Source organism: Dendrobates tinctorius, unplaced genomic scaffold, assembly GCF_039654945.1.
Source record: "Dendrobates tinctorius isolate UK_male_01 unplaced genomic scaffold, ASM3965494v1 ptg000162l, whole genome shotgun sequence".
Lineage (NCBI taxonomy): Eukaryota > Metazoa > Chordata > Amphibia > Anura > Dendrobatidae > Dendrobates > Dendrobates tinctorius.
This window is the reverse complement of record NW_027361829.1, coordinates 33,154,814-33,226,902: the sequence shown is the minus strand read 5'-3', so window position 1 is coordinate 33,226,902 and position 72,089 is coordinate 33,154,814. Positions and strand designations below refer to the sequence as shown.

The window sequence follows — 72,089 nt, the reverse complement described above, 5'->3', positions numbered from 1 at the left end:
CCGTGGGGGGTTCCTACGGTGCCCTAGACCTCTCGATCACAGCCGGAGAACTACATAGCCTAAAGACAGAAAGGGGAAAAACTAAACTGCCCCAGAGCAGACCCCAAAGCAATAGGCAGCCCCCAACATATAATGACGGTGAAGCAAGATGAAAACACTAACACAGATAGAAAGATAGGTTGAGCAAATGATGGGGCCCAAGCTAACTAAATAGGACAGGATAGGAAAGCCGCTGTCTGCCATCCGCAAAAGCCCTATCCAAAATGTGCCAACCGACTGATAGGAGAAACAGGCCCTGAAGTCGCTAGGCTTCAAAAGACTATATCAGCACTCAGGTATATTCTGAAGACAGAGCAAAAGATCAACAGATCAGAGACAAAAATGGAATTCAGCTCACCCCCGGCCGGGGATGGCAGAACTCCCAAAAAACAAGGCAAAACAAAAACAAAACTGAAGTGTACAAAGCAGAGCAGAAAAACTTAGCTTTGAGACGCAGGAATCAGACTGGCCTCCAAGAATCCAGCAGGATCACCAACAAGGCAGAAGGGCGTCGACTGCCTTATATCCAGTCCTCAATTCCAGCCACCCAGTCATCATCTAGCTGCCCAGGTGTTTGGTTATCAGCCTCACTACCTTCCTTCACCAGAGGAGGGAGTTCATCAGACCTCAACGGTGAAGGGAAAAATGAACTCACAACAGTACCTCCCCCTTGAGGAGGGGTCATCGAACCCTCATCCATGCCACCAGGGTGATCCGGGTGAGCCCGATGAAAGGCACGCACCAATCTTTCGGCATGAATATCAGAGGCAGAGACCCAGGAATTATCCTCCTGACAATAACCCTTCCACTTAACCAAATACTGGAGTCTCCGTCTAGCCATACGGGAATCCAGTTTATTCTCTACCTCATATTCCATGTTACCTTCAACCAATACAGGGTCAGGAGGTGCCACCACCGGAACTACTGGTTCAGCAAACCTCTTCAACAAGGACTTATGAAACACATTATGAATTTTAAATGTGACAGGAAGAGCCAACCGAAAAGAGACCGGATTAATAATCTCCAAAATCTTGTAAGGTCCAATAAATCTAGGCTTAAACTTAGGAGAAGCCACCTTCATAGCGATATTTTTTGATGACAACCAAACCATATCACCCACCTTAAACTGGGGACCAACAGTCCTACGCCGGTTGGAAAACCGCTGGGCCTTTTCCTGGGAGAGAGACAACTTATCCACTACTTGGTCCCAGATCTGGTGCATTCTCTCCACCACAGTGTCAACACCTGGGCAGGCAGAAGGCTCCACCTGCCCTGAAGAAAATCACGGGTGAAACCCAAAGTTACAAAAACAATGTGACATCAAAGTGGCAGAACTAGCTCTATTATTTAAAGCAAATTCGGCCAAGGGCAAAAATAAAACCCAATCATCCTGAGTGGCAGAAATAAAACATCTCAAATACGACTCCAAAGTCTGGTTTGTTCTCTCCATCTGCCCATTGGTCTGAGGGTGAAACGCAGAGGAGAAGGACAACTGAATTCCCAGCTTGGAACAGAAAGTCCTCCAAAATCTAGACACAAACTGAACTCCTCTGTCAGATACAATGTTCTCAGGAATCCCGTGCAAGCGAACCACCTGTTGCAAAAACAAGGGCACCAACTCAGAGGAAGATGGCAACTTAGGGAGTGGTACAAGATGGACCATCTTAGAGAATCTATCACAAATCACCCAAATAACAGTCATTCTCTGAGAGACAGGCATATCAGAGATAAAATCCATTGAAATATGGGTCCATGGCCTCCTGGGCACCGGCAAAGGCATCAACAAGCCACTAGAGTGAGATCAAGGTTTAGACTGGGAGCAAGTCCCACAGGACTGCACAAAATTCCTGACATCATGAGACAAGGCGGGCCACCAAAAAGACCGACTCACCAGATCTCTAGAACCAAAAATATCTGGATGACCAGCCAATGCAGAGCAATGAACTTCAGACATCACTCTCTTCCTCCACTGATCAGGAACATACAACTTTCCACTGGGACAATGCTCAGGTTTGTCCTCCTGAAACTCTTCCAGAGCACGTCTCAAATCGGGCGAGATGGCAGAAAGAACTACCCCCTCGCCTAAGATGGTAGCAGGCTTAGTCACAACAGGAGAATCAGCAAGGAAACTCCTAGAGAGGGCGTCTGCCTTGACATTCTTAGCGCCCAGAAGAAAAGAGACCACAAAATCAAAACGTGTGAAAAACAAGGCCCACCTAGCCTGTCTAGGATTCAAGCACTTGGCTGACTCCAGGTAAATAAAATTCTTGTGGTCAGTAAGGACCACGACTTGGTGTTTGGCTCCCTCCAACCAATGTCTCCACTCCTCAAATGCCCATTTCATGGCCAACAGTTCCAGATTCCCCACATCATAGTTACGTTCGGATGGGGAGAACTTTCGGCGAAAAGAAAGCACAAGGATTCATTTTAGATGTCACAGGATCTTTTTGGGACAACACCGCTCCTGCACCAATCTCAGAAGCGTCCACCTCCACCTGAAATGGGAGTGAAACATCAGGTTGCCGCAAAACCGGAGCAGACGTGAATCTTCGCTTCAGCTCCTGAAAGGAAGAAACAACCTCCAGACATCAAATCAGCACATCAGCACCCTTCCTAGTCAAATCAGTCAATGGCTTGGCAATACCAGAAAAATTAGCTATAAATTTCCGATAAAAATTAGCAAAACCCAAAAACTTCTGGAGGGCCTTCAAAGAGGTGGGCTGAACCCAATCATAAATGGCCTGTACCTTGGCCGGGTCCATTTCAATAGTTGACGGAGACAAAATAAATCCCAAAAATGAAATCCTCTGTACCCTAAAGAGGCATTGCGATCCCTTGACATACAGGGAATTCTCCCTCAAAATCCGGAACACAGTCCGAACATGTTCCACATGAGAGTCCCAATTCTTGGAGAAGATCAAAATATCATCCAGACAGATAATCAAAAATTTATCCACAAAGTCTCGGAATATATCGTTCATGAAGCACTGGAAGACAGAAGGGGCATTAGTGAGCCCAAAAGGCATCACCAGGTACTCAAAATGTCCCTCCGGAGTATTAAACGCCGTCTTCCATTCATCCCCATGCTTAATGCGAATAAGATTATACGCCCCCTGAGGTCAAGCTTGGTAAACCAGCAAGCACCTTTAACTCTGGAGAATAGATCAGAAATCAGGGGTAACGGATACTGATATTTAACAGTAATTTTGTTGAGGGCACGATAGTCAATACAAGGCCTTAATGAACCATCCTTTTTAGCCACGAAAAAAAACCCAGCACCTAAGGGTGAAGAGGATGGTCTAATATGACCCTTCTCCAACGACTCCTTAATATAGGATCGCATAGCCTCGTGCTCGGGTACAGATAAATTGAAAATCCGACCCTTGGGGAATTTACACCCCGGGTTCAGCTCAATTGCACAGTCATAACTCCTATGAGGAGGCAAAGACGCAGACTCATTCTCACTAAATACATCATAAAAGTCAGCCAAATAGTCAGGAACATCATGCGACTGGGGAGAGGTGGAGAAAACAGGAGCATCACTAAGGGCACACCGACAACCCCAACTCACCACAGACAAAGATTTCCAATCCAGAACTGGATTATGGATTTGCAACCAGGGAAACCCCAGTACAATGGTATCATGCAAATTATGCAACACCAAAAATCTGCAATTTTCTTGATGGTCTGGGGCGACCCGCATTACCACCTGGGTCCAAAACTGAGGTTTATTCTTTGCCAAAGGAGTAGCATCAATACCCCTCAAAGGAATAGGCGTCCGCAAAGGTGTCATAGGAAATCCACAACGTTTAGCAAAATCCAAGTCCATCAGGTTCAGAGCTGCTCCCGAATCCACAAAAGCCTTGGCGGAAAATGTGGACAGGGAGCAGATCAGAGTAATTGCCAGAAGAAACTTAGGTTGAACACCACCCACAGAAAACGTGTGTGCACAACGTTTCTCTCGTTTAGGGCAGACAGAAATAATATGCGAGGCATCTCCACAAAAAAAACACAGCTTATTACGCCTTTTGAACTCCTGACGTTGCGCCCTAGACAAAACTCTATCACATTGCATAGGTTCAGACATTTGTTCAACAGGTGGCAAGATCTCTTGTGCAGTTTTGCGTTCACGTAAACGCCGATCCACCTGAATGGCTAATGACATAGAATCGTCAAGACCAGAGGGAACAGGAAATCCCACGTAGTATCTTTTACAGTTTCTGACAAACCCTTCCGAAAGAGGGCTGCCTAGGCACAATCATTCCAGGTAGTAAGGACCACCCACTTTCGGAATTTTTGACAGTACAACTGCCGAATCCCGACCCTGGCTTAATGCCAACAGGGTCTTTTCAGCCTGATCAATAGCATTAGGTTCATCATACAACAACCCCAAGGCTTGAAAAAATGCGTTCACATTATTCAGAATAGGATCATCAGGTTTCAAAGAAAACGCCCAATCCTGGGGATCGCCGTGCAGCAAAGAGATGACAATTTTAACCTGCTGCGTGGAGTTCCCCGACGAGTTAGGCTTCAAGGCAAAAAATAATTTACAATTATTCTTGAAATTCGAGAATTTAGACCGATCCCCAAAAAACACATCAGGAGTATGAATCTTTGGTTCAGCAGCATGTGAATGAGCAAGATAGGCGGAAATTCCCCGCACTTCAGCAGCGAGCTGCTCCACACAATCAGACAATTGCTTCATCTCCATTGAGAGAAAAATTCCCCTTACGGCCTCAGAGATATAGAGGAAAAAATATGCACAAAAAAAAAATTTCTGACACTTTTTTTCTCTTTTTTTTTTTTTTTTACAGTTCTCCCCTGCTATTGAGTACCCTAGGATCTGCGGTATGGCTGGTGATTCTGTTATGATGAGTCACCGAAAGAGGAAAAAACAAAATACTAGCTAAGTCCAGAAAAACCAGAGAGGTTGGCAGCTATCGGATTGCAGACCCCTGAACCTATCCACAACAACTAGCAGTAGCCGTGGGGGGTTCCTACGGTGCCCTAGACCCCTCGATCACAGCCGGAGAACTACATAGCCTAAAGACAGAAAGAGGAAAAACTAAACTGCCCCAGAGCAGACCCCAAAGCAATAGGCAGCCCCCAACATATAATGACGGTGAGGCAAGATGAAAACACTAACACAGATAGAAAGATAGGTTGAGCAAATGATGGGGCCCAAGCTAACTAAATAGGACAGGATAGGAAAGCCGCTGTCTGCCATCCGCAAAAACCCTATCCAAAATGTGCCAACCGACTGATAGGAAAAACAGGCCCTGAAGTCGCTAGGCTTCAAAAGACTATATCAGCACTCAGGTATATTCTGAAGACAGAGCAAAAGATCAACAGATCAGAGACAAAAATGGAATTCAGCTCACCCCCGGCCGGGGATGGCAGAACTCCCAAAAAACAAGGCAAAACAAAAACAAAACTGAAGTGTACAAAGCAGAGCAGAAAAACTTAGCTTTGAGACGCAGGAATCAGACTGGTCTCCAAGAATCCAGCAGGATCACCAGCAAGGCAGAAGGGCGTCGACTGCCTTATATCCAGTCCTCCATTCCAGCCACCCAGTCATCATCTAGCTGCCCAGGTGTTTGGTAATCAGCCTCACTACCTTTCTTCACCAGAGGAGGGAGTTCATCAGACCTCAACGGTGAAGGGAAAAATGAACTCACAAGACCGAGCGCAGTACTTCACCTTCTGGTGCACCTGCCATTGTCCAGCAGCGGTCTTACTATCTACCGCACGATGGACCCCGGGCCGCGAACGCACCTCCTATTATATCTGGTGCGTTCCGCCGACCCTAACATGACACTAGCTCCAGGGTCTGGCTGGCAATGGCAGACGTGCAGCAGTTGCAGCGCTATATTCGGCAGCTGGAGAGCAGGTTGGCGGCTAATGAGAGCGCCAACTCAGCTGCGAATACGGCACTGGCTGCTGCTCAGACAGTCGCTGAGGCTGTCTCACGTGTGCCTACTCTTTTGCCCATGCCGCCACTTTCCCGCCTCCCGCTTCCCGACAAGTTTTCGGGTGACAGCGCCACCTGTAGGGGATTCGTGAGCCAGTGCTCAATTCAGCTCGAGCTACTGTCTGCACGGTTCCCTACAGAGCGGGCTAAGGTGGGCTTTATTGTGTCACTCTTGTCTGGCCGAACATTACAGTGGGCTACACCTTTGTGGGAACGTGATGATCCGGTGGTTCAGGGTGCTGCCCAGTTCCTCGCGGCCCTGAAGCAGGTCTTTTTGGGACCACGGATCACGCATGACACCTCTTTACAATTACTCTCCCTAACACAGGGGTCACTCTCGGTCAGCCATTATGCCGTCTGGTTCCGGACATTGGCTTCCGAATTAGAGTGGCTGGACAAAGCTTTAGTCCCGGTGTTTTGGAGAGGGTTGGCTGAGCACGTTAAAGACGCTCTACCAGGGAGGTTCCCACAAGTCTGGAGGAATTGATTGCAGTCTCCACCCGCATTGACCTCCGGTTTATGGAGGGCGGGCTGGAACGTGCACAATCCAGACGAAGGGTTAATTTGGCTCCCACCTTCACCGAGCCGCTGAGATACCCCGCACAGGAGCATGTACCCTCCGAACCTATGAAGGTGTTCCGCACCGACTCCAAACCACCACCGGTGCGTAGTTATGTACGTTGCTACCAGTGTCGACAACTTGGACACTCGGCCAGCACGTGTCCTTTGCGGGCGAAAAAACGCCCACGTCCTGTGGTCATAGGAGGTGGTCAGTCCAGCATGAAACCCTTCTCACCCAAACCGGTATTCCGGGGTACCTTAGACAGTGGTCCCCTCACCTGGGAGGCAGAGGTTATTGTGGATTCCGGGGCTGAAGGGAATTTTATGTCCTCAACCTTCGCCCAGAAACATGCTATCCCTCAGGTGTTGCTGCCTCAACCACTGACCATCATGGTGGTTAATGGGGCGCATTTGCCTACCCAGGTGACCCATCAGACAGTCCCACTCTGGCTTTCTAACTCTCCGTCCCATCGAGAGATCTTATCCCTGCTCATTTTGCCAGACGGTATTGACCAGGTGCTACTTGGTCTTCCCTGGCTCCGTTGCCACTCTCCTCATATTGAGTGGGCATCAGGGAAAATACTGGCCTGGAGCAAAAATTGTGAGGGAAAGTGTCTGAAGGGCAGTCTTCAGGTGGCTTCCACTGAAGTGCCTGCGGATCTCTCCGCACATCCTAAACCCTACCATCAGTATGCGGACGTCTTCTCCAAAAAAATCTGCGGAGACGCTCCCGCCACACCGCCCATATGATTGCCCGATAGATCTCATGCCTGGCACAGAACCTCCTAGAGGCTGTGTGTATTCACTATCACTCCCTGAGACAGAAGCTATGTCACAATACATTAGGGAGAACCTGGCTAGAGGTTTTATCAGGAAGTCGGTGTCGCCGGCTGGTTCAGGGTTCTTTTTCATCCAGAAAAAGAGCGGAGAGTTACGTCCCTGCATTGATTACAGAGGTCTCAATGCCATAACAGTGAAGAACCCTCTTCCGTTGATCTCTGAACTGTTTGACAGGTTGCGAGGGGCCCGGATCTTTACCAAACTAGATCTACGGGGAGCATACAACCTGATCCGCATTCGCGAGGGAGACGAGTGTAAGACAGCCTTTAACACCAGGGATGGTCACTATGAATACCTGGTCAAGCCCTTTGACCTGTGTAATGCGCCAGCTGTCTTCCAAGACTTCGTCAACGACATCTTCCGCGATATGCTGTCTACTTCGGTGGTGGTCTATCTGGATGATATACTCATCTTCTCGCCAGATTTGACTACTCACCGGAGAGACGTATGCAGGGTCTTCGACCGTTTACGGGCGAACTCTCTATACGCCAAGCTGGAGAAGTGTCAGTTTGAGCAGGAGTCCTTGCCATTCCTGGGCTATATCATCTCGGCCCAGGGATTGGCTATGGATCCGGCCAAACTACAAGCGGTGATGGACTGGCAGGAACCCCATTCACTCAAAGCGGTGCAGCCATTTATACTGGAGGTAGATGCCTCTTCCGTCGGTGCAGGAGCAGTCCTCTTCCAGAAGGATGCTCAAGGTAGGAAGCATCCATGCTTCTTCTCAAAGACCTTCTCATTGGCGGAGAAGAAATACTCCATCGGTGACAGGGAGCTGCTGGCCATGAAGTTGGCCTTTTCTGAGTGGAGACATCTCCTGGAGGCGGCTCGGTTTCCCTTCCAGGTATACACGGACCACAAAAATCTGGTCTATTTGCAGACGGCCCAGCGCCTGAACTCCCTTCAGGCTAGGTGGTCGCTCTTCTTTTCCCGCTTCCGCTTCACCATGCATTATCTCTCCGGAGAGAAGAACGTCCGTGACGATGCTCTTTCACGCTCGGTGGTTTCGGCGGAAGAGGGAGAGGCTGAGCCTCGGCTTATTCTCCCGCTGGAGAGTTTTACGACCGTGGCTCCAGTCTCACTCGAGTCAGTGCCACCGGGCAAGACCTTGGTGCCTCCTCAGCTACGGCCGGAGGTCCTCGCCTGGGCACATGCCTCCAGGGTGGGTGATCATTTTGGCAATAAACGGACCACCGAACTCCTGGCAAGGTCATATTGGTGGCCGCATATGGCTCGAGATGTTAAGGAATACGTGCAAGCATGCGTCTCGTGTGCTCGGAACAGACCCTCTAGACAGAGGCCGGCGGGGCTGTTGTTTCCTCTGCCAGTAGCGGATAGACCTTGGGAGATGGTTGGCATGGACTTTGTGGTTGGCCTGCCCAAGTCTGGTGGTAGTACGGTCATCTGGGTGGTCACCGACCATTTTTCTAAAATGGTGCATCTGGTGCCACTCACACGGTTGCCTTCCGTTCGTGGTCTTGCCACACTGTTCATTAAATATGTATTCGGACTTCATGGCATGCCAGACAAAATTGTGAGTGACCAAGGGCCCCAGTTTGCATCTCAGTTTTGTAGGGAGCTCTGTAGTCTACTCAGCATCGAGCTAAAACTGTCCTCCGCTAACCATCCCGAGACGAACGGCTTGGTTGAGAAAGCCAATCAGACCTTGGTCACGTACCTGCGGCATTTTGTCTCTGCCAGGCAGGATGACTGGGCATCCTTGCTACCATGGGCTGAATTTGCCCTAAACAATACAGTGGCTGATTCCACTGGTCAGACGCCCTTTCTCCTAAACTACGGCCAACATCCACGCGTCCCTGTCCCGATGCCAGTGTCCTCCACTGACTCCAGGGTGGCAGACTGGGCGATGGAGGCTCAGGACATTTGGGATCGCACTCAGGATGCTATCCGTGCTTCTAAATAAAGGATGAGGGCGTCCGCCGACACGCATCGGCGACCCGCTCCAAGCTTCTCCCCTGGAGACATGGTGTAGCTCTCTACCCGAAACATCAAACTGCGGGTCGAGTCCCCCAAGTTCGCACCGCGATACATAGGACCTTTCAAGGTTCTCGAGCGAATTAGCTCGGTGGTCTACCGCCTGGCTCTCCCTCCACATTTAGCCATTTCGGACGTATTTCATGTGTCCCTCCTCAAACCCGTTCACATGGTCCGGTTTTCTGAGTCATCGGCCGGGTCGTCAGACTTGTCGTCTGACGAGTTTGAGGTTAATGCCATCGGAGGGCGCAGGTTTGTCCGTGGCAAAAAATTTTATTTAGTGGATTGGAAGGGTCATGGGCCCGAGGCCCGGACCTCGGAGTCGGTGGAAAACATCCACGCACCGCTCCTGATCGCGGCTTTTGAGCGCAGTGAAGCGGGCCTTAGGAGGGGGGTTAATGTTAGGTGTCGGATTCCTGACACTGCACAGCAAGAATCCAGAGCCAGACATCCAGCGGTCTCCCATTCTCCTCCGACCGCTCCGGGTGCTGCGCAGCAATCACGGCGAGCCAGGCATGCTGCTCAGACTTGCTTTGACAGCCTTGATGTTGCTGCCACCTCCGGTGCAGCAATGGTAGCGCAACCTGCTCTGCAGGGAACCGCTCCAGAGGCTGTCCTCATGCCATGCTACTGGGCATGCCCGCAAGGTGACCTCTCAGTGGAGAGCAGGGGTCACATGTTCAGGTCCTGTGTCGGATCTGATTGGTCCTTCCCAGGGTACTGGAAGGTCCCGGAAGTGCATGGCTATAAAAAGCCCGCATGGCGGCTCGGCCATGCGCTAGTGTAGCATATTATGCTGTGTGTGTATGGTGATGGATGCATGGACTGGTAACTGACTTATTATGAAACCCCTTCCCTTGGATAATACAATTGGTGACTGTTGGGTTAGTCAGCTCCAGGTTGTGGCAAGCTACATGCCACTGTGCTTTCTGCACCTACACTAGCATCCGTCGGTGCCCGGTTCTCCGGTACCGATGCCTGCGGCTTTAGTTATTGCCGCACTGCGGTAGCAGCGTCTATTGGCGATTGCGGCTGCAATGCAACCCGCTGAGCTTCCTGTGAAGCTAACAGGGCCAGCGGCTTCATATTTATTTCTGCCAAGCGACTCTGTGTCTGAACAGAGCCGCTCTTAGCGTTCGGGTGACGTTAACCCAAGCGCAGTACTTCACCTTCTGGTGCACCTGCCATTGTCCAGCAGCGGTCTTACCATCTACCAAAGGGTGGACCCCGGGCGGCGAACGCACCTCCTATTATTTATATCTGGTGCGTTCCGCCGACCCTAACAATAATCCTGTGTTGGATTGGAAATCTGTGTCTGTGGTCAGTTGGGGTTGTCAATGTGTTCTTAGTGACACTCCTGTTTTCTCCACCTCTCCCCAGTCTCAAATATTCCTGACTATTTGGCTGATTTTTCTGATGTATTTAGTGACAGTAAGTCAGCGTCTTTCCTCCTCATCGGAGTTATGACTGCACAATTAAGTTAATGCGTTAATGCCCGGTTGTAAATTTCCCAAGGGTCAGCTTTTCAACTTATCAGTACCTGAACATGATGCTATGCGATCTTATATCAAGGAATCATTGGAGAAGGGTCATATCAGACCATCCTCTTCGCCTTTGGGTGATGGGTTTTTTTGTGGCCAAAAAAGATGGCACATTAAGGCCATGTATTGACCATCATTCCCTTAATAAAATCACTGTTAAATATCAGTACCCGTTACCCCTGATTTCTGATTTATTTTCCAGAGTTAAAAGTGCTTGTTGGTTTACCAAACTTGACCTCAGGGGGGCATATAATCTTATTCGCATCAAGCACGGGGATGAATGGAAGACGGCGTTTAATACTCCAGAGGGACATTTTGAGTACCTGGTGATGCCTTTTGGGCTCCCTAATGCCCCTTCCGTCTTCCAATCTTTTATGAACGATATTTTCCAGGACCTTGTGGATAAGTTTTTGATCATTTATCTGGATGATATTTTGATTTTTTCCAGTGATTGGGATTCTCATGTGGAACATATCCGGGCTGTGTTCCGGATTTTGAGGGAAAATACTCTGTATGTTAAGGGATTGAAATGTCTTTTTGGTGTACAGAGGATTTCGTTTTTGGGATTCATTTTGTCCCAGTCTGCTATTGAAATGGACCCGGCTAAGGTTCAGCCCACTTCTCTGAAGGTTCTTCAGAAGTTTTTGGGTTTTGCTAATTTCTACCGTAAATTTGAGTAATTTTTTTTTGTATTGTTAAACCTCTGACGGATTTGACCAAAAAGGGCGCTGATGTGGTGAATTGGTCTCCAGAGGCAGTCTTGGCATTTCAGGAGGTTAAGCAGAGATTCACTTCTGCTCCGGTTCTACGGCAACCTGATGTTTCACTCCCAGTTCAGGTGGAGATAGATGTTTCTGAGATTGGTGCAGGAGCCGTTTTGTCTCAGATCCTGTAACCTCAAAGATGAATCCCTGTGCCTTCTTTTCTCGAAAACTTTCTCCATCTGAACGTAACTATGACGTGGGGAATTGGGAATTGTTGGCCATGAAGTGGGCATTTGAGGAGTGGAGACATTGGTTGGAGGGAGCTAGACATCAAGTTGTGGTCCTCACCGATCACAAGAATTTGATTTATCTTGAATCAGCCAAGCACTTGAATCTAGACAGGCTAGGTGGGCCTTATTTTTCACGTATTTTAATTTTGTGGTCTCCTTTCTTCCAGGCACCAAGAATGTAAAGGCGGACGCCCTTTCTTTGCAGATTCTCTTGATGTGACCGAGCCTACTACCTGTTATGAATGGGTCACCGAGGAGAGCGTAATAGGCTATGCCACCAGAACACCAGAGAGGTTGGTCGCTCAACGGATTGCAGACCCCTGATCTTAACAACACAACTAGCAGTGGTGCGTTCCTACGTTGCCCTAGATGCCTCGTCATAGCCGGAGGACTAACTAAGCCTAAAGACAGAAAGGTGAAATCTAAACTGCCCCGGAGCAGATCCCCAAAGGAATAGACAGCCCCCAAACATATATTGTCGGTGAGACAAGATGAAGCACAAACACAGACAGAAAATAGACTGAGCAAATGATGGGGCCCACACTGACTAGATAGGACAGGACAGAAAAGGCACTGTCTGCAATCACGTAAAAACCCTAATAATTCCAACATGACTGATGTACAAAAATACTGAGGTTTGAACAACCTCTCCCCCACTATATCAGCACTCAGGTGTGAACTGGCGGCTAGCAACAGGCTAATACAGCAGGGAACTGAGCAAACAAACACAAGATACCAAACTACAGGGCAGGAGCCAGCAGCCCCAGGGGGAGCAAGCTGACCCCTGACAGCAAGGCAAAAACAGATGCAAAGGGTTTAGCAAATGACACTTAGCTGAAAAAATGCAGGATCAGGCAGAAGACAGAAATCCTCAGTAAGCAAAGAAAGGAGTATCACTGGCAGTCACTGAGAGAAGTCTGCTTGCTTATGTAGTCCCAGTCACTACCACCACTCCTCCAATTATCTTCTGCAGCTGTTGGATTAACATCATGTTGACCAGCACCACTACCAGCAGTATCCACCAGAGGGAGCCTTGCCTCAAAAGTCAGATCAAGAGAGCTCACAAAAGTACCCCCCCCTTGAGGAGGGGTCACCAAACCCTCATCCACACCACCAGGCCGATCAGGATGGGCCCGGTGAAAATCACGAACCAATCTCTCGGCATGAATATCGGAAGCAGAGACCCAAGAATTATCCTCCTGACCATAACCTTTCCACTTGACCAAGTACTGGAGTCTCCGTCTAGCCAGACGAGAGTCCAATATTTTCTCTACCTCATACTTCAAATTACCCTCAACCAATACAGGGTCAGAGGGCACCGCCACAGGAACTACTGGCTCCACAAACCTTTTCAACTTTTTTTCAACAATGATTTGTGAAAAACATTATGAATCTTGAACGTACCTGGAAGAGCCAAATGGAAAGAAACGGGGTTAAGGATTTCCAAAATCTTATAAGGTCCAATGAACCTTGGCGTGAATTTTGGAGACGCAACCTTCATCGGAATATTTTTTGAGGACAACCAAACCATATCACCCACTTTGAACCGGGGACCAAAGGTCCTATGCCGGTTGGAAAACCGTTGGGCCTTCTCCTGTGAGTGGGACAACTTGTCCACTACTTGGTCCCAAATCTGCTGCATTCTGTCCACCACAGAATCCACACTAGGGCAAGCAGAAGCCTCCACCTGCCCCAAAGAAAATCGAGGATAAAAACCAAAATTACAGAAAAACGGAGACATCAAAGTTCGGAACTAGCTCTATTGTTTAGAGCAAATTCGGCCAATGGCAGAAATGAGACCCAGTCATCCTGATCAGCAGATATGAAACATCTCAAATAGGATTCCAAAGTCTGGTTTGTTCTTTCAGTTTGTCCATTGGTCTGAGGATGAAATGCAGAGGAGAAAGATAACTGAATTCCCAGTTTAGAACAAAAGGCCCTCCAAAATCTGGTAACAAACTGGACTCCTTTGTCTGACACAATGTTCTTCGGAATCCCGTGCAAACGAACCACCTGTTGTAAAAACAGGGACACCAACTCAGAAGAAGATGGTAACTTCGGGAGTGGTACAAGATGGATCATCATGGAAAATCTATCACAAATCACCCAGATAACAGTCATTCTCTGAGAGACAGGGAGGTCAGAAATAAAATCCATTGAAATATGGGTCCATGGCCTGCTGGGCACCGGCAGGAGCATCAACAAACCACTAGAACGAGAACAGGACTTGGACCTGGAACAAGTCCCACAGGACTGCACAAAATTCCTGACATCACGAGATAAGGCAGGACACCAAAAAGACTGACTCACCAAATCTCTGGTACCAAAAATACCCGGATGACCAGCCAGCGCGGAGCAATGAATTTCAGCCATCATTCTTTTCCTCCACTGGTCAGGGACATACAATTTCCCCACAGGGCATCGTTCAGGCTTGTCCTCCTGAAATTCCTCCAGGGCAAGTCTCAAATGAAATGGCGGAAAGAACCACACCCTCACCCAGAATGGTAGTAGGCTCGGTCACATCAAGAGAATCCGCAAAGAAACTCTTAGAAAGGGCGTACGCCTTAACATTCTTAGTGCCAGGAAGAAAGGTGACCCTGTGATGGTGTGATATGTTATGTGGATGTCAGTTTTTGTATATTCCTATTTTTAACAATTCCAGTTATTTTCATAGTGTTTTTCTTATTACATTGTAAGTCTACAGCCTCACTGTATCTGTCTCTTGATGACCCCCTGTAGTGCATTAATCCCTAAGGCCTTTTGTTCTCCTCTGGGAGGCAACTTGTTGGACTACCCCTGGACAAGGAAGGGGGTGGGGGGAAGAACGGCAGCTGGACAAGTCATTTCCGGTAGAGACAAGATGGTGAAAAGGCTGCATTTCAGAGAGAAGGACCCATTTTTATCCTCTGAATGCTAGAGTTGTGGAATCTCGTTTCCCTGGACATTTTATCCTGATACTGGACTGCATTCTTATTCTGGACTATCTTATCCTTTGTGTGGTGGACTGAATATGGACCTTTTCGTATTTTTGCCTGAATAAAGGTCTTGGAATTGTTCACTCTTCGCTTGCTCTGTTGATTGTGTGATACCAGAGAAGGACCCCGTGACAGACCCCAAAATTAAAACGCGTGAAAAACAAGGCCCACCTAGCTTGTCTAGGATTCAAGCGCTTGGCTGATTCAAGATAAATCAAATACTTGTTGTCGGTAAGGACCACAACGTGATGTCTAGCTCCCTCCAACCAATGTCTCCACTCTTCAAATGCCCACTTCATGGCCAAAAACTCTCGATTTCCCATGTCATAGTTACGTTCAGATGGGGAAAATTTTCGAGAAAAGAAGGCACAGGGATTCATCTTAGAGGTTACCGGATCCCTTTGAGACAAAATGGCTCCTACACCAATCTCAGAAGCATCTACCTCCACCTGAAATTGGAGTGAAACATCAGGTTGCCACAGAACCGGAGCAGAAGTGAATGTCCGCTTAAGCTCCTGAAATCCCGAGACTGCCTCTGGAGGCCAATTCATCACATCAGCGCTTTTTTTGGTCAAATCCATCAGTGGTTTAACAATACCAGAAAAATTACTTATAATTTTACAATAGAAATTAGAAAAACCTAAAAACTTCTGAAGAGCCTTCCTAGAAGTGGGCTGAACCCAATCATAGATGGCCTGTACCTTGGCCGGGTCCATTTCAATAGCCGATGGGGACAAAATGAATCCCAAAAACGAAATCCTCTGTACACCAAAGAGACATTTTGATCCCTTAACATACAGAGTATTTTCTCTCAAGATCCGGAACACAGTCTGAACATGTTCCACATGAGAATCCCAATCACTGGAAAAAATCAAAATATCTTCCAGATAAATGATCAAAAACTTATCCACAAAGTCCTAGAAAATATCGTTCATAAAAGACTGGAAGACAGAAGGGGCATTAGTGAGCCCAAAAGGCTTAACCAGGTACTCAAAATGTCCCTCTGGAGTATTAAATGCCGTCTTCCATTCATCCCCGTGCTTGATGCGAATAAGATTATACGCCCCCCCAAAGGTCAAGTTTGGTAAACCAACAAGCACTTTTGACCCTGGAAAATAAATCAGAAATCGGGGCAACGGGTACTGATATTTAACAGTGATCTTATTAAGGGAGCGATAGTCAATACATGGCCTTAATGAGCCATCTTTGTTGGCCACAAAAAAACCCAGCACCTAAAGGTGAAGAGGATGGTCTTATATGACCCTTCTCTAATGACTCCTTGATATAAGATCGCATAGCATCATGTTCAGGTACCGATAAGTTGAAAAGCCAACCTTTGGGAAATTTACACCTGGGCATCAATTCAATTGCAAAATAATAACTCCTATGAGGAGGCAAAGACGCGGACTTACTCTTTCTAAATACATCAGAAAAATCAGCCAAATAGTCAGGAGCATCTTGAGACTGGGGAGAGGTGGAGAAAACAGGAGTGTCACCAAGAGCACATTGACAACCCCAACTCCCCACAGACACAGATTTCCAATCCAACACAGGATTATGGGTCTGCAACCACGGAAAACCTAGTACAGTAATATCATGTAAATTGTGCAACATCAAAAATTTACAATTCTTTTGGTGGTCCGGGGCGACCCGCATAATCACCATAAGCTACCATTCTAAATGAGGGTGTAGTTCTTTCCGCCATCTCTCCCGATTTGAGTCGTGCCCTGGAGGAATTTCATGAGGATAAACCTGAACGATGCCCTGTGGGGAAATTGTATGTCCCTGACCAGTGGAGGAGAAAAGTAATGTCTGAAAGTCATTGCTCCGTGTTGACTGGTCATCCAGGTATCTTTGGTACCATAGATTTGGTGAGTTGGTCTTTTTGGTGGCCCGCCTAATCTCGTGATGTCAGGAATTTTGTGCAGTCCTGTGGGACTTGTTCTCGGCCCAAGTCCTGTTCTCGTGCTAGTGATGCCCCTGCCAGTGCCCAGGAGGCCATGGACCCATATCTCAATGGATTTTATTTCTGATCTCCCTGTCTCTCAGAGAATGACTGTTATTTGGGTGATCTGTGATAGATTTTCTAAGATGGTCCATCTTGTACCACTCCCAAAGCTGCCATCTTCTTCTAAGTTGGTGCCCTTGTTTTTACAACAGGTGGTTCGTTTGCACAGGATTCCTGAGAACATTGTGTCGGACAGAGGAGTCCAGTTTGATTCCAGATTTTGGAGAGCTTTCTGTTCCAAACTGGGAATTCAGTTGTCTTTCTCCTCTGCATTTCATCTTCAGACCAATGGGCAGACTGAGAGAACAAACTAGACTTTGGAGCCCTATTTGAGATGTTTCATATCTGTTGATCAAGATGATTGGGTCTCATTTTTGCCCTTGGCTGAATTAGCGCTAAACAATAGGGCTAGTTCTGCCACTTTGATGTCTCCTTTCTTCTGTAACTTTGGGTTTCATCCTCGATTTTCTTCGGGGCAGGTGGAAGCTTCTGCCTGCCCAAGTGTGGATTCTGTGGTAGAGAGAATGCAGCAGGTTTGGGACCAAGTAGTGGATAAGCTGTCCCACTCAGGAAAAGGCCCAACGGTTTTCCAACCGGCATAGGACCATTGGTCCCCGGTTTAAAGTGGGTGATATGGTTTGGTTGTCCTCATAAAATATTCCCATGAAGGTTGCATCTCCAAAATTCAAGCCAAGGTTTATTGGACCTTATAAGATTTTGGAAATCCTTAACCCCATTTCTTTCCGTTTGGCTCTTCCATTTACGTTTAAGATTCATAATGTTTTTCATAAATCTTTGTTGAAAAGGTTTGTGTAGTCAGTAGTTCCCATGGCGGCGCCCCCTGACCCTGTACTGGTTAAGGGTAATTTGGAGTATGAGGTAGAGAAGATATTGGATTCTCGTCTGGCTAGACGGAGACTTCAGTACTTGGTCAAGTGGAAAGGTTATGGCCAAGAGGATAATTCTTGGGTCTCTGCTTCTGACATTGATGCCAAGAGATTGATTCGTGCTTTTCACCGGGCCCATCCTGATCGGCCTGGGGGCGTGGATGAGGGTTCGGTGACCCCTCCTCAAGGGGGGGTACTGTTTTGAATTCCCTTGCTCTGACTTCTGAGCTGGAGCTTCCTCTGGTGGTTACTGGGAGTAGTGGAGCTGGCCAGTCTGATGGAAGTTTGCCACCTGACGATGATGATTGGGAATCTGGGATTACTGGCTGGGAGCATATAAGTGAGCAGGCTTCCCTTGGTGGTTGCTGGTGATTTCCTCCTTGTGCATTTTGAGCTCTGCAGTCTCCTGCCTGATCTGCATGGTTCAGTTAAGTGATTATTTTGCTAATCTTTTGCATCTAATCTGGTTGTGCCTTTTTTTGCTTTCTGCTTTGTTGCGAGGGTTCAGCGTACTCCCTGCTGGGGGCAGCGCTGGGCCCCGCTCCATATGTTACAGCTTGTGCCAGTTTGTTCAGTCCCCTGTTATATTAGTATCTTTTGCTTTGCTTCCAATTCACACCAGAGTGCTCATCTAGAGGGGGTGAAGTCGTATGGCTTCAGGTTTTTTGTATATCAGATGTGTTGGATTTTTTAGGGTTTTTGTGTGATTGCAGACAGTATCTTTTCTGTCCTGTCTAGACAGTTTGGGCCCCATCATTTGCTTAGTCTATTTTCTGCCTATGTTTGTGTCTCATCTTGTCTCACCGACAATACATGTTTGGAGGCTGTCTATTCCTTTGGGGATCTGCTCCAGAGCAGTTTAGATTTCACCTTTCTGGCTTTAGGCTTAGTTAGTTCTCCGGCTGTGCCGAGGCATTGAGGGCATCGTAGGAACGCTCCACGGCTACTGCTAGTTGTGTTGTTAGGATCAGGGGTCTGCAATCCGCTGAGTTACCAACCTATCTGGTTTCCTGGTGGCTTAGCCTGTTCCTGCCATCCTCCTCGGTGACCCATTCATAACACCCACCATTCAGAGAGGGAACCACCACCCTCCTCCGACCCCTCCTCCTACGAGGACTCCGCCTCTCAGGGTTGGCAAATGGTGAGGGTTGAGACTTGCCCCTACTCCCTGGCAGCACTTCTGCTGCCCCCACTGGAGAAGGGGACGGTTGTAGAAAGACTGCAGAGACAGTAGCTCCCAGGCAGCAGCCCACACATGACTGATCCCAGCTGACTACTTCCCTAGACCGCCAATCAATGACTGGTATTTTGAATTCTCTCTCTGGTGATTACTGAAGGTAGTGGAGCTGGTTATATTGACAGAGGGGTTGTGAGTTCTCTTTCTGGACTCCCTCTGGTGGTTACTGGAGGTAGTGGAGCTGATCTGATTGACAGAGGCTTGCCACTTGATAATGAGGAAGACGATTGGAGATCTGGGGTTTCTGATTGGGATTTAAGACAGCTGAGTCCCTCTATCCCTGCTGGTGATTTTCTTCCTGTGCCCTCTGAGGTCTGATGTCTCCTGCTCTTTCCCTGCATGTTTAGCTAAGTGGATCATTTGTTATTCTGTTTGCATTTGATCTGGTTTTGTTTATCTCTGCTTTGTGCGGGTCAGCCAGCTCCGGCTGGGCCTGTGCTGAATCACCTCCCATATGTTACTGCATGTGCCAGTTTGTTTTGTCCCGTTATATTGGTCTTTTTTTGCTTTGCTTTCAGAATATAACAGAGTGTTGATATAGTGGGGGCGAAGTCGTGCGACTTCAGTGTTTTTGTGCATCAGACGTGTTGGACTTTTTGCAGGGTTTTTTGCGTGATTGCTTACAGTGTCTTTCCTTTCCTATCTAGTCATTGTGGGCCCCATTGTTTGCTCAATCTATTTTCCTGCCTGCGTTTGTGTTTTCATCTTGTCTCACTGACAATATATGTTTGCGGGCTATCTATTCCTTTGGGGTCTGCTCCGGGGCAGTTTAGATTTCCCCTTTCTTGCTTTAGGCTTAGTTAGCTCTCCGGTTGTGCTGAGGTGTCTAGGATCATCGTAGGCACGCTCCACGACTACTGCTAGTTATGTGGACAGGATCAGGGGTCTGCATCCGCTTAATTACCAACCTCTCTGGTTTTCTGTGGCTTAGCTTGGGCCTGCTATCCTCCTCGGTGCCCATTCATAACAGACTGGGTTGTGTCTTTCCAACCAAGGGAGGCCTAAAACGATAGGTGATGGCATTCCCCCCAAGACGTAGTATGACAGGGACTCTACATGATGAGTTCCTATACGCAGATGTATATTTTCCACGACTTGGATCAACCTCCCCTGGCTCAGTGGGACAGAGTCAATGGCCTGGACGCTTAGGGGTTTGGCCAGCGTTCTACACCTCAGACCCATGGCTGGACAAAGTGAGCGTCCAACAGATTGACTCCTGCTCCACTGTTCACAAACACCAATATGCCCTTAGGTATCCTGCCAACCACCACTTCTGCTGACAAAGTACACTGAGAGGGCAAAATGGAGGAAATATACAGTCCCTGGTCGCCTCCCTCCACACGACCAGGGGAACGCGGCTTCTTAGGTGGTACGGAAGATTTGGCACGAGCCGGGCAGACCCTGATAAAATGACCAGTCTGCCCATAGTTAAAACATGCCCCCAAACCATGACGTACCACAGGCAACACCGTAGGGGGAACCAACTCCTCCCACCTGCCTGGGTTCGTCCGACTGCACCAATGAGTTCTCCCTATCAAGGGTCTACAGGGGGCATATTCGCCAAAGCCGCAAAAAACTTGTCCACCGACCGTAGAGATGGTGAATCGGCCGGCAGGGAGAAGGCCCAGGATAGGAGATCACCTTGAAGGAGGGATATGATGAATCCACCCGCTGTTCCTCACTCCCTAATGAACAAGGGCAGAGCCTGAAGTGTAGCTTGCAGGCCTCCTGAAAAACCAAATAATTATCTCTCCCTCCAGAAAACCTGTCTGGGAGAGATAACTTGGGTTCTGGTTGAGCCTGCACCTGAGCTGAGGCCCTGAACCCCACCAACTGCTGCAGCTGCTGCTCCACCACACCACGCAGCACCCCACGCTCCTCAGTGAGAGTCTTCAGCAATTGGACAAAGGTCTGCATTTGGGCCATGGCTCACCAGAAAAAAATGGGTGGTTGGCAATAATGTCACGGGGCAGTAGGGAAAAACCAGGAGACGTGGAACCTGGGCCCCTGAACTGCCCCTCAGGCTAAGGAGGTGCCCTGACTTTCCTTAACTTGGGGGTACACTTGATGGTAGTGAGGCCCAAGACTCCGACCTGTCCCTATCTCCTGTTTAGCCCTGAGCTAAACCCCCCAACCCCCTCCCCAGGAGGTGAGACAGGGAAAAAAGTGTACTGCACCAATAACACGAAAGGAAAGATAAAACAGACACCATGGGGTTAAAGCAACTAAGAAACAAAACTTAGCTTGCTCTGCTGCGATGCTCCTGGGCAGCAGAGTTAGCCACTTGACCACATTCAGCTGAAGCACCACTACTTCTGATAGCTCCTCTCTTCAGCAGCATTACCACTGCTCCAGATAAGCTGAACCCCCTCTGCACAGGTAGGTCCAGTCTTCACCGCGGTTGGTTTCCAAATAAACTGTATTACCAACAGCTAGCTGGTGTACCAGGTGACCTTATATAGGAAGGTGGGAGTGGTCTCCAGCAGACTAATTAAACATGCAGAAAAAACAAAAAGCAAAAAACACAAATATCCTGAACTAAAAGTAAAAAATATACTGCAAATAATGCATAACGGTAATAATAATAATAAGGGTATTTAGTAAACATAATTTTGATCAAAATAATGTACAAGCCATCCCGCCACGTCACGGCAACCCTTGTGGGACAGTCCCTACTCTAGTATTTAAAACCTTTTCACTTGCCAAGTGGCGTGAATATGAATAAGGGTCGAGCGGCTGAACCACTAGTAACAGCTTAGGCCAGACTGGATGGCTTTCCCAGCTCAGAAAGAGGGCGGTCACACCCATATATGCACTGAATGCACAATGAAATGAATAAAAAACAAATCTGAACTGAGAAAAGTAAGTTAATGTGTATGCACAATGTAAGTGCATATTAACACATGACCATTAACCAGAGAAAACAAAAAGCAAAAAACACAAATATAATTAAACATGCAGTAACACCAGCGGCCACCGGGGGTAAAAACTGATATTAACCCCCGATGGCCTGAAAGGAAAAAAAGTTTAATATGCGAGCAGCCCAAAGTGACAGATCCAAAATATGGATCGTGATACCAACTCAGGGCAATAGAGGACTCGCTGCACCCACTGAAGTGTCTTTTTACTTCCAAAGTAAGCCCCCTTCTCATGCGCCTCGCGAGCAACCACCAGACCCATCCACACAGGGATTATCAGTTGGTAGCGGTGCTACAGCTCAATATGGTAGGTACACCTTACGATACAAAAGGCCCCGTTCCACACACAACTTGTCCCATTGTCGCAGTAGTTTCATTCCTGGGCCAGACCTAGTTTTGTACCCAATGGTGCACAAGTGCAATGTCTGGGCACTCATCCTGGACCTTTGCCCAATCTGAGGGCGTTTTAGCCAGGACACAGGGCATCCCGGTGGCCACCCCACTTGAGTGTACCACTGCCGGAGTTTGTGTCCTCAAGTTGGTCATTAACATCTTCCCCCGAGGACCCAAGGGGTACCCTTGATAATGCATCTGCATTTCCGTTTTCTCAGCCAGAGCGGAATTTAATGCTATAATTGAAATTGGCAAGGCGGGCGACCCACCGCTGCTCCAACGTTCCCAGTTTTGCATTCTCTAAGTGAGCCAGCGGGTTGTTATCTGTCATGACTAGCACCTCAGCTCCTGTTAGATACTCGGCAAAGCGTTCTGTCATTGCCCACACCAGAGCAAGTAATTCCAGCCAGCAAGTTGGCCGGATTTCAATCGGAATCTCTTAAAGACCTGCTTCCATAGGCAATCACTCGCTGTCGGCCATCCTGCACATGTGCTACTACCGCCCCCAATCCATGAAGATTACCGTCGGTGTACAACAGAAAAGGGGTGCCTGAAAGTGGCATGTACAGTATGATAGGACCCATCAGAGAAGTGTCACCTTGCCGTGGTTGATGGGCTCACATGAATTGGCCAATTTATGCGCTAAGAACCTTCGCTTTTTTTGTAAGTACATCTTGCTGAGGGACAATACAGTTGGACGTTGCTATTTCCATTGACACTATACGCCGTGGCATTCACAAAGTGCTGCTGTCCTCATTCAGATGTCAGTGAGTCTTCTGATGCACAAGTGTTTTTTATGTGATTTTCATCAGTGTGTCAGTTCTTACCATCAATATTTCATCAGCCATTCTTTTCTTATGTAAAATATAGATGAATTACTAAGTATCTGCTTTTCAGATCACCGTTTTTTCACGGTCCTAATGTCCACGTGATAAAATCTCAGCGTATACTAGTGTCTCCTGCATTTAGGATGAGACTTGCCTATTTAAGTCTATGGTGCTGCTTATGACTAAAGAACAAGGAAGCGTGTGTGCTACAAAAAGTCGTTTGATTTGCTGTTTGCACCACAGTTAAAGAGTTTGTCCGGCCTTGAGAGGATTCTCCGGCATTTGCATACATGTGGTCACATGCTGACTAGACATGCCTGGCCTCACTCAGTGCACATAGCAAGGACGGATACGTCTAGTGGGAATGTGGCCGGAAGTACGCAAATTGCAAGCCTGTGGTCACACATCTGCCCGCTCCGGCACATCTGCAGTAACATGGAGTGTTAATTAGACTGTTAATACAACAGGAATAAAAGAAACAGGTCCCGCTCTTCACACACACACTGCACTGCTCTGATGCCAGACAGCTGACACAACACCTCTCTGGTGACAGACGCCCTTCTCCGGAGGATCACACAGGGCTTCTCACCCACTGAGCATTCTGTTATTATCAGCATTGTCATGTGATCCAGGCTTTACAGGTTACAGCTTCAGCACCGAGAAGGAACAGCTTGTAATCTCTCCACAAGGGGGCGCGCCAGCGGCTTCTTCCACTGCAAACACTTCCGCTCGTTGTCTTCTTGTCTATGGCGACCGCCATCTTCCCGTAGCCCGGAGGTGTCGTTATACCAGCGAGCTGTGTGCGGAAGCATGAAGGACTTCTCATTGCCACCTCTTGTAGTTGTAACACGGGGTTAGTGACGTCTTCCATGAGGACCACAACATCCGGGTGAGTCCTGTGATGACTGCACGAGTGCACGGTGTGTGCTCAGCGCAATACCACGGGGTTCATACAGGTGTGCTGTGTACAGCGGGGGGATAAGACTTATGGGGGGATCTGCGTGTGAGCCTGAGAGGGTCCCTGCTCACCCCCTGTAATACGGTGTACCCCGCTGTGACATGGCTATGGACGCACAGGTCTGTGGAGGACATGATGGCCCTCAGCAGCTGGCAGTAACCGCTCGGGGTAATGCTAATACCTGGGAATGCATATATCTATTATGCTAATGAACCTGAAGATGCCCAGTGGGCGTTCCCAGGCAGGGCAGGTGCTGTACCTGTCATCTCTTTTGTGCTGTCAGTTCTACCAATACCTTGGTCCCCCATGAGCCTTTCCCCGCTCCAGGCAGTGGTGTTCACTGAGCTGCTCTGGCTTTCATGGGGCAGGAGGCCAACTCTGGAGCAATCAGTCAGCACCATGGGGAAGGACTAGTGACTCCGTCCAGCGCTCCTTGCTGACATAAGGGATAAATGTGGTTTCTAACAACAATGCTGAGCCCACCGGCTCCGGGGAAGGTTTGCCCTCTGGGCTGAGCCCATCGGCTCCGGGGAAGGTTTGTCTTCGGGGCTGAGCCCACCGGCTCCGGGGAAGGTTTGTCCTCGAGGCTGAGCCCACCGGCTCCGGGGAAGGTTTGCCCTCGGGGCTGAGCCCACCGGCTCCGGGGAAGGTTTGCCCTCTGGGCTGAGCCCATCGGCTCCGGGGAAGGTTTGTCCTCGGGGCTGAGCCCACCGGCTCCGGGGAAGGTTTGCCCTCTGGGCTGAGCCCATCGGCTCCGGGGAAGGTTTGTCCTCGGGGCTGAGCCCACCGGCTCCGGGGAAGGTTTGTCCTCGGGGCTGAGCCCACCGGCTCCGGGGAAGGTTTGTCCTCGGGGCTGAGCCCACCGGCTCCGGGGAAGGTTTGTCTTCGGGGCTGGCTTGTCTTCGGGGCTGAGCCCACCAGCTCCGGGGAAGGTTTGTCTTCGGGGCTGAGCCCACCGGCTCCGGGGAAGGTTTGTCCTCGAGGCTGAGCCCACTGGCTCCGGGGAAGGTTTGCCCTCTGGGCTGAGCCCACCGGCTCCGGGGAAGGTTTGCCCTCTGGGCTGAGCCCATCGGCTCCGGGGAAGGTTTGTCCTCGGGGCTGAGCCCACCGGCTCCGGGGAAGGTTTGTCCTCGGGGCTGAGCCCACCGGCTCCGGGGAAGGTTTGTCCTCGGGGCTGAGCCCACCGGCTCCTGGGAAGGTTTGTCCTCGGGGCTGAGCCCCACCGGCTCCGGGAAAAGTTTGTCACATGCCATCTTTAGAGGTGATGTCCACTTTATTATCACAGACATGTTGTGGACGTGATTTTGTTGCACTTTCTAATATGGAAGTGTTATTATTTATTACGCCATTTTTTCCATGGTGCTTTACATGTCAGGAGGGGTATACATAATAAATACAAGTACAGTAATCTTAAACAATACAAGTCACGACTGGTACAGAAAGAGTGAGTACTCTGCCGGTGAGGGCTCCATGTCTGCAAAGGTATAACAGGTTCTAGTGCTGCCTTCCATGGACTTCTCAGGACTCGTGTTACCACTATGGCTGGTGAGGCAGGACCCTCCAACAGGAAACACTTCAAGGGGTTGTCCACCACTTCACTGCCTATCTTAATTATTCAGGACCCCAATAAAACCAACAAATACCTCCTGCAGTTTCTCTTATCCCGGAGGAAGGGTAACATGACATCATTGTGCCACTTGATCACTGCAGCCTATGAGCAGCTCTGACAAACTAGTAAAAAGCTGCAGCCAACCAGTGGTGGCTCATCGACTGCATCAAGCACGTGACACAACACTGTCGGGGGGTGGGGTGTCACCCTGTGGGAATATTGGTGGACCGGCGCTGCTGCCGGAGGGGAGGATACACGGATCTCATTGTAATTGAAGTCATTTAGTGATTAAGCTGGAGATGACCAGAAGCACACAACCCTGTTTTCCTCTATTGGAGGACTGTGAGGGACCTGACTAATCACATGCTTCTCCATCAGATGCTATTGGGAGAGCAGCAGTCCTGTGCATTTTTTAAGGAAGCCTGCACTAATAATTGGGATGAGAACCTGTAAAATATATATATATATATATATATATATATAAGCTGCCTGTGTTCAGTATATGACTAATGAGACTCGTTAGGCTAGCCATACACATTAGGAATTCGGCCAATTGTTCTCTTTCCCAATTCCCTCAATGCTCCTGTACACATTAGATGGTGCTGCTGCTCTCACTCCCGCTGGATGTGATTTATCTGAAAGAGGGGAGAGTGAAGTGATTGCTGATTGGCTGCAGGGATTGTGTGACATAATGTCACGCAAGCCCCAGGAGACCCAGTGCTGACACCACTGGTACAGCGCCCGGAGCAGAACATAGCTGGTATTTTGTAACGAGGAAACGTAGGGATTCAGAAAGGGTTATCGGAGTAGTAAACAAGCCCTTTAATAGGATCTGTTTGTATTTGACAGTAAAATACCGTAGAGCTCTGAATACTGCTAATGAAAAGACCCTATAAACCTCACTGTGTTTAATGTGGTTGTATTACAGGCATTCTAAAATGTCCCACAGAAGGAAGGAAGACAGCAGGCGTCGGAGTGAAGAGGATGAGCCTGTGACACCAGGGAGCAGTAGTAGCCGCCACCATCATAGTGACAGAAAACGGAGACGGAGCAGCAGCAGCGGTGGTGGTACCCATACCTCACAGGAGATCCAGAAGATCAAGCATGTTGAGATCTTGTAAGTTCAGTGCATTCAGTGACAGGTCTCCTAACCTGATTTTGACAGCTTCATAGTCAGACATGAGACTGTAAAGTTTCAGTCTGGAGACGCGCAAATGCGGGACGTGTGACACCAATTGTCAGTTAAAGAGACATCATTTTGCAGTTAACTGAATGTACAGCCACGTTCACACCTTCAGTGTTTGGTCAGTATGTTACATCAGTATTTGTAAGTCAAAACCAGGAATGGGACAATAAAGGAAAAGTATCCTAGAAGCACATCACCACTTCTGTATTTATCAGCCCCTCCTTGTTCTCGCTTTCAGATAGTGATGTAAAATACTGACCAAACACTGATCATGTGAGCGTGGCCTAAGTAAAAAAAAAAAACCGGGCCTGGTACAGCTGCAGGCAACGGCTTCAACCCCTACTTCTAAGTTGTTGTGGCTTTCTGAAAGACCTCATTCATTTTACCATTCAGTGTACTGGAAGACAGGACAACATTTTTTTTTTTTGTTTTTGCAGCCTTTAATATGTTGTAAAATGACCTGGCAAGATGATTCTCCTGGTCAGTATGATAACTGCGTTTATTTAGGTCGCAATTTTCCAAGACTTGTAATATTATAACTTTTACGCTGACGGAGCTGTGTGAGGTCTCATACTCAAGCTGTGACGCCGCTTATTAACACTTTGGGGTAGACATGACGGTTCTGATTGCTTCTTTGACACTTGCTGAGTTGCAGCATCAACAACAAAAAAACAATTCTGGCATTTTGACTTTTGTCTTTTTACAGTATTTTTTCGATCAGGTTTATGTTATATTTGGAGAGTTTGTCTTTTTTTATTAATGGAGGAAGAGAAAGGATAATTACACTTTTTGTATCTTTTTATATTTATTTTAAAAACCATGTTTTACTGTACTTTTTAGTTTCTTTAAGGGTCATTCCATGGTAACTTGCGTTACATTCACAAGACAAAAACTGAGTTAATAATGGCTACAGACTGTTCCTTGAAGACAGGCACAAAAATGAGTGAATGTATATTGTACATTAAACTATTATAGAATTCAACACAGTTTGATTTTTCAAGAATACAAATTAAATACAAACTACAGTGTTATTACTTGGTAACTTACGTTACAACACAATGCAGTAATTTACGTTACAAAGCTGATGGTAACTTACGTTACAATACCACTACTTCATATGAGAAGTAAACTTACTGTAACGCAAGTTACTAACTGTGTTGAAACGTAAATTACCATGGAATGACCCTTCACAGAATGACAAAGAGCAGCTGTGAGGGTCTTTAGCAGCTCCTGGCAGCACTCTGTTTACAGGTGTGGCCAAAAGTATTGACACCCCTGCAATTCTGTCAGATAATACTCAGTTTCTTCCTGAAAATAATTGCAAACACACATTCTTTGGTATTATCTTCATTTAATTTGTCTTAAATGAAAAAACACAAAAGAGAATGAAGCAAAAAGCAAACATTGATCATTTCACACAAAACTCCAAAAATGGGCCAGACAAAAGTATTGGCACCCTCAGCCTAATACTTGGTTGCACAACCTTTAGCCAAAATAACTGCGACCAACCGCTTCCGGTAACCATCAATGAGTTTCTTACAATGCTCTGATGGAATTTTAGACCACTCTTCTTTGGCAAACTGCTCCAGGTCCCTGATATTTGGAGGGTGCCTTCTCCAAACTGCCATTTTTAGATCTCTCCACAGGTGTTCTATGGGATTCAGGTCTGGATTCATTGCTGGCCACCTTAGAAGTCTCCAGTGCTTTCTCTCAAACCATTTTCTAGTGCTTTTTGAAGTGTGTTTTGCGTCATTGTCCTGCTGGAAGACCCATGACCTCTCAGGGAGACCCAGCTTTCTCACACTGGGCCCTACATTATGCTGCAAAATTTGTTGGTAGTCTTCAGACTTCATAATGCCATGCACACAGTCAAGCAGTCCAGTGCTAGAGGCAGCAAAGCAACCCCAAAACATCAGGGACCCTCCGTCATGTTTGACTGTAGGGACCGTGTTCTTTTCTTTGAATGCCTCTTTTTTTTCTCCTGTAAACTCTATGTTGATGCCTTTGCCCAAAAAGCTCTACTTTTGTCTCATCTGACCAGAGAACATTCTTCCAAAACGTTTTAGGCTTTTTCAAGTAAGTTTTGGCAAACTCCAGCCCGGCTTTTTTATGTCTCGGGGTAAGAAGTGGAGTCTTCCTGGGTCTCCTACCATACAGTCCCTTTTCATTCAGACGCCGACGGATAGTACGGGTTGACACCGTTGTACCCTCGGACTGCAGGGCAGCTTGAACTTGTTTGGATGTTAGTGGAGGTTCTTTATCCAACATCCGCACAATCTTGCGTTGAAATCTCTTGTCAATTTTTCTTTTCCGTCCAAATCTAGGGAGGTTAGCCACAGTGCCATGGGCTTTAAACGTCTTGATGACACTGCGCACGGTAGACACAGGAACATTCAGGTCTTTGGAGATGGACTTGTAGCCTTGAGATTGCTCATGCTTCCTCACAATTTGGATTCTCAAGTCCTCAGACAGTTCTTTGGTCTTCTTTCTTTTCTCCATGCTCAATGGGGTACACACAAGGACACAGGACAGAGGTTGAGTCAACTTTAATCCATGTCAACTGGCTGCAAGTGTGATTTAGTTATTGCCAACACCTGTTAGGTGCCACAGGTAAGTTACAGGTGCTGTTAATTACACAAATTAGAGAAGCATCACATGATTTTTCGAACAGTGCCAATACTTTTGTCCACCCTCTTTTTTATGTTTGGTGTGGAAATATATTTTTTCATTTAAGACAAATTAAATGAAGATAATAATAACAAAGAATTTGTGTTTGCAATCATTTTCAGGAAGAAACTGAGTATTATCTGACAGAATTGCAGGGGTGTCAATACTTTTGGCCAAAACTGTAAATAATACAGCTACATTAACAAAAAAAAAAAGTATGGCTGTCATAATGCAGAAGGTGAAAATAATTACTGGTCTTGAGGTGTAAATCAGATAAGAATTAGATATGTTATTTTGGGATAGCATGCTCTTTGGGACCAACTCCGTTTTCTTCCATGTTATTGTACCTGTTAGTTTTCGCTCTGCACAGTTTTTGCAGCAGTTATTGCAGTTTAGCCGGAGTGTATGTAACGCTGGCAGTTTCTACTGTTTCCCTGCAGATGTTCATTCTTATTGATGTTTCTTGTCTTTGTTTTTAGCTATGAGAAACCTCCACCAGGACTAATTAAGGTGATTGTTTTTTTTTTTGTACATATATGTATAATATAGCAGGCACACCATACATGCACAGTTAGTACAGTGTCTATCGCAGCGAACATTGCGCTCCTCTACCCATACAGCATCCATATTGCGCATTAGATCACATTCATACCGCGTGCGTTTCTTGATCAATGTACCAATCGTGTCCATGTTTTACAGTTGACGCATCCTGCTGCTCACCCTCGGGCTATGTTCACCCAGTTTGGACTTGGTCTAGTCAAATATACCATGGATTCTTGTGATAATCTGCAGCTGAAAATTAGATTTCTACTGCAGTTTTGCACACAAACTACTTTCTTTCGAGATTTATTAGAACTAATCCATGGCTTTTCAGCAAAGAATATGTGTCGATGATGAGAAGGCTGCGGATTATAAAATGTGCAGCCATTATTCTATGTCTTGTTTCTAAGCATAGCAATGCATGTTGATATAGCTGCTGCGGATTCTATCTAGCTTTGGTCACAGAATTCATATATAAATCCAGACAGACTTTTCGACCTGTGAACATTGCGTTACATGTCTGAGTGTATCAAATCATATTCTGGCATTGAAGGAAGTTGATTTCACCCAGCAAGAGTTGTTTTAATCATAGACATACACATTACAGTAAGGCTGGGCTCACATTGTGCTAATGGCGATGCGCTGACGGCATCCGTTACATAGCGGCACTAACGCTATGTAACGGATGCTTTAGCGCAGCCATAGACCACCACCATTATGTAGCGCATGTCATAATCGGCATGCGTTCACGATGTGCCGTCATTCTGTGACGGACCCTCGGATGCGGGCTGCAGCGTTCGGGGGTCCGTCACTGCTAGCACAGACAGGGAATCTGTGCTAGTGTGATCGCTAGACGCGATCACAAAATGACAGTAGCGTTAATGCAGTCCATCAACGCTATGCGTTGAACGGACTGCATTAACGCAATGTGAACCTAGCCTAAGGTGTGAATAAACGCCTCTGCCCTTCTCCTTTTTAGTGCTGGCTGTAGTTCTGCCATGCTAGGACTCTTCACACACTCCCTTTAAGACCTGACATATTAAGTACAATATTGTTGATTCTTTTTTTTTTTTTTTTTTCTTCTTCTAAGGAAGATGAACCAAAACCTGAAGACTGTATTCCTGATTTGCCTGGCAATGAACATGCCAGAGATTTCCTTGCACATGCTCCTACCAAAGGACTATGGATGCCTCTGGGCAAAGAAGTAAAGGTTATGCAATGTGAGGAAACCCAATGGCCACATTGTCCTAATAAAGCTTCTGTCACAGATTTGCTTGGTTTTGAAAAGAATAATAGTGCGACATGCAGTGCTATTTTTCTTTTGAAACAAGGCAGGACAACCCGATGGACCCAATTATAAGTTACTTTATTAGTGCCCAGAACAAATGCGTAGAAATAACCCACATTAATGAGGTATCATATCGATATTATACTCTAACTGCCCCTCTATCCATACTGCCATCATTACCATATTAATATCAATGGACCCACATAAAGAACCAAACAAGGGGCATAACTCGCATAGTATACCAAAACCTACAGAGTGTATATATCCATACATTAGACTCTATTAATTAAAATACAAAAAAAAATATAGTACATCAGAGGCTGCTAGGCACACATGCAGAGGAACATTAGCACATTCAGGTGGTGATTATAAATACGTGTTGATGTAGGTGCATATAACACAATCCCTTATATATACTAATAGTATCATCGGGTATTACCTTCCCAAACATATATCAGACAAAAGAAGGGCTAAAATAAGATATAACACTTACATGTAAACTGTGTTCCAAATTATTATGCAAAAAGAGTTTCGGAGTGATAAGGTTAGAATTTTTTTGTTTGTCATTTAAACTCATTGATGGTGATGTGTGTCAGGGCTCTTTATATCACTGAAAGCAATTGCAGATACCTGTGCAAATTAGTTTGGCAGGTGTGTCCAAATAAAGGCAAGACTACTTAAGAAGGCTGTTCCACATTATTAAGCAGCCTACATTTTTGGCCAAAATGGGAAAGAAAAAGGATGTGTCGGCTGCTGAGAAGCAACAAATTGTGGAGTATTTAGGTCAAGGCATGACTACAATCAACATTGCCAAGACACTTCATCGTGATCATCGCACAATCAAGAAGTATGTAGCTGATTCCCAGCACACACGGAAAAATTGAGGACTCTTTCCAACAGGCAATTGCGTCAGGTTAAAAGAGCAGCTGCAAAAATGCCTTGTCATAGCAGCAGACAAGTTTTTGAAGCTGCTGGTGCCTCCAACGTCCCCCAAACAACAAGATGCAGGGTCCTTCAGAGGTTTGCAGCTGTGTGTAAGCCATCCTGTCGACCACCTCTATCCACTGCACACAAGCAGAAACGGCTCCAGTGGGCCAAACGATACATGAAGACTGACTTCCAAGCTGTTTTGTTCACCGATGAGTGCCGTGCAGCGCTTGATGGTCCAGATGGATGGAGTGGAGGATGGCTGGTTGATGAACACCCCATGAAAACACGGCTAAGGCGCCAACAAGGAGGAGGTGGAGTAATGTTTTGGGCTGGAATCATGGGGAGAGATTGTCGGCCCCTTTAGGATCACTGAAGGGGTAAAGATGAACTCCATAATCTATGTGGAGTTTCTAAAACAGCACTGCCTGCCATGGTTCAAGAGGAAGAACCGTGCTTTCCGCAGCAAGATCATTTTCATGCATGATAATGCACCGTCTCATGTTGCAAATAACACATCTGCATCTCTGGCTGCTATGGGAGGACAAACTTATGGTGTGGCCACCATCTTCCCCTGACCTCAACCCCATTGAGAACCTCTGGAGCATCATCAAAAGGAGTGTCTATGATGGCGGGAGGCAGTTCACATCTAAGCAACAGCTCTGGGAGGGTATTCTGTCCACATGCAAAACAATTGAAGCACAAACCATCCAAAAACTGACAAATTCAATGGACGAGAGAGTTCAGAAGCTTCTTTCGAACAAGGGGTCCTATGTGCAAATGTAACATCACCTAGAATAAAGTTTTGACTTGAAAACTGTTTGATTTCATTTTGTAATAAGCTGATAATGCTTATAATTTCACAATTGACCATTTTTTTGTTCAACATAAAAAGGTTGAAAACTCTGCTGTGCATAATAATTTGGAACATGCATTTTGAGTGTTTATTATTTTAAAAAATAGACTGTTTTCATAGGCAGTTTGTTCAAAAACATTGAAATTATACTAGAATAGTAGATGACTGGAAAATAACAATGACTGCAATTCATATAGGTAATTTAGAGAAAATATGAGGAAATATTTTTTGCATAATAATTTGGAACACAGTGTAATTCACATCAGCAGCTTGAAGTGTTCCCACCACCCGAATGCACATTTTATTACGTCTTCATCAGGAGGCGCCCACATTTTCAGCCCTCTTCTAACCAGTCTTCATGTACTTCTGTAGGTTGGAGATGTAAGCAGTATGGTCACAGAACTGGCGATCGTGAATGTCCATATTTCATCAAAGGCAATCAAAAAATTGAGCAGTTCAGAGTGGTAAGTGAAAAAGTGGGCAGTCCATTTTTGTAGTGGTCACTTGTTGGTTGCATAATTATCAATTGAAATGCATCAGAAAAGTGTAAGAATAATGGTGTCGTGGCATGCCCCTTTTTAGAAACACGAATATTCAAATAAAGTCCGTGGAGCCTCATTTAAGAGTCTCAAACACGGGACTAGCCAGATCTTCCTCCAGGGAAGGACCCAGCCAAGGAGTGGCTCCTTTCGGAAACCACCATTACCACCATATTAAGTGGCCCTTTAAGTCAATATCCAGCTCTTTACGATCTTCCCTCGAGGAAGATCTGGCTAGTCCCGTGTTTGAGATTCTTAAATGAGGCTCCACGGACTTTATTTGCATATTTGTATTTCCCAGGGAGCATTGCACCTAGGATTTCACTGATTGAGCGCCTTTGCCGGCTGCCGCAGTGTTTTCTTTGACTGGTCTCCCTGAGGTCAGTGATTGTTTCGTGCCTTTTTAGAAACACGGCATACAAAAACATGTTCTCCATAACTCTATAGTAGACAATTCCGTGTATTCACAAACCCCTTCATATTAAATTCATTCTAATCATGAATAACGTATCCAGACTGCGCTGCCGGCTTATCTAGGCTTTCACTCTGCAGTTAGAGTCTCTGTGCGGGCTGTCCATGCGCAAGCTTTGTAATCTTCCCTGCCAGCTGGTCAGCGTCTCTGCTCCTCTGTTCACTCCATCGTAGCGCATGGACAGCCCGCACCGATGATCTAACTGCCGCGTGAAAGCCTGGATAATTCCGCAGTGCAGTCTGGATACGTTATTCACAGACCGATGATTATAAAGAATTTTCTACTATAAAGTTATGGAGAACCTATTTTTGTGTGCCGTGTTTCTATACTAGACTTTAAGCAGTTAAGAGGAATTACTGCAGTATGGCTATACTATGGTGTGAGGTCTTTACTATATTACGCCAGCGGTTTTTGACTTGTGCACCTTTTGTTGCCAGGATCTTTTTCACACTTCACACTTTTGACAATAAGAAATCTGAATTGTACAGTATATAAATAATAGATATAGTTCCTTTATATCCATATTTACCATATTTTCTGTAAGTTTACCCCTGGCATATTGTTATATTGCTGTTCAGCACTTTGAATGAAGGAGCACATGATTGTAATTTTGTATCGGCATTTTTTGTTTTCATGTATTCACGCGTACTACTGTTCAAGAGAAAAACACAATACAAAATTCAAACACTTCACACACAAGGACATACGTGTCCGAACATGTTGAGGTGACTGGATGTGGAAGTTCTCTCTACACCAGCTGAGTTCCTACCATGATTGTTAAACATGTAGATGCCATCAGTCTCTGACAGAGGCATTTTAATGACATCGCAGCTGGTGTGCGCGCAAGACAATTCCCATCGACCTCCCATGACATGATTGCAAGGTGCCGATGGGTTACTAGGGCAGCCGAGAGCCTGCTGCCATCTTGGTACTCCTTTGACGCTCAGCTATATGCTAAGTTTCATTGGAGACCAGGATTTTCACTATATACTGCGGTACTGCAGTATATAGTATAAGCAGTTACAGTGGGGAAAAAAGTATTTAGTCAGTCAGCAATAGTGCAAGTTCCACCACTTAAAAAGATGAGAGGCGTCTGTAATTTACATCATAGGTAGACCTCAACTATGGGAGACAAACTGAGAAAAAAAAATCCAGAAAATCACATTGTCTGTTTTTTTTTCATTTTATTTGCATATTATGGTGGAAAATAAGTATTTGGTCAGAAACAAGCAATCAAGATTTCTGGCTCTCACAGACCTGTAACTTCTTCTTTAAGAGTCTCCTCTTTCCTCCACTCATTACCTGTAGTAATGGCACCTGTTTAAACTTGTTATCAGTATAAAAAGACACCTGTGCACACCCTCAAACAGTCTGACTCCAAACTCCACTATGGTGAAGACCAAAGAGCTGTCAAAGGACACCAGATACAAAATTGTAGCCCTGCACCAGGCTGGGAAGACTGAATCTGCAATAGCCAACCAGCTTGGAGTGAAGAAATCAACTGTGGGAGCAATAATTAGAAAATGGAAGACATACAAGACCACTGATAATCTCCCTCGATCTGGTGCTCCACGCAAAATCCCACCCAGTGGGGTCAGAATGATCACAAGAACGGTAAGCAAAAATCCCAGAACCACGCGGGGGGACCTAGTGAATGAACTGCAGAGAGCTGGGACCAATGTAACAAGGCCTACCATAAGTAACACACTACGCCACCATGGACTCAGATCCTGCAGTGCCAGACGTGTCCCACTGCTTAAGCCTGTACATGTCCGGGCCCGTCTGAAGTTTGCTAGAGAGCATTTGGATGATCCAGAGGAGTTTTGGGAGAATGTCCTATGGTCTGATGAAACCAAACTGGAACTGTTTGGTAGAAACACAACTTGTCGTGTTTGGAGGAAAAAGAATACTGAGTTGCATCCATCAAACACCATACCTACTGTAAAGCATGGTGGTGGAAACATCATGCTTTGGGGCTGTTTCTCTGAAAAGGGGCCAGGACGACTGATCCGGGTACATGAAAGAATGAATGGGGCCATGTATCGTGAGATTTTGAGTGCAAACCTCCTTCCATCAGCAAGGGCATTGAAGATGAAACGTGGCTGGGTCTTTCAACATGACAATGATCCAAAGCACACCGCCAGGGCAACGAAGGAGTGGCTTCGTAAGAAGCATTTCAAGGTCCTGGAGTGGCCTAGCCAGTCTCCAGATCTCAACCCTATAGAAAACCTTTGGAGGGAGTTGAAAGTCCGTGTTGCCAAGCGAAAAGCCAAAAACATCACTGCTCTAGAGGAGATCTGCATGGAGGAATGGGCCAACATACCAACAACAGTGTGTGGCAACCTTGTGAAGACTTACAGAAAACGTTTGACCTCTGTCATTGCCAACAAAGGATATATCACAAAGTATTGAGATGAAATTTTGTTTCTGACCAAATACTTATTTTCCACCATAATATGCAAATAAAATGAAAAAAAAAAGACAATGTGATTTTCTGGATTTTTTTTTCTCAGTTTGTCTCCCATAGTTGAGGTCTACCTATGATGTAAATTACAGACACCTCTCATCTTTTTAAGTGGTGGAACTTGCACTATTGCTGACTGACTAAATACTTTTTTTCCCCACTGTATATGATCACATTTTCAAGTCCCCTAAGAAGATTAAAAAATAATAAGTTAAAATTAAAAGATCTAGAAATTTGAATGCCACTCCACCCCCATTAAAAATAAAGAAATTAAAAAAAAAACAAAACATTTTTATGTCTCTAAAAAAGTCATAGCTATCAGAATATAAAACTGATTGGGTTATTCAGTAAACAACGTAATAGGGGAAAAAAATCAAAATGCCAAAATTGAGAATATTGGTCACCACATCTACAAATCAAAAATATAATAAGTGATAAAAACATCTTATGGACCTCAAAATGGATTATATGAAAATATCAGCTCGCCATGCCCGAAAAACAAGCCCTCACACAGCTCTATTGATGGAGGAGTAAAAATGTTACGGGTCTCGGAAATGGCAGATACAAACAAAATATTATTTCTAAAAACTGCTGAATATTTTTTCACCACAGGATGGCTGCGCGGGACGTCGGAAGGTGAGAATAACAATATTTTTTCCTCTTCGCCACGACAGCACCCGCTGAGAGAGGGGATCCGCCCCATGAACAGGAAACCTACAGAGAGATAAATGGGGCGGTCCCCCTCGCTCCCTCAGTTTGGTTTCCTGTTCCTGGAAAGGAACCCGCAGAAGAGGATTCCTGGTCTGGTAGCCGCCTGCATGCAGAATATGAGCAGCAGGGGCCCCAGGACCGGAGGCAGCGTCGGGCGGAGAGGTATATCCCCCCCCCCCCCAGAGCTGGTAATGCAGGTGAGGCCGGAGGTGATATTGGTGCCAAGGCTCACTGGGGAGGACGGTGAAATACCCCCCCCCAGGTATGTTGGTGGCGGGGTGCAGATAGCCGGGAGGCACAGCGGGACAGCCGCCGCATCAGTGCTCTGCTGTGAGCGAGTGCTTCCCCAGCAGAGGCAACCCGGAAGTGGAAAGAACTTCCGGGGTCAGGCAGGAGGCAAGGATCGCGGGAGAACGCCCGCGCATGCGCAGAAGCGCAAAAAAAAAAAAAAAAGAGGAAGAGGAGCAGCTATAGCAGCGGCTATAAAAAGAAGCCACAAACGCAGCACGGGTGCGCAGTCATGTCGTCCTTAGATGACCCAGCTTCGCTCCCGTTAGGTCAGCCAGTGCAATCCCCACATGGCAGTAGACAGAGCAGTGCTACAAGGAGAACTAGTAGCACCAGGAAAAGTGGCAGCTCCAGGAAGGAGTCTAGTGGGCCTTCCAGGCAAGATGAGCCCTTGGAGAAAAAACGCAAGGAAAAGAAGTCGTCCCATGCCTCGCCTCAGCCTGGGTCGCGGACCCCGCAGCCGGTAGTTTACTGACGAAACTCACGGGTGAGTGTTTTGTGGTCAGAATATATAATTGATGGCCTTCTCTTTCTGGTCCATACCCCCTTTAGGCTAAAAGAACGGAGAAGGCGAAACATAGAGAGTGTGCCTTATGTTCTCAGCCCCTCCCAGACGGCCACCCTAAGAGATTATGCCAATCATGTATTGAGGAGGCCTTACAGGAGGAGTCCTCACGAAAGAAGGAGGATATCCGGGCAATTATAAGAGAGGAGCTACGGGCCTTAGGCGGTTCCTGTAGTTTGGGGGGTCACTCCTCCGCAAGAGAAATATGTTCGCCAAGAGGAGGAGCCTCGCTGGCGTCAAAATCGCCATCTGAAACCGGGGAACTAGATTCCGACAAGTCCCAGGAATACCTTTCCTCAGAGGACGAGGACCAAACGTGTTTCCACACGGACAGTGTCAGTAATTTAGTGAAGTCTGTCCGAAATACCATGGGGTTGCCAGAAAGTAAGGACCCCAAGACCCCACAGGACATAATGTTTGCAGGCATTTCCCGTAGAAAGGTCCGGGCTTTCCCAGTGGTACCAGCTGTTAAGGAGCTAGTTAAAAGGGAGTGGGAAAAACAAGGTCAAAGAACCTTCCTCCCCTTAATGTCAAAGCGTAAGTACCCCTTTGACGATGAGGAGTTAATTGCCTGGTCAAGAGCCCCCAAGGTGGATGCGGCAGTGGCCTCTACCTCTCGTAGATCCTCTCTGCCGGTAGAGGATTCGGGAACCTTGGCTGATTCTTTGGATCGGAAAACCGATACATTTCTTAAAAGATCTTGGGAGGCATGCACGGCAGCCTTTAAGCCCGCAATAGCAGCCACATGTACGGCAAGATCATTGTTGGTGTGGCTGAATGACTTAGAGGACAATATTAAGAATGGAGTAGCTAGGAATAGACTCCTTTCCTCTATGCCCCTCATTAAGGGAGCAGCGGCCTTCCTCTCCGACTCCTCCGCGGACTCTCTCCGGTTATCGGCTAGAGCGGCAGGACTGACCAAGGCAGGCAGGCGGGCCTTATGGTTGAAGGGGTGGAAAGGAGACACACAAACAAAAACTAGACTGTGTGCTATACCCTGCCAGGGTAAGTACTTGTTTGGCACGGAACTGGATGAGATTTTGACAAAAGCGGGGGAGAGGAAGAAGGGTTTCCCTAACCCGTATGTTCCGTTCAACAGGAGGGCCTACAGGAAGCCGCCGTTTGGTAAAAAGAAGGACTTTAGACCCCAGGACCGCTGGGGAAATAAGGACCCCAAACAAAGGGGCAACCTATTCGGGAAGCGTCCCTTCAGGGGAGACAGATCCCGATAAAATCATTATACCGGTAGGTGGCAGGCTATTAAAATTTAGCCGCCAATGGGAAAAGGTGACATCAAATCCATGGGCCATGAATATCGTGTCATCAGGCCTGAAATTAGAATTTGTTCGGTATCCACCGAACTCCTTCCTATTGACTTCCATTAAGTCCGGGACACAGCAGGAAGCGCTGGAGATGGAGATTGCAGTACTGCTAACTAAACAGGTCCTAGTAGAGGTCCCAGACGACGAAATAGGGATGGGCTTTTATTCTCCTCTATTTTTAGTCCCAAAACCAGATGGCTCTTACAGGACTATAATAAATTTAAAGAAACTTAATACCTTCCTAAGACTGAGGTCGTTTAAGATGGAGTCGATTAAGTCTGCAATAAAGCTTTTGTTCCCCAGGTGTTATATGGCAGTCTTGGACCTAAAGGACGCCTACTACCATCTCCCCATATATCGAGGGCACCAGAGGTTCCTGCGGGTAGCAGTCTGGTTCAAAGGTCGGATTCAGCATTTCCAGTTTGCGGCAATGCCATTCGGGCTATCCATGGCTCCTCGGGTATTTACAAAATTGATGCTGGAAGTAATGTCGTATGTAAGGCTGAATGACACCCTAGTTGTCCCTTACTTAGACGACCTACTCATAGTGGGAAATTCTGTTTCACAATGTGAAGCGAGAATAGCTAGGATTATCTCATCCCTACAAACACTGGGTTGGCTAATTAACTGGGAGAAGTCCAGACTAGAACCAGTGACCTGTCAGAGGTTTTTGGGCCTGCAAGTGGACTCCGTAACTGAGGAGTGCTTTCTGCCGAACGCCAAAGTAATGGCCATAATCGATAAGATACAGAATACTACAGGAAGACCCGTAATATCATTGAGACAGGGAATGTCCTTGCTGGGGTCTCTGATATCGTGCATTCCAGCGGTGCAATGGGCTCAGTTTCACTCCAGAGAACTGCAGTGGGCTATTCTGCAGGAGACAGACTGCAGGGGCGGCTGGAAGGGAAGATGCCCCTATCGCCCGAGGTGGTTGAATCCCTAAAATGGTGGTTAAATCCTTCCAATCTATCGAAGGGAGTACAATGGTGGGTGACTCCCTCCAAAATACTCACCACGGATGCCAGCCCCTTAGGTTGGGGAGCCCATCTAGAGGAGCACATGGTACAAGGCTGGTGGCGTGAGGATGAAATAGAGGCCTCCTCTAATGTAAAGGAGCTAACAGCGATTTTTTTTTTTATGCGATATCTCATTTTCTCCCGCAGCTAAGGGGCACCCACGTAAAGATCCAGACAGACAATACCACCGCAGTGGCCTATATAAACCGGCAAGGAGGCACGCGGTCAATACCACTGATGTCTATCGCGGGAAAGATCCTGGAGATGGCCGAGGTCCATCTTCTCTCCTTGTCAGCTCTCCATATAAGAGGAGTAGACAACTCCCGAGCAGACTATCTCAGTCGCCAGGCCCTATACCAGGGCGAGTGGGTCCTCAGCAGACGCGTCTTCGAAATGATAGCGTCAGAATGGGGCAGACCAGAGATAGACCTATTCGCAACCAGAGCCAACAGGCGCGTAAAAAGGTTTGCTTCACTCTACAGGTCGGACAACCCAGACATTCTAGATGCCCTCCAAGCACCCTGGACATTCCAGCTAGCCTATGCCTTCCCTCCAATGGTGCTACTACCAACAGTAGTCAGGAAAATAAGACAGGAGAGGGCAAGGGTCATCTTGATAGCCCCGTTTTGGCCAAAAAGACCGTGGTTTTCATGGCTGAGAGCCATGTCAGTAACCGACCCGTGGATCCTGCCGCTGCACCAGAATCTTCTCTCGCAGGGACCCTGCTACCATCCACAGGCCAAAGCCCTGCACCTAGCGACCTGGAATTTGAAAGGGAGCTACTGAGGCAGAAGGGTTTCTCAAAGAACCTAATCAATACCCTGCTACAAAGCAGGAAGGAGTCCACAACAAAAATATATGCTAAGGTGTGGAGGAAGTTCCTGGCCTTTCACCCAACAAAACTAGCCGGTGAAGTACCCATTACGGCCATTCTAGAGTTTCTACAAAAAGGCCGAGAATTGAGACTCTCAGTGAGCACTCTAAAAGTCCACGTATCAGCCCTAGGAGCCCTGTTTAACTATAACGTGGCAGCAAATAGATGGGTGACTCGGTTTATCTCGGCTTGTCAACGAGCAGAACCGGTGCATATGCCTTGGCTGCCAGCGTGGAACCTTACTCTAGTTTTGGATGCCTTCACTCAGGCACCGTTTGAGCCCATAAGCTCAGCATCAGTAAAGTGCCTCTCATTGAAAACGGCTTTGCTAGTGGCCTTAGTATCGGCCAGGAGGGTGAGTGATCTTCACGCTCTATCAGTAGACCCTCCGTTCTTGTTAATAACACAAGACAGTCTGATTTTAAAGACGGACCCGTCCAACCTGCCCAAACTGGCAACTAAATTTCATAGATCTCAAGAGATATGCCTACCTTCATTCTATGAGAACCCGTCAACACAGGACGAGGAGAAATATCACACCTTAGATGTGAAGAGAGCCGTGCTAGCCTATCTAGATAGGACCAGTCCCTGGAGGCAGAGTAGGTCTCTTTTTGTCTCCTTCCAGGGCAGCAGAAAGGGGTCTGCAGTTACAACGAGCACGATATCCAGGTGGATTAGAGATGCGATCACGATGGCATATTTGGCAAAGGGAGAAGACCCTCCACTGGGGATTAAGGCGCACTCCACTAGAGCCATATCATCCTCCTGGGCCGAGAGGGCGAACGTCCCAATTGAACAAATATGTAAGGCTGCAACCTGGTCTTCTCCATCTACCTTTTATAGTCACTATAGACTAGATTTGTCCTCTACCGAGGATCTAACTTTTGGTAGATCAGTCCTTAACACGGTGTGCCCGCCCAAGTGATTATCTCTGGAAATCTCTCAGTGGGTGCTGTCGTGGCGAAGAGGAAAAACCGGATTACTTACCGGTAATACTCTTTTGTAGAGTCCACGACAGCACCCGCTCACTTCCCTCCCGTAAGAATTTTTCACACATGGGTCTCCTTGGTGGTGGAGATTATGATTTAAGTTAGATATGTAATTAAACTTAGTAAGCTTAAAACTGCATAGGGGTAAGATAGATGAATCGCCCAAACAGTTTGACTAAAACATGTATGGCGGTTCCTCCGTTGTTCTCGGTAACACAAACTGAGGGAGCGGGGGGTCACCGCCCCATTTATCTCTCTGTAGGTTTCCTGTTCCGGGGGCGGATCCCCTCTCTCAGCGGGTGCTGTCGTGGACTCTACAAAAGAGTATTACCGGTAAGTAATCCGGTTTTTATTTTAATTCTATTTTTTTTTACAGGGATATAGCATCAGCGCTAACGAACACATCGCTGTGCTGATCGCTGGTGAAGCTGTCTGTTTGACAGCTCACCAGCGATCACATAGCGACTTACCAGTGATCCTGATACATTGACATCGTTGTCGGGATCGCTGGTAAGTCGCTATTGTGACTCCAGCTTAACAGACATCCATAGTAGTGACAAAACGTCACTGGGAAAGCCAATATGAGTGTGATAAAACCCTGTGCTCTGCAAAACAGAAATCCTCGGTATATGGAGTAAAGGATCAATAGCAAAATACAGTGTGCACTGTACAGAACACATTAGTAATATACCAAAACTGGCTCAGTGAAAGCGTCGGGTATTAATGCATCCAACGCTATTTTTTATTGATGACCGCTGATTGGTTTTATGACGATTAGACCTCATTCACACATCCATGTTTAAACACGTATGTGAAAAAATGGTATCAGTGTTCTGCATCCATGTGTCCATTTTTACCATCAGTCTTCAGTGTTTTTCACGGCTGGATAAAGAAATAAATAATAAAGCTTCTCCTGTTCTTTGCAGTATATCCGTGTTGTAGATGTTTTTCATGGACCCACAGACCTGTATTAGCCCTTTTCACCTGTGCTGTCAGGGAAAAAAAAAACAAGACATTGTCGCATGTTTTGCACAGACGTGAACAGCAGTATAGATTATAAAGGGGTATGTGTTGTATCTGTAAAATAAATGGATACAACACATACAGCACGGACATCTGAATGAGGCCCTATGGACACTTTGTTTGGTTTACGAGAGTGAGGATATTACAGCACTTTTTGTCTATAAATGTTAATAGAGAGAGCTTCATCATAGGTGACATAGTAGCTACATTATGACCAATAATTAGTCTTCCATTGGTCTCCTTGCATGTCCTATCTTCTATAGAAGTAAACACTTTTGCGTTTAGGAAAAGTACATGAAAACATTATTTTATTATTATTTTGTTATATATTGGGGGATCATCGCCAGACCACCTTCTTCCATTAGAAAGTGTGTATGGTATAATCAGTTGCATAGACTCTCCTCTAATGGTATCCGCCAATCGCAGATGCAGACCCTCAAGGACAGCTTCATTCTGATAAGGGGTTGCCCAATAAGTTGGCTTTGTAGAAAATATATCTGTTTCCATTACCTTTTTTTCCATTACTAGCAACAGAACATTCACGCTTTTATCAATAGCTAATATCCAGAGCCGTCTGGGTGCAAGTATCATCAGTCCTGCCCAGGCCATTTAGTGTTATCTGTAAGGAAAGCGGGGAAAGAAAGTTATGCTGATTTTACAGCATTCTGACCATGTCACATTACTAAACTCTGTACTTGAAAATACTAACTTTTGGTATTTTTTAATACTGTAAATTGTAAAGTTTCCTTGAACAGTTATTATACATAATGATTACTCTCTATTTGTAGATGATGGCTGACATAACCTTCATAGATCTTCCTCCACCAATATAAAACATTTGTGAATTGTTGATTTTGTTTGTATAAATTTTCATTTCTTTAGGCTCATGAAGACCCAATGTATGGCTTACTAAAGGAGAAGGAAAATGAAGAAAAGCAGATGAGGTAATAACTATACAAAGTCTTCTTCTAAAGTGCAGCTCCAAAGTTCATACCTTTCAAGTAGAGGCTTCTGGCATAGGGCAGCCTAATCTGAAAACGCCAAACCTCCACATATTTGGCCCATGCAAACTGTTATGCATTTTCTTCCACTAAGGTCGGGTGCACACGATCCACAAGTGGTAGCGCTTGCCCGCTGCGTTCAAAGTGCTGCCGTCTATTGAAAGCGGGTGAATCCGCGTGTGTTCACTGGACCATGCGGATTCACCGCGTCCAATACATTCTATAGGTGAAATTTACATGCCGCAATCTGGAGAGACGCTCCGCATGTCCTTCTCGGCGGGTGAGCCGCAAGCATCTGTGGACGCATAGTGGACATGGGATTTCTATAAATCCCATCCACTATGCTCTAACATCTTTTCATTGTGGATAGGAAACTGCACAAGTATGCAGTGTTTTCTGCTACTGACATTGTTACACTGTTATGTGGTTAATGTCCCCCAATTCTCTACTAATATCCCCTATTCTGGTATAGCGGTCCCATCCTGGTATATATGCCCCCCACATCCTGGGATAGGTGGCACCCCTTTCTTGTATACATGGCCCCCATCATGCTGCGCAATAAAAAAAAAAAAAAACTATTCTGCTCCCTCGCAGCGCGGTATCCTGTTCTGATGACAGCAGCTTATTTCAGCGTGTAAGCAGTGCATGACACTACTGCCATGCACCCCCACACACCAAGGTCAGCTATTGGAATAGTCACTTCTCCCACGCCCGGGATTATGGGAGTGTAGAGCGGTGAATATTCTCTTTAATAGCGAACACACTGTTAGCCGCAGCTGCCGGCTCCTGCCGCGGCTGGGTGATCACATGTGCCCGCTATTAAAGAGAATGAATATTCACTGCTCTCCACTCCCATGGGTGTGGGGAGCAGTGAATATTAATTTTCTTTAATAGCAGGCACACTGTTAGCTGCAGCTGCCAGCTCCTGCAGCGACTGGGTGATCACATGTGCCCGCTATTAAAGAGAAGGAATATTCACTGCTCTCCACTCCCATAGTCCCTCCCACCTCTTGGTGCTGGCTTCAGTGCATGTGTGGGAGGGACCAGTGAATATTCATTTTGTTTAACAGCGGTCACACATGTTAGCTGCAGCAGCTGGCTCCTGCCTCCTGTGACCCGCTCCTCAGCCGCAACCCCTCCCTCTCCATCCAGGGCCACATAAAGTACATCCAGACTACAAGTTGCACCCCCCCACTTTACGCCAAAATTTTGGAGGAAAAAAATGCATCTTATAGTCTGAAAAATGCTGTAAAAAGGAAAAGTATGCAAATGCTATGTGATCACTATATACAAGTAAGAAAGCTTTAGAACAAATTAAAAAAAAATAAATTACACAAAAATTAAAAGCATTTAAAAAGGCAATTGGCAGTCATGGCTGAAAGTGTTAGCACCCTTGAATTTGTTCCAGAAAAAGAAGTATTTCTCCAAGAAAATTATTGCAGGTACACATGTTTATTTCCTTTGCCTATATTGGAACAACACAGGCAAAAAAGGCAATTTGGACATAATTTGACACACAACCCCAAAAATGGGCCAGACAGAATTGTCGGCATAAGTGATTAGCGAGTATGCTCGTTACTCGAGTTTTCCGAGTATGCGCGGGTGATCTCCGAGTATTTTGGGTGTGCTCGGAGATTTGGTTTGTGTACCGTAGCTGCTTGATTTGCGACTGCTAGATAGCCTGAATACATGCAGTGATTGCCTGTTTGTTAGGAAATCCCCACATGTATTCAGGCTGTCTAGCAGCTGCGGTGACACAAACTAAATCTCCAAGCACGCCCAAAATATTCGAACACTCGAGCATACTCGCTCATTACTAGTTGGCACCCTCAACTTAATATTTGGTTCTCTACACCTTTGGAATAAATAACTGTAAGCAATGGCTTCCTATAACCATCCACTAGCTTCTTGCATCTCTCAACTGGAATTTTGGACCACTCTTCTTTTGCAAACTGGTCTCAGGTCTCTCATATTTGAAGGGTGCCTTCTCCTAACAGCAATTTTAAGATCTCCACAGCTGTTCAATGGGATTTAGATCCTGACTCATTGCTGGCCATTTTTAAACTCTCCAGCGCTTTGTTTCCATTTCTGGGTGCTTCTTGAAGTATATTTGGGGTCATTGTGCTGCTGGAAGACCTAGAACGCAAACCCATCTTTCTGACACTGGGCACTTCGTTGCAACCCAAAATCCTTTGGTAATCTTCAGATTTCATGATGTCTTGCACACAGTCCAAGCACTCAGTGCCAGAGGCAGCAAAACAACCCCAAAACATCTTTGAACCTCCACAATATACTGTAGGTACTGTGTTCTTTTTTAATTTTTTTTGTAGGCCTCATTCGCTTTTTGGAAAACAGTAGAATGATGTAGTTTACCCCCAAAAATCCTATTTTGTTCTCATCTGTCCATAAGACAATTTTCAAGAAGAATTTTGGCTTACTCATGTACATTTTGGCCAACTGCAGTCTTGCTTTTTTATGCCTCTGTGTCAGCAGTGGGGTCCTCTTGGGTCTCCTGCCATAGCATTTCATTTAAATGTCAACAGATTGTTCACACTGATGCATCTGGACACTGCAGGACAGCTTGAATTTCTTTGGAACTTGATAAGGTCTGTTTATTGACCATCAGGACTATCTTGCTTTGCAACCTTTCATCAATTTTTCTCTGCAGTCCACATCCATAGAGATTAGCTACAGTGCCATGGGTTGTAAACATCTTGATTATGTTGCACACCGTAGACAAAGGAGCATCAAGATCCCTGGAGATGGACTTGTAGCTTTGAGATTGTTGATATTTTCCAGCAATTTTGGTTCTCAAGTCGTCAGACAGTTCTCTTCTCCTCTTTCTGTTATCCGTGCTTAGTGTGGCTCACACAGATATAAAATGCAAAGATTGAGTCATAGAATCGTAGAGTTGGAAGGGACCTCCTGGGCCATCTGGTCCAGCCCCCTGCTCAAAGCAGGATTCGCTAAATCATCCCAGTCAGATGTCTGTCCAGCCTCTGTTTGAAGACTTCCATTGAAGGAGAACTCACCACTTCTCATGGCAGCCTGTTCCACTCATTGATCACTCTAACTGTCAAAAAGTTTTTTCTAATATCTAATGTCTCCTCCCATTCAGTTTCATCCCATTGCTTCTAGTCTTTCCTTGTGCAAATGAGAATAAAGATGATCCTTCTACAATGTGACAGCCCTTTAGATATTTGTAGACAGCTATTAAGTCTCCTCTCAGTCTTCTCTTTTGCAAACTAAACATTCCCAAATCCTGCAACCTTTCCTCATAAGACAGGGTTTGCAGACCGGTCACCATTCTGGTCGCTCTTTTCTGAAATTTCTCCAGTTTGTTGATGTCTTTTTTTAAAATGTGGTGCCCAAAACTGGACACAGTATTCCAGATGAGGTCTCACCAAAGAGGAGTAGAGGGCAATAATAACTTCACGTGATCTAGACTGTATGCTTCTGTTAATACATCCTAGAATTGCATTTGCCTTTTTTGCTGCTGCATCACACTGTTGACTCATATTCAGTCTGTGATCTATTAGTATACCCAAGTCTTTTTCACATGTGCTGTTGCTTAGCCCTATTCCTCCCATTCTGTATATGCTTTTTTCATTTTTATTGCCCAGATGTAGTACTTTGCATTTTTCCCTGTTAAAAACCATTCTGTTAGTTGCTGCCCACTGCTCCAGTTTATTTATATCTTTTTGAATCCTCTCTCTCTCTTCTCTAGTATTAGCTATCCCTCCTAGCTTTGTGTCATCAGCAGATTTAATCAGTTTACCCTCAATTCCTTCATCTAAATCGTTGATAAAGATGTTGAACAATACAGGGCCCAGGACAGAGCCCTGTGGTACCCCACTTGAGACATTCTTCCAACTGGATGTGTAGCCATTTACGACCACTCTTTGGGTCCGATCACTAAGCCTGTTATGAATCCACCTAACAGTTGCCTTGTCCATTCCATACCTAGTCATTTTTTCAATAAGGATTGTGTGAGATACTTTGTCAAATGCTTTGCTGAAATCAAGATATACTATATCTACAGCATTTCCTTGATCCACCCAATCAGTGATTTTGTCATAGAAGGAAATTAAGTTAGTCTGACATGACTTATTAGTTACAAACCCATGCTGACTGTTTAATCACTTCATTCTTATCCAGGTACTGACATACATGTTGTTTAATAATTTGTTCAAAGATCTTTCCTGGTATAGAAGTCAGACTCACCGGCCTATAGTTGCCTGGGTCCACCTTCTTCCCCTTTTTGAAGATAGGAACAACATTTGCTCTTCTCCAGTCTTCTGGGACTTCTCCCGTTGTCCAAGAATTTTCAAAGATTATGGAGAGGGGTTCAAAAATTTCTTCTGCTATCTCCTTCAGTACTTTGGGATGTAATTCATCTGGACCTGGAGACTTGAATTCATTTAGGTTAGCTAAGTGTTTCCTCACTATCTTTCTGTTTATAGATATCCTGGATTCTTCTATTCCCTTAATAGGACAGTGAAGAACAGTTGATGTTACATTTCCTTTTTGAGAGAAAACAGATGCAAAATAGGAATTTAAAAGTTCGGCCTTCTCAACATCCTGTCTTACCATTTCATCATTTTCATCCTGTAAAAATCCTATAGCATCTTTGACTTTTCTTTTACTTTTGACATATCCCCAAAATCCTTTATTATTGCTTTTGACGTCTCTTTCAAGCCTCAATTCATTGTCAGCTTTAGTAATCTGATTTGTGCCCTGCAGGTTCTGCAGACAGCATTATATTCTTCTTTAGATATACCTCCCTCTTTCCATTTTATAAACATTTCTTTCTTCCTTTTTAGCATGTGCTTAAGTTCTGTGTTCATCCATCCTGGTTTCCTTAAATGCTTCCTATTCTTCCCTCTTTTTGGAATTGTTAACAATTGTGCTTTGAGAATTTCATTTTTCAAGATTTCCCATCCTTCCTGGACATTTTTGTCTTTAAGGATATCCAGCCATTGGATCCTTCCAATTCTCTTTCTGAATCCCTCAAAATCTGCCTTTCTGAAATCTAACCTTGACGTCTGAATCTTCACAGGTCTTCCTCTTCTAGTTATCCAAAATTCTAAAATAGCATGGTCGCTACCTCCTAGGGTCCCAGCCACTTTTACCTCCTCAACCATTTCCTCCCTGTTTATAAGGATTAGATCCAAGGTAGCAGTTCCCCTTGTTTTCTCCCCTACCTTTTGGAAGATAAAGTTGGCAGCAAGAGAGGATAAGAATTTCCTTGACCTGTTAATTTTGCCTGAGAGAGATTCCCAGCAAATGTCTGGATAGTAGAAATCTCCCATGACAACTATGTCATATTTTTTGGAGAACTTGGCCATTTGATGCATAATGGTTCATCCATATCTGCAGCTTGCACAGGCGGCCTGTAGTAAATGCCTACAATGGTGTCCTTTCCATTGTTCTGTCCTTGTATTCTTACCCAAACAGTTTCCACAGAACTCCCAGTCTCTGAAGCTTCAATCTCTGTGCAGATATACGCGTTTCTAACATACAATGCGACACCTCCTCCTCGTTTATCAAGTCTGTTTCTTGCAAATAAGTTGTATCCTTCTAGCCTTGTATTCCAATCATGTGTATTGTCCCACCAAGTTTCAGTGATTCCAATGACATCATATTTCTTTTCCTGCGTTAGTAGTTCCAGTTCTCCTTGTTTGTTGCCCATGCTTTGTGCATTAGTATAGAAACATTTTAGTTTGTGATTGGTTTCTCTTTCTCCAATATTTTTATTATTTAGATTGTTTTGTCTTTGTTCTTCCTTTCCACTTCTAATAGCAGAGTTCTCAATAGCATTTGTCAGGCGTATGGCTTTTTCTGGCCTTTTGCTTCCCTTCCCGCATTGTTCTAGTTTAAAGCTCTCCTGATGAGTGTAGCAAGGCGACTTCCAAATACATGTTTTCCAGTCTTCGTAAGGTGCACCCCCATCTCTAGCAAGTAGTCCATCGTATAGGTAATTCACTCCGTGATCCAGAAATCCAAATCCTTGCTGACGGCATCATCGACGTAGCCAGTTGTTCACCTGCAGAATCTTATTCCACCTCCTTGTTCCATGGCCATCCACTGGGAGACAACGTCTTCCCTTTTCATCTGGTTTCAGATGTGATTTTCATATTGGCCACACCTGTTACTTGCCACATCTGAATTTGAACAAGCTGTGGGGCAAAGTTCTTTACCCACAATTTTGGAACGGTGGCAACAATTTTGTCCTGCCCATTTTTGGGGTTTTGTTTGAAATGATGTCCAATTTTGCCTTTTTTCTGTTTGTTTTCTTTTTGTGTTGTTCCAATACACACAAAGGAAATAAATGGTAATTGCAATAATTTTTTTGGATAAATTTTCCGGAACAATTTCAAGGGTGCCAACACTTTCAACCATGACTGTATAAATACACAAAGAGCCTATAAAAAGGCTAAAACCAATCCTCATGTGCCAAATAAATACTTATAACCAAGATATACACAGAAAACCTGTCATGCACAATGATACCATAATATATGGAAAAATATGCAAGGTATACATAAAATAAAGGTCAGGAAAGATTATATGAGGTAGTTAAAAATAAAGCCCTACAAAATGCTCAGACCTAACAATACCTGACCACGTATGTGACACATTAACCCCTTAACTGCCAATACGCCTTTTAACGGCAGCAGTTAAGAATAATTACTGAGAAATGTGTATAGCGCCCCCCCCACCTGGGGTAGCTGAGATTCCGGAGAACTTGATTCGGGTCGGTTTTTACCGACCCCAGTGTTGCGATCACTGTTATTCACGGAATAATGGTGACCGCAAAAAAAAAAAGTCTGATTTCCCATTTAATTTCTCTCCTCTGATGTGATCTAGCACATCAGAGGAGAGAGAAATGGGGTCCCCGGAGCCCCCCCACCTCTGGTGTCCCTGGACTTTCCTGCATCCCTTGGTCCTTTCCCCTAGCCGCCGGCATCATCTTCTGGGAAGAAAATGCGGGGCACATGCACAGTGTGCCTGCCGAGATCTGCCAGCCGGCAACAATAAGAAATGTTTCCTATTGGTTCATTTTGATCACTGTTATAGACCCTATCACAATGATTAAAATAAAAAAATAGTAAATCAAACCCCCTTTATCACCCTCTTAGTTAGGTGAAAAAAAAATGTATTTATTTCCATTTTTCCATAAGGGTTAGAGTTGGGGTTGGGGCTAAGGTTAGAGTAGGGTTAGGGCTAGAGCTAAGGTTAGGTTGGGGTTAGGGATGGGGTTAGGGTTGGGCTAGGGTTAGAGTTGGGGCTAGAGCTAGGGTTGGGGCTATGGTTCGAGTAGGGTTAGAGTTGGGACTATAGCTAGGGTTGGGGCTAGGGTTAGGGATGGGTTTAGTGTTGGGCTAGGGTTAGGGATGGTGTTCGGGTTGGGGCTAGGGTTAGGTTTGGGGTTCGGGTTGTGATTAGGGTTAGGGGAGTGTTAGGGTTACGGTTGTGGTTAGGGTTATTCTTAGGGTTTAGATTGGGTTGGAGGTGTGTTGAAGTTAGAGTTAGTGTTATAATAGGGGGGTTTTCACTGTTTAGGTACATCAGGGGGTCTCCAAACGCAACATGGTGCCCACCATTGATTCCAGCTAATTTTGCATTCAAAAAGTCAAGCGGTGCTCCCTCCCTTCTGAGCCCTGCCATGCACCCAAACAGTGGCTTTCCCCTACATATGTGCTATCAGCGTACTCAGAAGAAATTGCACAACAAATTTTTTGGTTCATTTTCTTCTGATACCCTTGTGAAAATAAAAAAATTTGGTTCCAAAGTAAAAATTTTTGTGGAAAAAGTAAAATGTTCATTTTTTTCCTTCCACATTTTTTTAGTTCTCATGAAGGACTTGAAGGGTTAATAAACTTCTTGAATGTGGTTTTACGCACCTTGAGGGGTGCAGATTTTAGAATGGTGTCACTTTTGAGTATTTTCTGTTATATTGACCCCCCCCAAACTCACTTCAAATGTGAGGTGGTCCCTAAAAAACACGGTTTTGTAAATTTTGTTGGAAAATGAGAAATTGCTGGTCAACTTTTAACCCTTTATAACGTCCTAACAAAAAATTGATGTTTCCAAAATTGTGCTGATGTAAAGTTGACATGTGGGAAATGTTATTTATTAACTGTTTTGTGTGACATCACTCTCCGATTTAGGCTGTGTGCACACGATGCAGATTTGCAGCGGTTCCGCAGCGGATTTTACCGCGCAGAAACGTTGCATTTCTGCATTGTGATGTACAGTAGCCTTAAAATCAATGTAAAAAAAAAAACGCTGTGCAGACGCTGCGGATTTTTCCGCGGTACAAAATCCGCAGCATGTTACTTCTTTTGTGCGGTTTTCCATCTCCCCTATCACCTAATCCGCAGGGGGAAAACCGCGATGGAAAACCGCACAAAAACCGCAAGAAAACCGCATCAAAAATGGAAGAAATCCGCAGGAAAAATGCAGGTCATTTGACCTGCGGATTTCTTCCATTCTGCGTGGAAAAATCCGCAGGGCTAAAAAGTCCGTCTGCACTCAGCCTTAAGGGTACAAAAATTAAATTTTGAAAATTGCAAAATTTTCTAAATTTTTGCCAAATTTTGCATTTTTTTTCATAAACGCAAGTTCTATCGAAGAAATTTTACCACTAAGTACAATATGGCATGAAAATCATTCTCAGAATCAGTGGGCTACGTTGATGCGATCTAGAGCTATAACCTCAAAGTGACAGTAGTCAGAATTGTAAAAATTGGCTTGGTTATTAAAGGGGTTGTCCGGGCTTTTCACATCATCTCAGGGCATATCTGGGCTGCAGAATTGTGACAATAAGTAATTTACTTTGTCACTAGTTTGCACGGTTTTGTAGATATTCTTAACAAAATATCCAAGGCGGGGTGTATTATGGCATTGAAATGAGAAATGGTCGTTTCCTCCTACGCTACTTAAAACATGCCCTCTATAGCAACAACCCCACCCTCCATAGCAACAGGCGCTCCCCGTCCACATGAAGAAGCCCTCATCACACAGTAACAAATCCTCACCGCCGCCCCATTCCGCCCACTTCCCCCCGGCGCTATCCCCCCCCCACCACGCCGGTCCGTCTCACCCGGTCTTCACATTGCCGGTGAAAGTGCAGCAGGGAAGGAGCGGGTCATGTGACAGGCAGGCTGAAGTGACTTGCACAGAGCCTGTCACATGACCCGCCCCTTCCCTGCTGTACTTTCACCGGCAATGTGAAGACCAGGTGAGACCGACCGGCGTGGTGGTGGGGGGGAATGGAGCGGCCGGGGGGGAAAGGGGCAGGAGGGGGCGGAATGGAGCGGCGGGGAGGATTTGTTACTGTGGGGGGAGGGCTTCTTTATGTGGACAGGGAGGGCCTGTTGCTATGGAGGGTAGGGTTGTTGCTATAGAGGGCAGGTTTTTAGTAGCGTAGGAGGTTACGACCAGTTCTCATTTCAATGCCATAACACACCCTGCCTTGGACGTTCTGTTAAGAATATCTACAAAACCCTGCAAACTAGTGACATAAAGTAAATTACTTATTGTCAGCATTCTGCAGCCCAGATATGCCCTGAGCTTATGTGAAAAGCCTGGACAACCCCTTTAAGTACCAAATTGGCTCTGTCACTAAGGGGTTAAATAAAGAGACACATATAAAATGAAGGTCACGAATAACAGTATAGTAGGTCATATAGATGTCTAGACACAGATTATATAGGGTAGTCAGAAATGAAGCATTCAAAAATGCTCAGACCCAACAATACCTTACCGTAGATGTGCACACAAGCAAACCAAAAGACTTGATTATAAATATAAAAGATACACAGTATAAAGCTAGTTTCACATTTGCGTATGGTGGAGCGGCGGAGGGATGCCGACTTCCTCTGTGAAGCTCTGCCCACTGCTGCACCTCCGGTCAGCTCCGCCTACTTCCCCATACTTCTGAATGCGGCCTGCGTACTCTGTGTATGCAGATGCCTCCGCATGCGTTGTTTTGACAGTGCAGCGGTCCTCGTCGAACGCATCATGTTGGAATTTGATGCGATCGCCGCATCGTCAAAACGACGCATGCGGAGGCATCCGCATACATCCGCACGACCTGCGTACCCAATGTTAAAGATAGGGTGGTACGCAGGCCGCATGCGGACGTAGGCGGAGCGGACCGGAGGAGGTGCGGCAGTGGGCGGAGCTTCACGAAGGAAGTCTGCATCCCTCCGCATCTCCTCCATACAAAAATGTGAAACTAGCCTAATGTGTAAATAAGACCCCCACACGTATCGCTACACACATGTGGCTTCCTCAGGGGTATACGGAACAGTTAGCTCAGGTCAGAACACTCGGCAGCCGGGCTGGGTATGGCAATCTGACCACTGTCCCAGTGTTAGAAATGTGAGACCGACCTTACACATGGGCTCTGTTTTTTCATTGTCTTTTACTTTACAGGATTCAGCAGCTGAAAATGCTGCTTGCAGATTCAACATCTGAAGAAAACAGTGACAGCAGTAGTTGTAATGACTCTCGAGAAAAACACAAGAAGAAAAAAAAGAAAAAAGAGAAAAAGAAGAAGAAAAAACGAAAATCTTCCCATAAGAACTAGGATTAGAAGTGTGAAAGAAGCAAACAGTTTGCACATAATGTATATTCTTTCTGGAAGAATAGCCTCTGCATATGGAGATAATTGACATCTGTTATGTGTAACATGAAGACTTCACATTTACATTGTGGGTTAAATAAAGTGGTCTGCAAGTAGTCAGGATTATGGGCTGGTGGTCCATCTAAAATGTAACGTTTTTGAAGAAATTCTATTTAACTAACAGGTAGTGCTCCATATTTATGAGCTCTGTATAACTCCACCCCACTGCTGATTGGCAGCTTTTTGCCTATGCACAGTGTACACAGAAAGCTGCGAATCTGTGGTATGGGCGGAGTACACAGTAGTAAATCTGCACCAGATAAAACTAATTTTATGTAAACTGCAGTAAGTAGCCCAGTATGTGATACATCACTGGAATTGGGGTCTCGACTCGCACTTGGAGTAGCAAACACAGTGACTGATTCCATTTGACAGCTTTACCTCCTTTGACAAGAAGAAATGATTTACATATGCTTTTGGTTAAACTGAGCTAAAACTAAAGGCCGGATTCATTATTGAATTTGCGCATTTCCTGAATTTCACCTTATTCTTTCAGTATGTTTCCTTTTAAAGTCTATTTATGTGTGTTCCAGTTTGTTTCTTTTTTTTTTTTGTACAACATTGTAGTTCTGGAATTCACAAACTTTTTTGTTCATTCATCAATTGTGACTTTTTTTCTTAAAACAGTTTTTGTGCAAATGTACTTCAGTTTGCCCCTTCTAGTGATTTTATTTACATATAGAATTTTTGGTGTTTTTTTGTGACATTTTAGCAGAACATGTTGCTTTTTGTTCTAAAAAGTTGCAAAAGAGGTTAAAGCTAAAAATAAAGAGCATTTTTTATTTTGTGTGAGATTCATGAACCATGTGCACTACTTGAAAAGAAAAAACACATCATTGAACATTACAAGACAAAGCAAAGTGACTTAAAAGACAGCAAATGATAAATTGGGCCCTAAGTTTAAGGGCTTGTGCAGACATCTGTTCAACATGGTCCGAATACGGACTGCAATGCACGGATTGGCCGCATGTCTCCTGACCTAAGCATGACTGCCTCATAGAATTATATGACTGTCAGGTTGGGAATTCTGCGGCCAGTGTGTGCATCACGATCCGGACTTGGACCATGTTGGACGGACGTCTGTACAAGTCCTTCGGCTACAGTCTTTATTGCTTCATCAATTTTCAAGTACCTTGATATCAAGTATGTAGTATCTTACTGATATCAGACTGTTCTTATGTGAACAATATCTTCAGAACAGACCACATATTTTCAATTTGTCACTCCCAATACCAAGTGGTGAAAGGGGCTATAATAGCTCGGGATGCTCCCATAATGCATAACCAAACCAAGAGAGAAAAAAAGCACACAAAAGTCCCAAAATAAAATTCTGTCATAGTTTATTCAAAAACCATAGAAAGCACAAACAACATAGTATTGATCTGATTAAAGACAAAGTTAGATAATATCACAGGTGTAAAACACAGAGTCCACCTTTAACCCCTTACTGCCAGCTGACGGAATAGTACGTCAGCTAGCAGTATCCCCCTGCTTTGAGGTGGGCTCCAGCGGTGAGCCCACCTCAAAGCCGCGACATGTCAAGCTGTTTTAAATTGAAAAAGCTCCAGTCATGAAGGGGTTAATATAGAAGGAGGAAAGAGCAGGATGTAGCAGCAAAATAATTAAAAGTGCAAGTGCATATAATCAGTAAATGTTGTCATACAGGCATGTGATTCAATGAAGATACAACCATCCACCGTCTCACACTATACATGTAAAAGTAATGAAAGAAAAAATAGTAAATCAATAGAAATGTAAAACAGAATGAATCAAATACCAGAAGTAAAGGAAAAAAAAGTGTGTACCGCGTTGAGGGAACCAAATACCCCAAAACATGCTAGAAACTGCACCTGCCCATAATAACCACTTTGGGACACCGTGTATGCAGCCCCAACGCGTGTTTCGTGTGGGCTTCGTTGTCAAAATGTGAGTGTGAGTGTCCAGGATGCTGGTGGTGTAGCTCTGCTCTTGTGCTTATTAACATAAAATAATTCCAGAGCTTATATTGCCTCTTTATTAATCTCTGCAGACTCGGATGCTGATGCAGTTCTTCTCTCTAGAATGCTGTCAGTGAGATGTCTTCCCAATCACTTTGCATTTCCTAGAGAGTAAAGTTTCTCCTTAAAGGGAATCAATAATCTGAAAAGACACTATTAATCTAAATATATGGGGCTAATCTGCTTGTTAATATCGTAGTGAATCCGCTTTTCGCCGGAACTTAGACCCCTGCTGTTGGGAGGAAATTAACTTTATTCCCCCCGCAGCTTACCAGTTCCAGTCATGGGGTGGCCCTGACGCGGGTTTAGTCACCGCTGTGTATAGAGAGACAGCTGTAACCGCATCTCCTGTACTGACAGCCAGTCCTAATACTGAGCTGTGGTCAGTCAGTGCACAGGGCGCAACTACAGCTGCTGCTCTCCATATACAGCGGTGACTGAAACTACATCGGCGCCACACCCTTGACCGAAACTCTAAAGGGCCTGTCACACTAAGCGATATTACTAGCAATATTGCTGTAACGTCACTGGTTTTTGTGATGTAGCAGCGATATTGCTAGCGATATCGCTATGTGTGATACCTCCGACCGGCTCCCCCGCTGGTTATAGCTGATCGCGCGAGAACGTCCTGGACCGCTTCTCGTCGTCAGCTTCCTGCTGGGCTTCCTGTGGCACCGACGCGTGGATGCGGGCGGGAGGACGTCAGGATTGCCTCGTCTGACATGTAAGTAACGACCCCCGACTGCTGCTATGTCGCTGGTGAGATCTGCCTGTGTGGCAGCTCACTAGTGACCACTTAGCGATGCACCAGCGAACCTGACCGCGTCATATCGCTGGTTGGGATCGCTGGTGCATCGCTAAGTGTGACAGCACCTTAATGCTGCTGCCAGTTCTGCTCTAAGTGTCGGCACTGGGCAGCTTCACAACAATATATTTTTTTTTTTAACCAGTTTTTTTTTTTTTTGTAATTTTTAAACCGAGTCATACAAGTCAGCACAGTGATAGTAGAATCAGTAATAGGTACACCACATATGACTTGGTTCCTAGAAAAAAGGAAGAACCAAGGAAAACTGTAGTACAAAAAATTAGGGATCATATGAACTAAGGGGAAGGAGGGGGGTGGGGTGAGAGGGAAAGGTATACATTGGTCCATGAAACATTAACTGATTTCGATCATGCGGTATTTATTTAGTGTCAAATGCATCGTAAGACCATAGGTAAGAGGGGTATTGTGTTTAAGGATGCGTGTGTATCAGTCATGATCTCTAAGCATTAGATTAGTGTTTAGGTCAGATGGCTGATGGTTAGATGTGGTTTACGTTATAATGACTGTCTGATAGCTTGCCAAGGACCCAACCTTTGTCAAGTTTTATCGGCACGTTAGCAGTCTGGAGCTAGCAAACTTTCGTATGAAGTATGAGTCTACCCTTGCCCAGATTTCCTCCTTTGATGGCAGTGACGTGGATTTCCATTTTGAGGCTAAACTCTGGCTGCCGTTAATATTAATGAGCAAACCCATCTTGTGCTGTAGGGGAGGTCCGTGACTCCGATGTGTAACAAAGCTATGGCCGGGTTAGGGGGAGTAGGAGTTTCAGTGCAGCATGAAAAGGCATCAAAGTTTTTTTCCCAATATTGCAATGCTAATGGACAGGACCACCATATGTGTAAGAGTGATCCCACCTCTCCACAGCCCCTCCAGCAAAGTCGAGAACATGTGGGGCACATGTGAGCAATGTGCTTGGGAACCAAGTACCATATGAGATGGATTTTTTCTCTAAATGGTTTATGCAGGCTGAGGATTTAGTAGACCATGTTATTGCTAATAGCCATTGTTCATGTGACAATGACAAACCCAAGTCTTTCTCCCATTTAGATATGTATTGAAGTTTGGTCTGGTCCGACAGGGAGCATAATGTGTTGTAGGCGATTGTGATACCTTTATGGCATCCTTTTTTCTTCAAAATAAAGGATAGGATATCAGAAGGCGGGCTTTGCGTCAAGATCTCGGGGTAGGAGGCTAGAAGACTTCGTAATTATACAACCCCTGGCAAAAATCACCGGCCTTGGAGGATGTTCATTCAGTTGTTTAATTTTGTAGAAAAAAAAACAGATCACAGACATGGCAGAAAACTAAAGTCATTTCAAATGGCAACTTTCTGTCTTTAAGAAACACTAAAAGAAATCAAGAATAAAAAATGTAGTAGTCGGTAATGGTTACTTTTTTAACCAAGCATAGGGGAAAAATTAGGGAATCACTCAATTCTGAGGAAAAAATTATGGAATCACGAAAAACAAACAAAAAAAAACAGTCCAACACATCACTAGTATTTTGTTGCACCACCTCTGGCTTGCAGTCTCTGAGGCATGGACATAATGAGTGTCAAACAGTACTCTTCATCAATCTGGCTCTAACTTTCTCTGATTGCTGTTGCCAGATCAGCTTTGCAGGTTGGAGCCTTGTCGTGGACCATTTTCTTCAACTTCCACCAGAGAGTTTCAATTGGATTGAGATCCGGACTATTTTAAGGCCATGCCATTGACCTTATGTGTCTTTTTTCAAGGAATGTTTTCACAGTTTTTGCTCTATGGCAGGATGTATTATCATCTTGAAAAATGATTTCATTATCCCCAAACATCCTTTCAATTGATGGGATAAGAAAAGTGTCCAAAATATCAACATAAACTTGTGCATTTAGCGAAGATGTAATGACAGCCATCTCCCCAGTGCCTTTGCCTGACATGCAGCCCTATATCATCAATGACTGTGGAGGTACTCCAGGGACATTCTTCATGCTCTATCAAGCAGAAATTGGTCAGCAACTTATACTTGGTTAAGTGTAGATGTTATATCGTTATACACAAGCATTGAAAGCAGTACATTTTCACTTGGTCAGGTATGGCAATTATTCCCAGGATTTAATTGAGTATATTCTTCAGGTCACGTCTTTTTTATTAACTCACAATTTTTTTTCTTTTGATCAACATTTTTATTTGCAGCGCACTGGAGTGGCTATGGGTGCCAAATTTTCACCATCGTTGGCAAACCTGGTCATGGCTTTTTGGGAATTTTTTTTCTGTTTTCTGATTCTAACCCTTTCATTTCTGCTATTGTCTGGTATGGCAGATACATTGATGATACCCTCATTATTTGGGGTGGCGATGTATCTGCCATACCAGAATTTATTTATTACATCAATTCTAACAATCTGAATCTAAAATTTACCCATGTTTTTGATAACCATCAAATTTCATTTCTTGATTTGAAATTGTGTGGTGTACATAATTGTAAAATTTCCACGCAAATATATTCTAAACCCATGAGTAGGAATACAATTCTCCATGCCAAAAGCAGTTATCCCAAGCACACCATCAGGTCCATACCTGTTGGTGAGTTTATCAGAATCAAGCGTAATTGTAATGATATGCAAAATTTGGATGCAGAATTAAAACAATCTTGCAAAAAGTTTAAACAAAGAAATTATGTAAATTGGATGTTAAATAGAGCCCTAAGTAGAGTGTCATCTAAAAATCATGAGGATTTAATTTCTCCTCAAAATTCTGAGGCTATAATTGAGGATTCTGTTGTTCACAAACCATTTTTATGCCTGCAATATAGCACTCAATTTTATTCAATCAGGAATATCATTAAAAAATTTCCAATCTTTTATGAGGATCCTACGTTGGCATCAATATTGGAAAATGGATGTAATGTAGTAGCAAGAAAGGCACCTACCATAGGTAACATTTTATCTCCCAGTATGTTCCTATCTCATACGTCTAAGGAGACATGGTTGAGCACGAAGGGTAGTTATAAATGTGGAACAATAAATTGTAAAACATGCAAACAAGTTATTAATACAAAAAATTTTTACAATTACGATAATACTCAGAAATTTACTATTAAAAGTTTTATTAATTGCAACACTAAATCTGTTGTATATAAAATTAATTGTATTATCTGTAAATTAGCCTTTGTGGGTTGCACAACTAGGAAATTAAAAACTCATGTTGCTGAACATTTAAATGAGATTTCTCATGGTACTAACACTAATTGTACTCGTAACATATCTTCCGTAGCCAAACATTTCATTCAGCAGCATGCCTGTAATATTTCTTCCCTACATGTCTGTGGACTGGAGAAAGTGAGCAAATCATTGCGTGGTGGAGATGTCAGACGCCGGCTGTTAACCCGTGAAGCATACTGGATTTACTATCTTGGCACCACTGAATAGACGTAATGAGATCATGTTTCATTATCAATGACATGGTTTTTTTTTTATTGTACATATTTTTTTGTATGTTGCATTTTAAATGGTTTATTCGTAGTTATCTTTGTAGGACCTTACACGTCATGTGATATCTAGCTAATGACTGATTGGTCTAGCTTACATTTAAATGTTGGTCACGTTTAGTTGGTAGCAGCTTTGATAAAGATCGCTGTTGCGATCGAAACGCGTTGCCTGCTGTTCCTCTGTGCATACATGGTGCGGTCTTGGTGCATGTCTTCTGTTATATTTTAATCAGTGGAATAAAATTTTTAAGCGAGGAGCTGGAACAAAGATCTGTTTTTTTTTTCTGTTGCATCACGTCTCATCAGGACAGAGTTCCCGTGCACCTGCAATGTGGTGAGCTGGCTTCATTTTCTTTTGTATACTGTGGAAATTTGCATGTTCTCTTCAGGCAGTCATCTTTATAAATCTCATTGGAACGGCACCAAACAAAAGTTCAAGCATCATCACCTTGCCCAATGCAGATTCGCGATTCATCACTGAATATGACTTTCATCCAGTCATCCACAGTCCAAGATTGCTTTTCCTTAGCCCATTGTAACCTTGTTTTTTTCTGTTTAGGTGTTAATGATGGTTTTCATTTAGCTTTTCTGTATGTAAATCCCATTTCCTTTAGGCGGTTTCTTACAGTTCGGTCACAGACGTTGACTCCAGTTTCCTCCCATTCGTTCCTCATTTATTTTGTTGTGCATTTCCTGTTTTGGAGACATATTGCTTTAAGTTTCCAGTCTTGACACTTTGATGTCTTCCTTGGTCTACCAGTATGTTTGCCTTTAACAACCTTCCCATGTTGTTTGTATTTGGTCCAGATTTTAGACACAGCTGACTGTGAACAACCAACATCTTTTGCAACAATGCGTGAATGCGTGATGATTTACCCTCTTTTAAGAGTTTGATAATCCTCTTCTTTGTTTCAATTGACATCTCTCGTGTTGGAACCATGATACATGTCAGTCCACTTTGTGCAACATCTCTCCAAGGTGTGCTCACTCCTTTTTAGATGCAGACTAACGAGAAGATCTAATTTGATGCAGGTGTTAGTTTTGGGAATTAAAATTTACAGGGTGATTCCATAATTTTTTCCCTCAGAATTGAGTGACTCCATAATTTTTCCCCTATGCTTGGTTAAAAAAAGTAACCATTACTGACGACCACATTTTTTGTTCTTGATTTCTTTTAGTCTTAGGCTGGTTTCACATTTTTTTTTTTTTGAGCTGCGTTTTTGCGCATACGTTTTTTTCCCCTATATTTAATGTGGGTGCGCATACGTGCACGTTGGCATGCGCACGTATGCGTTTTTCGTGCACTGCAGTTTTTTTTGGTGTGCGTCCTTAATTTCCAGACGCTACATGTTGCATTTTTTGGTCCGCCCAACCGCTCAAAAAAAAACGCATGCGCACTGTGATAAAACACTCCGGGATTGCCTTTGCTGGGGTCAAAGGTCACGTGCGTTCAGCATGAAACTCAGGCGCACAGCCGGGGTCCGGGTATAACTGACACTGGGTCAGGTTTATTAGGTGAAAGCAATGCATAAAGAAAAAAAACCATAAAACAAATCCTTGCCTGTCCGGCACTAACTAAACAAAGTACAACCTAACTACCAACTGGCGGGTTTCTCCTGTCCAGCCAAACCACAGTTGCAGTGGGCACTGCTTCCACTCACGTGTGTCTCTGTGTCCCCAGGCTGAGACACTCACACAACCACCTGGCATCCTTTTATATCCGCCTCCCATTATTCATTAGTCACCAGGTGAGATACTGACCAGACTAAGCCACATAGGAAAGGTATCTGGGCGAGATATACCTGCCCTCATCCACTATTCCCACATGATTCTCACATATCCCCCCCCTCTTCTCAGACCACTCTGGTCGAGCAATGACACCCGCCAAACAGTGCACTCGGGACAGGGCATCTGCATTCCCCATCTGTACCCCTAGGCGGTGCTCCACCGTAAAAGTGTAGGCCTGCAGGGCAAGGAACTACCGGGTCACCCCGCTATTCCATTCCTTGTGCAAGTGCATTCACTTGAGAGGGGCATGGTCAGTGATCAGCCTGAACTTTCGACCCACCAGGTAATATTTGAGGGCCTCTAGAGCCCACTTAATGGCTAAGCACTCTTTTTCTACTACTGCATACTTTTGCTCATGTTTATTCAGCTTCCTGCTGAGATAGAGGACTGGGTGTTCCACTCCGTCCCTCACTTGTGACAGTACGGCCCCGATACCGGTATCAGAGGGATCCGTTTGTACCACAAACTCGCTGCGGAAGTCCGGAGTCACCAGTACCGGTTGAGAGCAAAGTGCCCGTTTTAGGCTATGGAAGGCTTCTTCAGCCGCTAAATTCCATTTAATCATGACGGAGTCTTTCCCTTTGGTAAGATCCATCAGGGGGGTAGCTATGGCTGCAAAATTGGGTATGATCCGGCGATAATAGCCGGCGATCCCCAGAAAGGCTTGGACCTGCTTCTTGTTGACAGGTTGCGGCCAGTCCTGAACCGCTTGAATCTTATCAACCTGGGGTTTAACAACACCCCTCCCAATTACATACCCCAAATACCGGGCTTCTTCTAGCCTGATGTGACATTTCTTGGGGTTTGTGGTTAGACCTGCCTCCCACAGGTCGTCAATCACAGCTTGTACTTTCTGGAGATGAGTCTCCCAGTCCAAGCTGTAAATGACAATGTCATCCAAATAGGCCGAAGCGTACTGCCTATTTGGCCACAGGACTCGATCCATCAGTCTCTGGAAGGTCACCGGTGCTCCGTGCAGTCCAAACGGCATATACACATACTGAAATAGACCTTCCGGCGTAGCAAATGCCGTCTTTTCTCTGGCAGCCTCCGCCAGAGGGATCTGCCAATACCCCTTTGTTAAGTCTAGGGTCGTAATATATCGGGCTTTTCCTAACCGATCTATTAACTCGTCGACCCAGGGCATAGGGTAGGCATCAAATTTTGAGATCGCATTCAGTTTCCTGAAGTCATTGCAGAACCGGATTGTGCCGTTCGGTTTAGGAATTAACACAATCGGGCTGGACCAAGCACTGTGCGATTCCTCAATGACACCTAACTCTAACATTGCCTTCACTTCTCGGGAAACGGCTTCACGGCGCGCTTCCGGAATTCTGTAGGGTTTCACGTGAACTGTGACACCAGGTTCCGTTACGATGTCATGTTTCATTAGCGTATTCTGCCCGGGTTTTTCTGAGAAAAACTTTTGGTTGTGAAGTAGAAACTGCCTGACCTCAGTCCTTTGCCGCTCCGAGAGTGTCTCTGCAACCCGTACCTCCGGTACGGTATGCGAGCAGACGGGACGGGCCAGCTCCGCTGACAAGGCAGACCGATCTTTCCAGGGTTTTATCAGATTTACATGATAAACCTGTTCAGGTTTCCGTTTACCTGCCTGGTATACTTTGTAGTTTACTTCACCAACTCTTTCCTTAATCTCAAAGGGGCCCTGCCACTTTGCTAGGAACTTACTGTCCACCGTGGGGACCAGGATCAACACCCTTTCTCCGGGTGCAAACGTACGGATCTTGGCGCCCCTATCATAGATTCTTTTTTGGGCTCCCTGAGCCTGCATCGTGTTCTTTGACGATAGGCATAACAGCCGCAATACGGTCCTGCATTTGGGATACGTGATCTATCACCATTTTAAACGGAGTGACCTGACCCTCCCAGGATTCTTTGGTGACGTCTAACAGTCCGCAAGGATGTCGGGCATACAATAACTCGAAAGGCGAGAACCCCGTGGAAGACTGGGGCACTTCCCTGATGGCAAAAAGCAAATACGGAAGTAAATAGTCCCAGTTCTTCCCATCCTTGTCTATCGCCTTTCTCAGCATCTGCTTCAGAGTTTTATTGAACCGTTCGACCAACCCGCTGTTTGAGGGTGATACACGGATGTGCGTAATGGTTCGATTTGTAACAACCGGCAGAGCTCCTTCATTACCGTGGACATAAAGGGAGTCCCCTGGTCGGTGAGTATCTGTTTTGGTATACCGACCCGACTAAACACATGCACCAGTTCCTTGGCAATCGTCTTGGTGGCCGTGTTACGCAAAGCGATGGCCTCTGGGTAACGAGTGGCATAATCCAAGATGACCAGGATATGTTGGTGTCCACGTGCAGACCATGGAAGGGGCCCAACTAAATCCATCCCAATCCTCTCAAATGGGACCTCAATAATAGGTAGGGGTACCAAAGGGCTACAGAACCGGGGCTTAGGCGCAGAGGCTTGGCAGTCAGGACAAGACTCACAATATACACGAATATCGTGATGCATGCCTGCCAAACAAAACAGTGTAATATCCTTTCGGTGGTTTTCTGGACACCCAGGTGACCTCCCATCATATGTCCGTGGGCCAGGTCCAGCACCTGCCGCCGGTAGGGTTTTGGCACGACTAATAGTTGCACCGTGTCTTCCCCCTTTTTCTCTATCTGATAGAGTAAATCATTCTCCAGGACCATGTAAGGATATGCCAGCCTAGAGCCAGGTTCTACGGGTACCCCATTTATCACTTTTACATTTGTCCTAGCCTGAGAAAGGGTAGGATCCTTTATTTGCTCGCTTTGGAAGTCATCTTTCTGAACTTCCAAATCCGGCAAACGGGGAGGTGGACGGCTGTCGGCCTCCTCCTCTTCCCTGGTCTCCTCCGTATCACCCGCCATGACTGAAAACGGGAACTGCAGGTCATTTCCAGTAGACTGTTCCCTCGAGTCTTCCGGGGAGACCTCTTCCAGGGGTTCGGGACCCACACGCGCCCTGGCAGAAGAATCATGTACACTATTACCCAGGGGCATCAACTGATTCTCCCACAACTGCCAGAAGTGGGGAAAATCACGGCCCAAGATAACATCACGCAATAACGCAGGGACGAGTCCCACTTTATGTTGCACAGACCCATAGGAAGTAGTAATGCATATGACCGTGGTGAGGTATGAACAGGTGTCTCCATGCACACACATTACAGAAAATTTGTCTGATGGTCCAGTCGGGGCTGACACCAGACTGGCCTTCACCAGAGTCACCACACTTCCCGAGTCTAACAATGCCACCACATTTTTGCCATCAACAGTTAAATCACACAAGTGTTTTTCCACATCCTTTTGACCGGCATTCACACTCACTACCCGTGCAACCATAGACATGCTGTTTTTAAAGTCTGTGATGTCGCACTGCATGGGTTCAGGAGTGACCGTACAGTTCGCAGCAATGTGGCCCATCTCTTGGCAGCGGAAACACCTAACGGGCCCCTTGCTTAGACCATCGTTCTTTACTCTCGGCCTCGCATTGCGGGCAGTCCCGGTTTCCTCCCCCACTGTCTTAGGGATTTTTCCTTCTCCCCTACTCCCTGGAACAGTCTTACCGGTTCCATGTGGAGATGATGAAGAACGAGGAGGGGTAGCGTCGTCTCGGAGTCCTTCGGCCACGGAGTAACGTTCAACTAGATCCACCAGTTGATATGCCGTCGTAGGATTTCCATGGCTTACCCACTTCCTCAGGGCTGGCGGTAGAGCTCTCAGGTACTTGTCCATGACGACTCTCTGGATTATCTCTGGCGCTGTCAACACCTCGGGTTGTAGCCACTTCTTCGTCACGTGGATCAGGTCGAACATCTGTGACCGTGGAGGTTTATCCAACTGATAAATCCATTGATGCACTCTCTGTGCACGGACAGCGGTCGTCACTCCCAGCCGGGCCAAGATCTCGGCTTTCAGTTTGTCAAAGTCCTGCGCGGCTTCAGGTTCTAAGTCATAATAAGCCTTTTGAGCTTCACCGGAAAGAAACGGGGCAATCAGGCCGGCCCATCATGCCTTCGGCCATTTTTCTCGCACCGCCGTTCGTTCAAACGTGGTCAGGTATGCCTTGACGTCATCTTCGGTCGTCATCTTCTGCCAGTACCGACTCACGTGAATCACTCTCGACTCGGCTTCCAGGTTAATCTTAGGTAAGCTTGCCAGGCGCTGCGCCACCTGCTGGAGAAGCGAACGATCGGTAGCTGTCATGTCCACCAACTCCTTCAGCTGGGCCATCATCACCCGATTAGCTTCTTGCTGGACGGCGGTGGACTGTACCAGCGCTTTTGCCACGTCCTCCATGCTCATGCTTCCAACGTGATGCCCGCGTTCTCCACCACAATGTGATAAAACACTCAGGGATCGCCTTTGCTGGGGTCAAAGGTCACGTGCGTTCAGCATGAAACTCAGGCGCACAGCTGGGGTCCGGGTATAACTGACACTGGGTCAGGTTTATTAGGTGAAAGCAATGCATAAAGAAAAAAAAACATATAACAAATCCTTGCCTGTCCGGTACTAACTAAACAAAGTACAACCTAACTACCAACTGGCGGGCTTCTCCCGTCCAGCCAAACCACAGTTGCAGTGGGCACTGCTTCCACTCACGTGTGTCTCTCAGACAGGCTCTCTGTGTCCCCAGGCTGAGACACTCACACAACCACCTGGCATCCTTTTATATCCGCCTCCCATTATTCATTAGTCACCAGGTGAGATACTGACCAGACTAGGCCACATAGGAAAGGTATCTGGGCGAGATATACCTGCCCTCATCCACTATTCCCACATGATTATCACATCACATATGCGCACGTTTTGTGCAAAAAATTACCATTATTGTCTATGGGTGCGCATACGTGCGCATTGGCATGCGCATGTATGCAGTTTTTTGCGCATGCGTTTTTTTGGTGTCCACTGGTTAGACAAGTTATAAAAATCCCCACCTAAAAAACTTCATGTCTATATAAAAGTAGGTGTCTGCCAGCACTGTACCACAACTATAGAGACAGCCTGGAGAGCAGAAAGACTGCAAAAGAAGACCCCATTTTCAATTCCAGCTTCACTGGCAAGAATGTGAGTATTATTACATCTAAAAATGTGTGCCTGTCCTTTTAAATTGTATATGTACTAATGCTTTGTATTATTTTTACATGCAGTATGTCTTCGGAATCTGAATATTCCCCATCCCGGCAGGAACTGGCGCAAGCAGACCGTGAGGTGATTATTTTCGTGCGTTTGGTAAGTATATCTGCTGCTTCTCAAAATCTCTAACGTTTGTTGGTTTTTTTCTCAGACATCGTCATCTTCAGTGGACACGACTAGTGATGGCGAACAGCATGAGCAGCCAAGCCAAGTCCCGGTGGTGATACGGAATGTAAGTATCAAATGATTTGTAATGTTCTTTATTTTTTATCTTCTATATTTCCTCTTTTCTGGATCTTTTTTGTAACTTTTTATTCACACAAAATTCGAATATTCTAATTAATGTTTTTTGTCTAAGTTCCACAACGGGATGAAGACGTCTACCTGGATAATGAGCACCTTATCCGCCTGGTCCAGGAGCGTGCCCCGTTGTGGGACAGCCGTGACCGGCTGTACAAGGACAATGTGGTGACCTGGCGGCTATGGAATGAGGTGGCCGCAGCGTTGATGGATGGCTGGGACAGCGCCACTGCATCCTCCAAAAAGGCGTTTAGTAAGTATTTCCCTGCTCTGTTATGCCGCAGTGACTATTGTCCTTGATGGCACTGTTAGGTTTTGTGCTAGATATATTCTTGCAGGAAACCCAACAGTGTCATCTGGCTCAACAGTGACTGCTTTGGGTATTGTGTTGCTGTATTGTGCCGCATTGACTCTTGTTCGTGATGGCACTGTTGGGTTTAGTGATAGCATATATCGTGCATCATACACAATTGTTAAATGTTGTTTGTTTTTCCAACAGTGGACAAAGTCTGAACACGTTGGCGCTCGATCAAGGACCGCTTCAACAGTGATGTTCGTGCTGAGGGCCAGGTTCGCAGTGGTTCAGCATCAAGGACAAGAACAAGATACCGGTACTATCAAGCGTTGCAGTTCCTAAGACCGGTCCTTGCCACCAGATCGTAAGTATTATAATTTTTTGGTTTTTACTTTTATTAATCTGTGTTTTTCTAATCCACAGCTGATGCTTCTTGTAAAGGCATGATGGTAATGTTTTTCCTTTCTTCCACAGCACCTGGAGCAGCACCCTGCAACCTGGCCCTGGAGCGGTCCTTCATCGGACGACCTCGGACCCATCTCAGCCATCCGACAGCCCAGAAGCACCTTACACGTCAGCGACACAAACAGCTGCTGCCCAGGAAGCTGGTCAATCAGGTGTTCCCCTGTCCCAGGTCTCTGCCACTGGTTATGCGGCACTACACGCCAGCGGCAGAGGGCCTTGGACAGGAATGTCTTGCCAGAGTTTATGCACTTGAGCGAGGCCTTTAATGCCAGCCTCAAGTCGCTGTCAGACAGAGTGGAAAGCGGTTTTTCACTCATGGAACGTGGTTTTAACCACATGGAACACCGCTTCCACTCTGTCGAACAGCGCCTTGACCGTCTGGAGGCCGATTGAAAAGGGCATGGCGGAACACCTTAGTCCTGAGCAACAGCTGAGTGTGCTGCAGGCCTGCAACAATGCTTTCTTGCAGGCTATGCAGCATAATCGGTACAGGCAGCAGTCAGTGGTGTCATTCCCAACTGTGCCACCATTGACTCGCTTCACCTCACTACCGACTTGTGCTGTATACCACTGCACGGACACCTCTATTCAAAGCCAGGACACCCACCATTACACCACCACAAGTCTGAGTGCTGCTGGTCACTTCACCGACACCACCATGGCAAGCACTGCTCCTGTCTGGAGCACCACCGCCACCCCCATGCATGCTTGGAGCACAGCCACAGTAACCACTCCTCAAACGTGGAACAGCCCTGCCGCAAACACTATAACATGTACTAGCCCTGCCACCACCACTCCGCAAACCTGGACCATCACTGCCACCACCAGTTCTGCTGCAAGGACGAGCACTGCCACCGTCACCACAGAGCATCAGCAGCAGCCACAACAGCAGCCACAGCAGCAGCATGCACAGCAGCAGGCACAGCAGTAGACGGGGGACCCACATTCCGTATTTGCCCCAAGTTCCAGGCGGCGTCAACAATCAAGGCGAGCATTGGCCCCAAGGAGGTCCACGCAGGCCAGTTTAAGGAGACAAACAGTTAGGACCACTGTAGCTGAACCTCTGTCCTCTCCTCCTAGTGTGTCTAGTTCCATTCCTCCACAAGTTTTCTTGCCCCTTCCCCTAGAACACCTTCATCGACTATAAGCTGTTCATCTTCACTGCACACCCCCAACTTGCAACCATCTGCCCCCAAACGCAGAAAAAAATAAAGTTTTTTATAATTTTTTTGGTTAAAAATAAATTTAAATTTCTGGTTCACCATAAAGTTAGATTAATGTTTTTGGCGCCGCCTACACACACTGCGCCGTACACACAATGCGCCTTAAACTTTGCAAGGTGTCATAAGTGTTTTGAGGATTGGCTGTTTTTACCATCCTCATTTCACTTATTGTGATACTAGGCAAGGGGGATTATAGATATACCTTGCAATTAACAACATACTCTTATTACGTGTGTGTTGAATCTACTGATGGGTAAAATACACGTCATATGTTCAATACCCAGGCCTAGTATAATAACTAGAGTTGACTGACTAAGATCTGGTTTCATGAAACAAAATTTTTTCCAAACGAAACTGGTCAAACTAGGGAAAAAAAAGTCGGAGTTTCGTTCGAAACCCTACCACAATGTCAGTTAATGGGAAATAAAAGTCGGCATTGAGCGGATTACATTCATCCACTCAATACTGACTTTTATTCCCCATTGACTTGCATTGGGGTCGGGTTTTGGACAAAATTCCAACTTTTTTTCCACTAGTTGGACCAGTTTCATTTGAAACGAATTTTGTTTCATGAAACCCGATCCTACCAAAGTCGCTCAACTCTAATCATAACTATCAATCATGGCCAGGTTAATACACATATGATATTTAACCTGCAGCGTCGCTTACGTACCAATATATTTCACGCAGACTAGCGATGCTGCAGTTTAACTCATGTGTATTTACTGTACCTGCCCAGGTGTGAGAACATCATGAATTCATATTCATGTATACATGGGAAGTTGTTTATTTTATTGGAGTGTAAAAAACATAGTGCACTCGGTACAGGTATCAAAACAGGTTTTTTATTAACATACACACATGAAAACATTTTTACACCATTTCATCTTGCCAGTGCACCCGTCCTACATCAGAGATAAAGTAGGCCGTAAATTGGTCCCTCATTTGGCCAACTTCAACGGATGACATGAGAGGGTGCTGAGTGAATTCAGGCAATGGGTTAGGAGCAGCATCATTGAGTTCAAAGGTCGGGTGCTCTTTAGCCATCACAAAATTATGTAGAACCACACATGCTTTCACCACCTCATCCACTGTTTCAAGTTTAAGATTAATGGCTGTGCCGAGAATTCGCCATCTGGAGACAAGAATCCCAAAAGCACACTCTACAGTTCTTCTTGCCCTGGTCAGCCTGTAATTAAAGATTTTTTTTGGTGTGGTCCAAGTCACGGCTGGAGTAGGGTTTCACTAGGTTTGCGCACATTTGAATAGCCTCATCCCCAACCATTACAAAGGGCAGTGGCGGAGCTTCGGTGTGGGGAAGAGGCCGTGGCATAGGGAAATTAAATTGGTTGCCATACAACCTCCAGCCCATGTTAAGTTTTTAAAAGCCTGGGAGTCATTA

At 45.6% G+C, this 72,089-nt stretch overlaps 1 protein-coding gene and 1 long non-coding RNA gene across 6 annotated transcripts; both read left to right on the top strand.

The window, feature by feature from the left end:
- The first annotated feature begins 23,815 nt into the window (after nucleotides 1-23,815).
- RP9 (RP9 pre-mRNA splicing factor) lies at nucleotides 23,816-55,962 on the top strand. Of its 5 annotated transcripts, none has more exons than XM_073549948.1 (7): nucleotides 23,816-24,106; nucleotides 26,682-26,870; nucleotides 30,086-30,116; nucleotides 31,237-31,366; nucleotides 33,590-33,681; nucleotides 44,366-44,427; nucleotides 54,931-55,962. In XM_073549948.1, exons 2-7 carry the CDS (start codon nucleotides 26,692-26,694, stop codon nucleotides 55,082-55,084), a joined length of 648 nt encoding a protein of 215 aa, XP_073406049.1. In that variant the 5' UTR covers nucleotides 23,816-24,106; nucleotides 26,682-26,691; the 3' UTR covers nucleotides 55,085-55,962. The 5 variants fall into 5 exon arrangements, with proteins under 5 accessions (XP_073406049.1, XP_073406048.1, XP_073406050.1 ...); XM_073549947.1 differs by having other exon boundaries at nucleotides 23,821-24,075; XM_073549949.1 differs by having other exon boundaries at nucleotides 24,095-24,142.
- Nucleotides 55,963-68,769: 12,807 nt separating this feature from the next.
- LOC141052577 (uncharacterized) lies at nucleotides 68,770-69,534 on the top strand. Its single transcript, XR_012220845.1, has 3 exons — nucleotides 68,770-68,957; nucleotides 69,204-69,363; nucleotides 69,474-69,534. It is a non-coding gene; the product is annotated as an uncharacterized lncRNA (long non-coding RNA).
- The last annotated feature ends 2,555 nt before the right edge of the window (nucleotides 69,535-72,089 follow it).

Coding starts and splice junctions, on each gene's coding strand:
- RP9 (XM_073549947.1), top strand. CDS start 24,056: ATGAGGACCACAACATCCGG. Junction 26,871..30,085: donor ATCAAGCATGTTGAGATCTT/GTAAGTTCAGTG, acceptor CTTTGTTTTTAG/CTATGAGAAACCTCCACCAG. Junction 33,682..44,365: donor AAATTGAGCAGTTCAGAGTG/GTAAGTGAAAAA, acceptor TCATTTCTTTAG/GCTCATGAAGACCCAATGTA.